Source organism: Vidua chalybeata, chromosome 15 (genome assembly GCF_026979565.1).
Source record: "Vidua chalybeata isolate OUT-0048 chromosome 15, bVidCha1 merged haplotype, whole genome shotgun sequence".
NCBI classification, from domain to species: Eukaryota; Metazoa; Chordata; class Aves; order Passeriformes; family Viduidae; genus Vidua; species Vidua chalybeata.
Genome location: NC_071544.1, coordinates 16,878,395 through 16,945,629, shown reverse-complemented (window position 1 = coordinate 16,945,629; position 67,235 = coordinate 16,878,395). Strand labels below are relative to the sequence as shown.

At 60.2% G+C, this 67,235-nt stretch overlaps 4 protein-coding genes across 4 annotated transcripts; 1 reads left to right on the top strand and 3 right to left on the bottom strand.

The window, feature by feature from the left end:
- The first annotated feature begins 26,278 nt into the window (after positions 1-26,278).
- On the top strand, positions 26,279-28,114 carry IL17B (interleukin 17B). Its single transcript, XM_053956824.1, has 3 exons — positions 26,279-26,299; positions 27,186-27,472; positions 27,856-28,114. Exons 1-3 carry the CDS (start codon positions 26,279-26,281, stop codon positions 28,112-28,114), a joined length of 567 nt encoding a protein of 188 aa, XP_053812799.1.
- A 1,055-nt stretch (positions 28,115-29,169) lies between these two features.
- PCYOX1L (prenylcysteine oxidase 1 like) lies at positions 29,170-32,209 on the bottom strand. The gene is made up of 6 exons (XM_053956677.1): positions 32,092-32,209; positions 31,634-31,840; positions 31,026-31,200; positions 30,729-30,940; positions 30,500-30,640; positions 29,170-29,970 (listed from the first exon to the last, which is right to left on the bottom strand). Exons 1-6 carry the CDS (start codon positions 32,207-32,209, stop codon positions 29,312-29,314), a joined length of 1,512 nt encoding a protein of 503 aa, XP_053812652.1. The 3' UTR covers positions 29,170-29,311.
- Positions 32,210-34,113: 1,904 nt separating this feature from the next.
- Positions 34,114-45,386, bottom strand: GRPEL2 (GrpE like 2, mitochondrial). The gene is made up of 4 exons (XM_053956863.1): positions 45,299-45,386; positions 41,147-41,315; positions 39,905-39,986; positions 34,114-37,978 (listed from the first exon to the last, which is right to left on the bottom strand). The coding sequence occupies exons 1-4, from the start codon at positions 45,364-45,366 to the stop codon at positions 37,620-37,622; spliced, it is 678 nt and encodes a 225-aa protein (XP_053812838.1). The 5' UTR covers positions 45,367-45,386; the 3' UTR covers positions 34,114-37,619.
- Positions 45,387-46,560: 1,174 nt separating this feature from the next.
- AFAP1L1 (actin filament associated protein 1 like 1) lies at positions 46,561-66,784 on the bottom strand. Its single transcript, XM_053956923.1, has 19 exons — positions 66,734-66,784; positions 55,190-55,318; positions 54,663-54,746; positions 54,259-54,356; positions 54,007-54,118; positions 53,570-53,668; positions 52,985-53,196; positions 52,470-52,649; positions 51,723-51,809; positions 51,400-51,493; positions 51,118-51,270; positions 50,183-50,394; positions 49,772-49,917; positions 49,387-49,465; positions 49,160-49,274; positions 48,856-49,020; positions 48,337-48,515; positions 47,953-48,081; positions 46,561-47,734 (listed from the first exon to the last, which is right to left on the bottom strand). Exons 1-19 carry the CDS (start codon positions 66,747-66,749, stop codon positions 47,711-47,713), a joined length of 2,313 nt encoding a protein of 770 aa, XP_053812898.1. The 5' UTR covers positions 66,750-66,784; the 3' UTR covers positions 46,561-47,710.
- Between the last annotated feature and the right edge of the window lie 451 nt (positions 66,785-67,235).

The following is a 67,235-nucleotide window of genomic DNA, read 5'->3' as shown; positions in this document are numbered from 1 at the left end:
TTCTGGCCTTCCCGGGGTGGGGAGCAGGGGGAGGAAGCAGCTGCTCCCACACAAGCCCCATCCCAGCGCCGAGGTCACGCAGGCACCTGCCTGTCCCTGCAGCCTCTCCCATGTCCCATGTCCCATGTCCCATGTCCCATGTCCCATGTCCCGTGTCCCTCTTTCCTGGAGCGTTCTGGTTTGTGTCCCCTTGGGAAGCACCCGGGAGCTGCCTTGTCCCTGTCCCCTGCTTGAGGGCGAGTCTGGCACCCCCTGCCCTGCTGATCCCGGGGTTCAGGCTGTGAAAGCAGAGCCAGCACCGCTCTGCTGCCCCTCTCCTCTCCTCAGCAGGTTGCTGGGTGACTGATAAACACAGCAAAGGCAGTGCCAGGGGGGCTGGGTGCCCTTCACCCCTGCCTGGAACCGGGGCACAGCTGTGCCCGGCAGGGCTCGGGTGGCACCGAGGGACCCGCCTGTGTTTGGGACACGCTGCTGACCCTCTGTGTGCCCCTTGCCCAGCCCAGGGGGCCGTGGTGGGTCAAGGTGGCTTCTTTCTGACCCCAGCCTTCACTTTGGCTGCTGGGGCAGCTGCCGAGGCTCCCTGGGGCTGGCCAGGGGCTCCCAGGGCTGCAGCATCCCTGCTGTGGCCACGGTGCCTCTCAAACACCCCATTCCTGCAGCTTCCTCCTAACCTCCAGGCAGAAGTGTAAATCCAGGATATCTGAGCAAGCAGGGCACAAAAAGCCTGTTTGCTGTTCCTCAGCCTCTTCCTAGGCCTGCCTGTGAGGATCTGGGGTGCGTGGGGAGCACTGGGACTGTCACCCCAGCGCTGGCCGGGTCTCTGGCAGGTTATGGGAGAGGAGAGCAGCTCTGGGAGCAATCCTGCTGCTGGAAATAACTTCCCAGCTGCTGATGTTTGTTAACGTGGCCGGGCCGAGCTCCTGCAGGAATGTGAGGTACTCCCGGATCAGTGTCGCAAGGGCAGCTTTGTGGGACGGGAAGGAATCCCAAATGCCAGGATACACTTTCCAGGAAAGAAGTGTTTATGCCCAAATCCCAAATGTCTGGAAGGTCAGGGCAGCCTCCTCCGTGCCTCTCTGGCTGCTTTTATTTTTGCTGTGGTAACAGGGCTGGGGTTGGAGTCCTGCTCTGAGCCTTTCTGGGAGCTGAAGGCTGACCCAGCTCCACAGCAGCTCTCCCACAGCTCTCCAGCTGCCCTGGAGCTCACTGCTGGGCACTGCAGGGTGTGCCCTGCTCTGGGCACCTGCATGTCTGCCCTGGAGAGGGTTCAGAAGTGCTGGCAAAGCCCTGAGCTCAGTCCCAGCTGGACCCTGCTCCCCCCTGCCCCGCCTGGGTCCTCTCCTTGCTGTGGGGGAGCAGCAGGGAGCACCCCTGTGTGGGGACAGCTGCTGTGGAGGTGGCACTGGAGCTGGTGCCAGCTCTGTCTGCTCCCAGCCTGCGGGGCAGCATGCCCAGGGGATGGCAAAGCTGGGGTAGCTCATCTTGACCCTGCAGCTGCGTGCCAGCACCTCTGGGAAGAGCCCCGATTGTGCTAAACCTCAGCGTGGATGATCTCAGGTGATCACAAAGCACCTCGGGGTCACCCCGGGCCCGTGACAGCCCATGGAGCCTGCCCCAAGCGGGACAGCTGCTCAGGAACCTGCCAGATCTTTTTTTCCCCCCGTGAAAAAGGTTCTCTGCAGAGCATTGAGGGCAGAGGGGGTTTGGAGGGGCAGCTGTGCCGGGCTGGAGTGGTGCTGGAGCTGCTGAAGGAGCCAGGAGTGGTCTGGCAGCACGGGCAGAGCGTGGCAGGACCAGGCCAGGGCTGGCATCCTCTTGGAGTGTGCCAGCTGAGCTGAGGGCCTGCCTGCATCACCCGTGGCTGCAATTTGGGGCGCAGGCAAGTGCCTGTGGCGCTCTGCACATCGTTTTAAGTGAAATACTGGAAGTGTTTCACATCTGCTGGACAGCACAGCACAGCTCAGCCTGGCTGCCCTCTCCACCCATCTCCAGGAACAGCAGCTGGGAGGGAACAAGCTGCTCCTTCCTTCAGCTCCCTTCAGGAGGAGCGTGACAAGTCCCCAGCGGCTCGTCTGGCTCTGCCGGAGCACGGAGGTGCTGCCGATGGAAAGCCGAGCGCGCTGCGGGAAGCGCTTTTGGCTTCCACCGTGTGAGCTGCCAGCCCCGCTCCTTCCTGCAGGCACCGCCAGGTGCAGCGTCAGCTCCTGCCGGGGCTGGGCCGGGACAGGCGGCGTTCCCAGGCTCGGCAGGGAGCTGCCAGCCCCGGGAGGCAGAGCTCCGGGGGCACAGATCCGCCTCTGACTCGCCCGTCCTGTCCGATAAGCGCTTCTGCTCCCTGGGCACGGCCAACGCCTTCTCTTCAAGGCACCGCTCCTGCCGTCAGCAGGATTTCATCAGGGAATTAAAACCCCGCGGATCCTGCCTCCTCACCCTGGGGAAGGGCCCTGCTGCCTCTGAGAGCCCCGGCAGGAGCGGGGCTGGGAGCCCGCAGCCGCTGCTGGCCCACCCTGTGCCTCCGCTGGCCCCGAGTCCCCGGGGCTGCCTGGAAATGTCCCCTGGCTGCTGGGCTGGGGAGGGAATGTGCAGCGTGAGGCTCTTTCCAGGCTGGGCTCCTCTTCCCCGGCAATAAAAACTTGCGGGGCAGTTTTGAAAGTGCTCTGCACTGGCTGCTCTGTCCCGAGCGACTCAGGAGCTGCAGGGCTCAGGCTGTTCTGAGCCACCCCCAAGCAGCCAGTTCCAGCTCCTTCATCCCACTTAGCCCAGATTTTCTTCTAAATAGGTCACTCGTTAATTGAGGGCAAGTACAAAGTTGCTGTGTCTCTCCTTGTTCTCCGAGGCCGGACAAACCCACTTCAGGAGCTGCCAGAGCCGGGGCAGGGCTGGCTGCTGAAATCCTCCGGGCCCGGCAGCTCCAGCACCTGGTTTGCTGTGGTGTGGAGCCGTGCGGGGCAGGTTGGGGCTGACTCTCCCCCTCCAAAGCCGTGTGAAAGCCCAGCCCTGGCTTGTGTGCAGGAGGAGAGGCCAGGAAAAGTCTGCCTGTGGCTGCTGGGAGGGAGGGAGCAGTCCCGGCCGGGCGGGATGGGGTTTTACCCTCCGTGGTGGAGGGGAACAAGCCCTGTGTGTGTTCCTGCCCTCCAGAACGCCTCGGGCTGGCTGCTGGTGCTGGGGATGTGACCCCGGGGTGCAGACCCAGTGCTGGGGACAGGGGGCACGGTGAGCTTTGCTGTTCCCCCCCGTCTCTGGGTGTCCCCCTGTCCCACAGAGCCCATCCCTGCTCCTGCCCCGTTCAGGCTCTGCCTCCCATCTCTGGGGCCGAGCACGTCCAGCTTGCCCTGCTTGTTTCCATGCAGCCCAGTGTGGATGGAGGGAGGCAGCTGCAGCCTCTGCTCCCCAGCAACGTGGCCCAAAGTGCAGCTGGGAGCTCAGCACAGCCAGCCCGGGCCCTCCTGCTGCCCGGGGAGGATCTGTGGGAGCAGGACGAGGCTCCCACCACCTTGGTCATGGCACTGCCCTGCTCCTGTGCTGGTTCACCCTGCACAGGAGCTCGTCCCCAGCCTGGGGTGGGGTTGGTGCAGCCTCAGGACCCGCTGGGAGGATTTGGGCTGCTCCCCCAGGGCAGGAGGAGATAAGGGCAGAGCCAGGCCCATGGCGCCGAGCTGCAGCTGTGCCTTGAGTCAATATTGGCTGCTGGCAGCCCGTGGGCACTGCTGACAGGGCAGCAGGGCCAGCCCCAGCAGGACCCAAACCCATCCCCATCGCGGGCTCAGGGCTGAGGGAAGGAGGGGACCCGGTGGGAAAGTGCCCTGTGCTGCCCTGGGCACGTTCTGCCCAGCAGGCTTGGGGCTGGGAGCTGCTGCTGAGGGCTTTGGGAGCGGGGTGAGCGGGCAGGGCCGTGCCTGTGGGGACGGGCTGGGCACAGCTCCGGGCACAGCTCCGGGCACCCTGGGGCCGTGCTGGGGGCTCCCGCTGCCACCCCTGATGCTGGGTACGTGCTGGCAGTGCCCAAACCTCCTCTCCTGTGTCAGCCAGGCCCTGGCAGCCGCGTTTGGCACCGGGCTCGGCGCTGTGGGCGTCGGGGTGTGCCAGGCAGGCCTGGCCAGCCCGGCCGGGACGCGGCGTGCCCGCTGCTGACTCAGCAGGGCGGTGGCTGCCAGCCCAGGCTGGGTGGCTGCGGGTGCTGGGCAGGCTGAGCCCCTGGGCAGGGACAGCGCTGCCGTGCTGCCACCCTCCTCCCTGCTCCAGGGCTCCTGGAACCCACAGCTGCCCCCTTCCTCTCCCCCTACAGCTTCCCATCCCATCCCATCCCATCCCATCCCATCCCATCCCATCCATCCATCCCATCCCATCCCAGTCATATCATCCCATCCCTCTGGAGCAGCAAGAACAGCTCATCCCTGCAGGCTCTGGGATCCACCCTCTGGGATCCAGCCCTGGGATCCATCCTCTGGAATCCATACCCGGGATCCACCCTCTGGGATCCAGCCCTGGAATCCATCCTCTGGAATCCATACCCGGGATCCACCCTCTGGGATCCACCCCTGGGATCCAGCCCTGGGATCCATCCTCTGGAATCCATACCCAGGATCCACCCTCTGGGATCCACCCCTGGGATCCATCCCCACGATCCATCCTCTGGGATCCACCCTCTGGAATCCACCCCCGCGATCCATCCTCTGGGATCTACCCCTGGGATCTACCCCTGGGATCCAGCCCTGGGATCCATCCTCTGGGATCCATCCTCTGGGATCCACCCCTGGGATCCACCCCTGGGATCCATCCTCTGGGATCCACCCCTGGGATCCACCCCTGGGATCCATCCTCTGGGATCCACCCCTGGAATCCATCCTCTGGGATCCACCCCTGGGATCCAGCCCTGCAGGGCTGGTTGAGGGGCAGCTCCTGGGCCGGGTCCCTGGGGGGCTGTGAGGCCCCCAGGGCCTGGAGCCCCCTCCCGCTCCCACTGCCGAGTTTCCAGCACAGCTCAGGAGCTGGGGCTGCTCTCAAGGACCGGCCCTGGGGGCGATGGCCCCTGGAGGGGAGCAGGGAGGAGCAGGGACCCTCGGGAAAGCCCTGGGGATGCAGATGGGCCCTGGGGTGTGTGTGTGTGTGTGTGTGTGTGTGTCTGTGTGTCTGTGTGTGTGTGTGTGTGTGTGTGTGTGTGTGTGTGTGTGTGTGCACGCCCTGCTCCCAGCCCTGCTGAGCCTGTGGAAAACCTGCGTTTGCAAAAAGCCCCAGCCCAGGAGCCTTTTCCCATTCCTGGCCCTGGCAGGGGCTGAACTGGGGGTGCTCAAACCTCTCTGGGGCCCAGCGCTGTGCCACCCACAGTGCCAGGCGTGCCGGGCACTCGGGGCTGGCACCTGGGCACGGCCACACCATCCTTGGAGCTGGGAGAATGGCAATGAGCTGCCCTGCTGCGGGTGGCACTGAGAGCCACGTGGGTGCCAGTGCCACCCAAAGGCTGCCCCAGCAGCCCCTGACTGCAAATGCCCTGTGGGCCCTGGCAGGGGGCACTGCCAGCCCCCCTGAGCCCGGGGCACTGCAGGACACGGCCAGGGATTATTTTTAAGCCTGTTGACGAAGTGCTGAGGTGCTGGGGGTGACGGGGGCAGCGTGGCCACCATGGGGCTGGCACTGCCCCTCCTGGGGCAGCGGGAGGTTCTGCCCTTTCCCCAGTCCCTTTGGGTTTGCTAAACACCGCCCTGAGGGCCTCTAGGAGTGAGGGGAAGCATCCTCTGCCCTGGCACCCAGACCCTCCTGCCCATCTCTACCTGGGCATCCCGGGGACAAACCCCCGTGCCTGGCACAGGGATGGCTGTGGGCTCTCGGGGACAGAGTTCTGAGATAAAACTTGGGATAAAACTTGGAGGGATGTGGCCCACAGGGGATGGAGGGAAGGCAGAGAAGCACAGGCAGGCACTCCTGGGGACAGAGGGGGATTTATGGTCACTGAATTTCTGCAAAAATTGGGGGTGGCTTGAGAGCACCAAAGGGTTTCCAGGCACGTGGGTGCCACAGCAGCACCCACCACCCCTTTATGAAAATCCCATCGTTTTCCCTGCAGAGCTGCCAGGGAGGCATTGCCAGGGAGCCCTGAGTGTGGGGCCAGGACTCTTGGAAGGGGAAAAACTGCCCAAAAAAAGGGGAGCGTGGCAGCTTGGCCTCCCCTCGTGGTGCTCTGCAGAGAGCAGGGAACACGTGGAGCTCATCCTGCCGGGCGCAGGGAGGCGAAGGGCGAGCGGGGCTCTGCCACTGCCGCCTCCCTCCTGCGTGCCCGGGGCGGTGCCAGCGGCTGCTGCTGCTCCCAGGTGCTGCCGGTTTTGCCGGCTGAGTCAGGACAACTCCCTTCCCGTGCCGGCTCCCGGGCCAGCTGGGGAGGTGAGCTGTGCTGGGAGGCTCAGCATTCCCCAGGGATTCTGTGCCAGCAGCGGGGAAACTGAGGCAAGGAGGCGTGCGGCGCCTGTGGAGGGTGCCAGGGTGGCATCATGCCCAGGGTATCCTCAGCCACAGCATGCTGGGGTGGAGCAGAGCCCTGGCTGGGTTGTTCTGGAGGCAGGACAGCTGTGTGTGCCTCAGTTTCCCTGGCAGGCGGCTGGGTCTGCACTCCTGGAGCTGTGGATTATCCCGGTGCTTGGAGCTGGGGATGCACCTGGAAAATTCCACGGGAACCTCGGCTGGGAGCTGAAGCCCAGCCCTGCCTGGGTGACTGGAACCAGGCTGGGACATCCCTGCAGAGAGGGCTCACAGGCAAGCTCTGGCAATCAGGAATTCTCCAGTTAAAGAGATTTTTCTGGTCAAAAATTACTGATATTGTCCAAACCTAAATCTCTCTCAAGGACAGGGGAAACCTTGATGAATTTTCTGGCTGAAAAAAAAGAGAGAAAGAAAGGAAAGAGAGAGGAAGGAAGGAAGGAAGGAAGGAAGGAAGGAAGGAAGGAAGGAAGGAAGGAAGGAAGGAAGGAAGGAAGGAAGGAAGGAAGGAAGGAAGGAAGGAAGGAAGGAAGGAAGGAAGGAAGGAAGGAAGGAAGGAAGGAAGGAAGGAAGGAAGGAAGGAAGGAAGGAAGGAAGGAAGGAAGGAAGGAAGGAAGGAAGGAAGGAAGGAAGGAAGGAAGGAAGGAAGGAAGGAAGGAAGGAAGGAAGGAAGGAAGGAAGGAAGGAAGGAAGGAAGGAAGGAAGGAAGGAAGGAAGGAAGGAAGGAAGGAAGGAAGGAAGGAAGGAAGGAAGGAAGGAAGGAAGGAAGGAAGGAAGGAAGGAAGGAAGGAAGGAAGGAAGGAAGGAAGGAAGGAAGGAAGGAAGGAAGGAAGGAAGGAAGGAAGGAAGGAAGGAAGGAAGGAAGGAAGGAAGGAAGGAAGGAAGGAAGGAAGGAAGGAAGGAAGGAAGGAAGGAAGGAAGGAAGGAAGGAAGGAAGGAAGGAGAAAGAAAGAAAGAAAGAAAAGAAAGAAAGAAAGAAAGAAAGAAAGAAAGAAAGAAAGAAAGAAAGAAAGAAAGAAAGAAAGAAAAAGAAAAAAAAAAAAAAAAAAAGCGCTCTCTAAGCTGGCATTTCCTGGAGTAAGTGCCACATTTTTTTAATTTGGGCGTGTGAGAGCCATGGCTTTCCCTCCTGCCCCGGCATGTCCTGCAAGCCCCTAACAACCAAAATCCAAACAAATGCTTGGAAAGCGTTGAAACGCAGCGGTTGGAGCCATGGCAAACGCACAGTGCTGTCACGAGGAGGAGCGGGGTTGGATTTCAGCTTTCCACTTCCAGAGAGCTTTTGTGATTTCCACTTTTCCTTCTCGTGTGGGGCAGGAAGGGCTCTCCCCATCGCTGCCTTCCCTTGGCTGGGCTTGGGGTGTTCTCCTGGGGTTCTCCTTGCCCATGCCAGGCACCCCAAACCTCACTGTGTGCCCATTCCATCTCCCCAGATGAGTTTCCAGGTCCTGCATGGGGCGTGGGGGGTGGTCCTGGGGTCCCATGTCACTGTCCCCCCAAACAGCTCTGCTGCTGCCAGGGGTGGGAAACCTCTGTGGGGCAGCCCGGGGGGCTCCGTGCTGGGAACTGGGGAGTGTGGGATGGGATGGGATGGGATGGATGGGATGGGATGGGATGGGATGGGATGGGATGGGATGGGATGGGATGGGATGGGATGGGATGGGATGCTCCCATCGAGCCACCAGTGCCACCTGCCGGCCTGGCCAGCCCGTACCTGCACCTGCCTGATGGGCCAGGGCGGGCTCAGGGTGGGCAGCAGCAGGAATTTCCCCATGGAAAGGGTGCTCAGGGCACTGGAACTGCCCAGGGAGGTTTGGATCCCCATCCGTGGAGTGTCCCAGGAAGGGCTGGAGGTGGCACTCGGTGCTCTGGGCTGGGGACAAGGTGGGGATGGGGCAGAGCTGGGACTCCATGGGCTGGGAGGGCTTTTCCAAGCGAAATGGTTCTGGGATTCTTCTGTCTCCATCCAGCACCTGCTGCAGGCAGGGCTGGGTACCAACAGGGATCAGGGCTGGGTGCCCGGGGGGCTGCAGGGAGAGCCCCCAGCCCATCCCCAGGCAGCTGCTGCCTGCGGTGCCCTCAGTGCCCCCCAGGATCACACAGCAGTGTCCCCTTGCAGGAGCTCGGCAGGGCTGGGAGTGGGGGGACACGGTGGGGGACAGCAGCCCCCAGGGCTGTGCTCCACAGCCGGTTCCTGCCCCTCCCGTCTGCCCCACACGGTGCTGGCACCACCCCTCAGTTCCCACCCTAAAGGACCAGCCGGGACAGTCACTCGGGAGAGGAGACCTTTATTGACCCTGGGTGGCCCGGGCAGGGCAGGAGCACTGGGAGGCCACCTGCCCATGAGCCACATCCCCTGGCAGCGGGTGGTGACCCGCAGGGACACCCATCACCCCCCGTGTGGCATCTCCAGGGGCTCCCCTCACCCTCCCGGCCCTCCCCTGTACCTCCATTCCCGGCTCTTCCGCAGGCTGGGGCTCCCTCGGGATGGGCCGCCGAGCCGTGGCCCCAAGAACAGTATTTCCAGGAATCCCCAACCTAGTGCCCAAGGGATTCCTGGGAAAACTGGACCCTGAGGACACGGCAAGCCAGGCTCCGTGCCAGCCCTGTGTCCTCGCCGCTGTCCAGGCTCCGTGTGTGCCTAACTGGGGGACACAACCGTGCCCCTGCTGTGCCCCCACCCCTCCCGTCTCTGTGGGACCCCCAGCGCCGGGCTGGGGGTCCTGAGAAGACACAGGGGTCCTCTGCTGCAAGGGAAGCCTCCCCACGCTGCTGTCCCTCCTTGCTCTCTGCCGGGAGCTTTGGGATGAGCCCTTTTCCTGCGGCCGGGGCCCAGCTCTCCTTGTGTCACTTGTGCCCGCGGCTGGGGGTGCCCAGGGTGAGCAGTTCCTCCCTTCCCGAGCTACAGTGCTTCATCTCAGACTCCCAATTGACCAGAGATGCAGCACTGCACCTTGGGCTGGGAGACATGGGCGTGCCCGTGGTCCCCTCGCTGCGTGGCCGTGGGTGGGGACAGGGCCAGGCTGTGCCTGGCTGCAGGCAGAGAGGTGTCCCCAGCCTCCAGAGCTGTGTGCCCGTGTCCCCAGCGTGGTGGCACGGCAGGCCTGCGCTGGGTAGCTGGGCCTGGCCCCAGCTCTGCAGGGACAGACAGGAATAGGGACGGGATGGGGAAGTGGTGGGGCTGCCTCTAAATCCCAAATGTCTCTCCCCAGGAGCTGGTGCAGAGCTGGGTAAGAGGGTGAGGCTGATGGGGGTGAACAGGACGGTGTGGGGCTGTGGGTGCCACGCAGCACATCCCCTCCCTGCCCCTTCCCCACCCTGGGGATGAGGAGTGTGTGAAAGCTCCTGCTGTCCCTCCCACCCTTGTCCTTGTCCCCGTCCCTGTCCCCAGGAGAGCCTGCAGCTGGCCAGCACCTCGGCTTCCCGAGCTCAAACCTTGGCCTGATCCATTCCCAGGCTGGCAGAGCCCAGCCCAGCCCTTCCCATGGGCAAGAACCAGGAGCTGTGGGACAGAAGCTCCGTGGATCTCCTCCCTTGGGTCTGGACAGGCTTCAGCCCACCTGGCCTGGAGAGCGAAGATCCGGGGGGAAGCAGCAGGCGAGGGAGGATGGAGGGAGCGGCCGAGCCCAAAAATATCTTTCCCAGGCGAACACTAACATCCTGAGCAGGGCTGAACCTGATAAACAGACCATCTATCACAGCCCCAGCAGCCCCAGCAGCCTGATGAGAAGCAGATGCTGCATCTCTGCCCTGAGCCCCTGCATCCGGCCCGGCCCCCCTGGCCACGCGCGCCCAGCTGGGACAGGAACCACCCCGTCACTGGGCTGAGCTCCCCCCGCTGCTGCCCCTTCTCCTCTGGGGGGAAAGAGTGGGGAAAAGAGCCCTGTGGAGCCCCAGGATTGCAGCAGCCACTGCTCAGGATCGAGGGTTTGGAGCAGCCTTGGCCAGCACGGGGTTGTCTCAGTACCAGCCACGGCCAGGCCAGCGCTGAGCCCTGGCCAAGTGTGACAACAGCCACAGGGACCCAAGGCAGGGGAGGTGCTGCAGGGACCCTCCTGCCTTTGCAGAGCCTCTGCCTGGCCCCTGCACGTCCCCAGGAAGGGGCTGCAGTGCGTTCTGCAGGAGGGATGTGTGGCACTGCAGTGTGCCCTGGGATCCATCCCTGAGATCCAGCCCCTGGGATCCATCCCTGAGATCCAGCCCCTGGGATCCATCCTCTGGGATCCAGCCCTGGGATCCATCATCTGGGATCCATCCCTGGGATCCATCCCTGAGATCCACCCCCTGGGATCCATCCCTGAGATCCACCCCCTGGGATACATCCCTGAGATCCAGCCCCTGGGATCCATCCTTGGGATCCATCTGCTGGGATCCATCCTCTGGGATCCAGCCCTGGGGTCCATCATCTGGGATCCATCCCTGGGATCCATCCTCTGGGATCCATCCTCTGGGAGCCATCCTCTGGGATCCATCCCTGGGATCCATCCCTGGCATCCAGCCCTGGGATCCATCCTCTGGGATCCAACCCTGGGATCCAGCCCCCCTTGCATGACTGGCAGGAGAACATGAGCCCACAGGTCCCTGCCTGTGCCCAGGAAAGGGCCCGTGGTGGTGGCCGTGTGGCAGCGTGGTGGCACATCAGCTCTGCCATCTCTCGTGGTGGCACATCAGCTCTGCCATCTCTCGTGGTGGCACATCAGCTCTGCCTCTCTCATGGTGGCCATCTCAGGGGCTGTACCATCCTCTCGTGTGTTCAGCAGCTTCAAAACCCCAGGGACAGCCTCGGCAGAGCCTGTAAAACACAGAGCATGGGAGTCAGCAGAGTGTGAAGAGCTGAGTGTGGAGCCACAAGCTCTTGGGTCCTGTCCTGGGCAGCTGCTGTGGGGCTCCTTTGGGTGCTCAGCACCCCCTGGGCCCGAGAAGAGCAGTGCCAACAGCTCTGTGCACACAACAAACCCTACAACAGTCACTCAAAATCCTCCCTTTGTTGCTCAAAGCCACGTTTGCCTAAAGCCCACAGGTGTGGGGCACGTCTCCTCTCCTGGGAGTGACTTCCAGGTCCCCCAGGTGTGCATGGAGCCCTGCACTGGGCCTGGGGATGGCCCTGTCCTCCCCCTGCCACCGTCCCCTGGTGGGAAGAGGCAGGGCAGAGCCTTGCCTGCCCCGTGGTGCAGGGCTGGGAGAGCTCAGCTGCCGTCCCCGGGGAGGTGCTGGGGGGGAAGAAACGCCGAGAAAGTCCGGAGGAATGCGCCGGGCTGCGCATCCCGCCGGGATGGAGGCAAAACATCTGCACAGCTCGCCCTGAGAGAGGGTGTCAGGGCAGACAGACACCCCAGTCCTCCCTTCAGTGTCCCCGAAATGGGGCAGCACTGCGGGGCCTGCCCTGTCCCCCTTGATTGCACTCGCGGTTTTCTCCCAAATTCCCACGGAAAGACGACCGCCACCAGCGTGCCACCGGTCCCCAGGCTCACATTGCTGCTGGGGCACCTCCGTGTGGGGGACACCAGTGTCCCCTGAGCCAGGAGAGCCACAACCCACCCAGGCTGCTCATCTCACGCGAGCGCGCCACACGGGCTCGGAAGGATCCGGAATGACAAATGATCGTGGTCCTGCCAGCACTGGGGATCCACCAGCCACTGCCACATCCCCGTGGTCAGCGTGGCCAGAGGGTGCCCAGGGCATGACGTGCACGGCCAGGACGGTCCCCTGGCGCCTTCCATGGCCACAGCAGCTCTGCTGGCACTGCCCATGCCCCGACCCATCGCTCACCTCCAGCCTCGCCTGTCCCAAGCCGTGTCCCTGCGTGTCCCCTGCTGCTGCTGGTGATGCCAGAGGAGGAGGAGTGGGCGAGTGCTCCGAGAGCTCCGTGGCCACCCCGAGCTGCTCCCGGCAGCGCTGGGCTGAGTCAGAGCTCGGCCCTCCCCGTGGTTACAACACAGCGCCCTTTCCCCTCTCCAGGCAGGCCTCCGCTGCAGGAAATGTCCTTTTTTAATAGCACTTGGGATTTGTTCCTCCTTGAAATTCCCCAGCCCTGCGAGGCCAGGCTGGGGCTCCTCAGGGACGCCTGAGCCCCCTGGCCAGGGGGGTTCTGCTGTGAGCAGCTCCCCGCTCTCGGGAGGGTGGAAGGCACTTGGTGATGCTCAACCCCATTCAAGTGCCCTTTCCCCTCCTCCTGGCCCCCAAAATCTTGATCTCACCAACCATCCATGCCCCATCCATGCCCCAGACAAGCTTTAATCCATCAGCTTCCCAAACAGCCCTGATGCCACCATCAAGGTAGCACCAGGCAAGGTAAATCCTGCCCAAGAGCCCCCTCTGATGCCCCTCCTGGGTGCTGGGCACTGGGATCGTGTAGGAGGACATGCCCTTGCTGGAAGGACTCATTCTCAACTCCAGAAATTTAAGGGGCTGACCCCAGGGCAGCTCCTGCTGCCTGTTGGGTGCCTGCAGGCAGTGATCACACGGGGATGCTGCTCCCTGGAACTCTGCAGCACGAGCTGCTGCCAGGACAGCCTCAATGCTCCTTCCCAGTGGGGTCTTCCAGCCCTGCCAGCATCTCCATCCCGTCCCCCACAGACCACGGTGGCCCCTGCGGAGGAGAGGTGCCTCCCCTCTCCCTCCCTCCCTCCCTCCCTCCCTCGCCAGCACTGGTATTAAATCAAAGGTTTATGAGAAAATGGAGGGGCCAGGGGAGATCCTAATCTGGTCACAGGCTGATTAACCCCGAGTTCAGGCTGAGGTCCTGATGCTCAGCTATAAATAGCTCTGCCTTCCCTTTCCCATCCTCCTGCCGGGGCTGCGTGCCTGCCCTTTTATGGTCAAAAAGGCAGATTTGGAGCCCGAGCGGCCCCCATCTCCCCCCATCTCCCTTGCTGGGGACGAGCCAAGGGGGCCCAGGGGGATGCTGCTCTTGCTCACTGGGTTCTGCTGGGATGAATTATAGTGCCAAGAACAAAGCAGCAGGTTTGGGGGGCTGCGAGCAGGGGATGGGTGCCGAGGGGAGAGCGCATCTGGTTTGTGGGGCCAGAGCGGGAGAGAAATCACCAAATTTGGTGTCTCTGCAGAACTGGGATCCTGCACACGCTGCTCTGCTGCTGGTGGCGTGGCATGGCATGGCATGGCATGGCATGGCATGGATGGCTGGAGGGAGCCCAGGGACAAACGAGGCCTCTGCCACCTTTCTGTTTGTCACCCCAGGGAAGGGCGCTGACCCCACTGTCCCTGCCTGGCCACCACCGTGCCCAGTTCTGCCACGCAGAACCCACCGGTGCCAGTGCTGTGGTGAGGGGCTGAAACCCTCCAGCTCCAGATCCTGGCCTGGGGGTGAGGAGTCTCCAGAAGGGGAGGAGCAGCAGAACAGGGACTCGTGGCTGGAAGAGGCCATGGAAGCTACGGAAGAGCCAAGGCACACAGGAGCCTGGTCACTGCCATTCCCACGGCCTCAGCTTTCCCCGCTGCTGCCAGCCCTGGAATCACCATCTCCCCATCATCCCTGGCTGCTTTCCTCCCCCCAGAGCTGCTCCTCGTCCCCAGCCCCGTGCCCCCTCCCCAGCCCAGCCCTGGAAGGTGTTTTGGGGCCGGGGCTGGCCCTGGGGCGCACGGAGCGTGGGAGCCCAGCCCGGCACCAGCCTCCCCACTTTGTTTACACGTCACATTCCCGGCCTGCAGGAAGTGGTGCAGGGGTGAAGTCCCAGAGGGGACAGGCCAGCACGTCACCGGCCTCCAGCCCGCTCTGGGAAGGGCTGGTGGGAAGCCAGAGCGCCGCGGGGAGAGCTCCCCATGGACGCTGTTCCCAAGCAGTGCCGGGAGGCTGCTCCAGCATCCTCCTGGCCCCTGGGCTCTGCTCCTCACCCCAGGGCTCCTGAGGGGACACCTGGCATGGTGGGCATGCAGGAGCTTCCCAGAAGTTGGAGCTGCCTCCCGGGGCAGAGGCACAGCCATGGTGTGCTCCTTAAGCTGCCACAACTTTGGCTGCTCCTCCGAGTTCTGTCACCTTATCTCTGCAGGTTGTCATTCACATCCCTCCCACAGGCTCCCAGCTTGCCCAGCCCTGCTTGCTGCCCAGCCATCTAAGCAATAGAAGACACTAAAATAAAATGCCCTAAATGGCTCCAGTTCCCAGCACTCAGGAGATGAGGTGTGGAAAAACAGGGAGCACAGAAGTTGCACCAGGACTGGTGTAACAGGCATTGCTCCCCTGCAGAGCCTCCGGCAGGAATTGTGGGGCTGGAGGTGGGGAAGAATCCAAGTGAAATTTAAAAAACAAGGTTGAAAAGGGAGAGGGAAAAAAAAAAAACAAAAGACAAATCTGCAGTGAGGGACCCCAGTTAAAAAGGCCCTGCTGTCAGAGAGACACTGTTCTAAGTGCCAGTGGCCACTGAGCTGGCCCCACAGCGAGACCAGGGTGACCTGCTGGCCACCATGGAGCATCTGCCCCACATGTGGCACACCATGCCCAGGCCCTGGCTGCTGCCATCCCTTGTGCAAGGGGAGCTGCTCATCCCGACAGAGCTCAGCTCAGGGCGAGACAGTGCTGCCACCAAGGCAGGGGTGTCCCTGCAGAGAGGGGACACCTGCTCAGGGCACAGACAACAGCACCAGCCAGCCCCCAGGGATCCTGCTGGCCCAGGGTGAGAAGCCTCCAGCACTGCCAGCACGTCCCAGTCCCTGCCACCACAGCCTGCCACTGTCACAGCCCATCCCAACACAGACCCAGGCTGGGCTGAGCTGTCGCTGAGATCCACTGGGGCAGGTGGCACTGGTGCCACCCTGCAGGGCTGGCAGAGCCCTGGGCGGCCCCCCCAGGACCTCCTGCACCTTGGCCATCCCCTGCAGCTCCAGCAGTGCACACAGCAGGTTTCAGTGACGGTAGGACAGGGAAAATGCTGCTGCCCAGAAGCTCCTGCCTGGACGTGTCACCTCAAGCAGAGCCTGGGCAGGGTGACCACACACATCTTGACAGCTGGCAGCACACAGTGGGGGCACAGGGCTCTCCCATGGGCCTGCCAGCCTCCAGAGCCCCCCTCCCCATGGACAGCATAACCATCCCCAGCTCATCCACAAAGCAGCCTCAGCCCTGACCCCAGGCAGCAGCTGCAGCCCAGGCGCTGCCTCTGCATGGGGTCTGTCTCCATGACCATGCCAGCGTCTGTCCCTGCCCTAAGCCAGAGAGACGGGGCACCCCAAGGGCTGGGGGGGCACCCCAAGGGCTGGGGGAGCACCAGCATCTCCCAGCCAGTGACCCCTTTGGGGGCTACTACAGGAAGAGGGCACCCTACTCCCCTGTGCCCTCCCAGTGCCCGGCTGGCGGGTGCTGCTGGGCACGCACTGCCCCAGTTCCCCCAGCACCCCCAGAGTGGGCACGCGGCACATTCCCACCCCCCAGGCATGGAGACAGGGCTGGGATGAGCCCTGTGAGCACACACAGTCCCGGGCAGGCAGAGGGGTTTGGGGTTCAGGAGCGGCGAGCCCCCCCAGCACCACCGGCCTTCAGCCACAGGACGTGACTTGGGCTTCACCCGCCCCGGCTGGAGCCCTCCCTGGGCAGGATCTGCTCCCATCGCCTCCTCTGTGCTCCCAGCCAAGGTCAGGGCATGGTGAAACAGCCCCAGAGCTCAGATTTCAGCCTCTTGCCTCATTGCTGAGCTGCTGCTGCCTCTGCCCTGCGCAGCCTCAGGTGCTGGGGCTGCCCTGGGGACAGCCAGGTCCCCAGCCTGGCACAGCCCCTGCGCTGCCCGTGCTGCTGTCTGTGCCACGCCACTGCCCAGCACCCTGCCATGGCGTGGCACATCACCTGCCATGGCCAGAGCTGTCCCTGACCAGGAGACAGCAGTGCCATGGCCACCAGAGCTGTCCCTGACCAGGAAATAGCAGTGCCATGGCCACCAGAGCTGTCCCTGACAGGGAGGCAGCGGTGCCATGGCCACCAGAGCTGTCCCTGACCAGGAGACAGCGGTGCCATGGCCACCAGAGCTGTCCCTGACCAGGAAATAGCAGTGCCATGGCCACCAGAGCTGTCCCTGACAGGGAGGCAGCGGTGCCATGGCCACCAGAGCTGTCCCTGACCAGGAGACAGCGGTGCCATGGCCACCAGAGCTGTCCCTGACCAGGAAATAGCAGTGCCATGGCCACCAGAGCTGTCCCTGACAGGGAGGCAGCGGTGCCATGGCCACCAGAGCTGTCCCTGACAGGGAGGCAGCGGTGCCATGGCCACCAGAGCTGTCCCTGACCAGGAGACAGCGGTGCCATGGCCACCAGAGCTGTCCCTGACAGGGAGGCAGCAGTGCCATGGCCACCAGAGCTGTCCCTGACAGGGAGGCAGCAGTGCCATGGCCACCAGAGCTGTCCCTGACAGGGAGGCAGCGGTGCCATGGCCACCAGAGCTGTCCCTGACCAGGAAATAGCAGTGCCATGGGCTGAGGGAGAAGCTCATCCCAGCCCTGCTCTCCAGGAGCCACTGCAGGATGATCCACCAGGCACCAAGCACTGGCTCTTCCCACTCAGCCCCAGGAGAGGAGGAGGAGGATGCCAGGGAAGAGCAAAGGCAGGTTACCTGGGTGCTGTGGAGAAACAAGCCTCGGAAAAGCCTGATTAGGGACAAGGGTAGTTCTTGGACAGAAAAGGAGACCAAGAAGGAAAAAAGGGATCTTAATCATCTGCAGACTGTTTCTCGACAAGCGTGGAGGGAAACGCTGTTCTCTACAAATCCATTTCCCACAATGTGCCGCTCTATCCAGAGCTGCAGCCTGTCTAGACACAGCCCTTCCCCAATTCCTGCTGATAACTGCTTGGGAAATCTCTGGCGGAGGTGTCTGCCTGTGTTTCTTGGAAGTTGATTTCTCTCCCACCGGCTGGCGGTGGGGAGGCAATTCCATTGTCCTTTGGAGGGCTCCCTGGATGGTGCACGGGGTCTGGGGAGCCAGGCTGGGCACAGGCAGGACAGCCCCGTGCCAGGGACATTGGCACGGGGATGGGGACACAGCTCGTGTCCCACCAGTGGCTCCCCAGCCCCACGTGCAGCACGCCAGTGCCAGGATGCTGCAACTTCCCCAGGGGCAGCCAGCAACAGCAGGAAACCCTTGAGGAACAGCAGAGTGGGGACAGACTGGGACCGTGGTGGCCACGGCTGTCCTGAGAGGCTGCAGTGCCCTGGTCACTGTCACTGTCCCATTGCAGAGGGAAACAGAGCCCATACAGAACCTGCACCCCCAGGGATGGCACTGTGCCCTGGCTGGAGCCGCTGTCCTTGTGCTGGACCCAAACAACACCTGGCAGTTGTCCCTGCAGAGGAAGGGGGACACGGCACCTTGCAGCCACCGGGCACAATGTCCCCAGGTGACCCACAGGGAGGGGACAGCCACTGCCACTGCTTTGGGAGCAGTGCGAGAGCTGCTCAGCCCACAGAGGCAGCCCTGAGGGGGGAGGCACCACCCGGGGAGCCTTTGCAAGGCCATCAGCCCTGCTGGCCATCACCTGCTGCCCTCCCTGTGCCCTCCCCTGCGTCAGGACAGGGCTCAGCTGCTGACCCCCACAGGGTCACACACTGCGCAGCCACCACTGCAGCTCCGGGGGTTTGAGGATGCAGCCACCATTCCCCAGGAGAGCGATGGAGCCGGGGAAGTGCCCCCGGCTGGGGCCATTCCCGGAGAGGAATAGAGAGAGGCAGGGCTCGGGCTGGGTGGCCCCGGGGTCCCAAAATGCTCCCAGTCGGTGCGAGTGCTCTGGCAACGGCGGCTCCAACACCCTGCAAGCCTCGGGCTGGGAACCCCAGCCCCACTCCCTCCCCAGCTGGTTTTCCCAAAAGTGGCAGCAGCAGCACAGGAGCCAAGCAGGGGTTCCATGTCCCTGCTGCGTGAGGAGCCCACCCGCCCGGGCTCACCTCCGCCTTCCCAGATTTTCCATCCCAGACATCCACAGAGCAGACAGCAATTCCCCCCCCATCCCCGGGGAGAGTCCGTCCCCACATCTGAAAAGCTGGGCGAGCCCCACCAAGCCCAGCACCAGGACGCAGCTGTGGGGACAGATTTTGGGGAACCCCTTTGCCCAGGAAACCCCTAACCCTGAGGAGGCTTCGGCCACCCCTTGCCAGCCCAACGCCCGGCAGCTTTCCCTGCTCGCGGCTGCGCTCCACGCACCTCCCAGGCGCAGCCCAGCTCCCCAGAGCTGCTGGCAGAGGGGGGATGCTGGAGGAGTCGTGCTCCCAGACAGCGGGCAGCGCCGGAGCTCCCACACCACCGGGCAGCCCCGCACCAACCTCCCCATCCCCGGCGCCCCGCACACCCAGCCGCGTGCCCCGTCCCGCTCCCTCCGCCCGCGGCCACCTACCTGCGACCCCGCGGCCGCCCTGGGGCACCGCGGGGACACGGCCACGTGCCCGCCACCTCCTCGCGGCGCACTACCAGCCCGCCACTGGCGCCCCGGCGACGCCCGGGCCGGCCTTTTTGAAGCGGCCGGCACTGGGAGCCCTGGGCGCGAAACTCCTCGCAGAGCTCCTCAGAAGCTTGGAAAAGCCTTTTTCTTTTTACCTTATATGAGCTGGCGGGGGAAGGCCAGGCCGCGGCGGGCAGCGCTGTCAGGGGCGCCGTGGGGATCCATTGGCTGAGGGGGCCGTCACGTGGGCCCCGCGCCGCCACCGCCGCCGCGAGGCCCAGTGTTGCTTTTACCCCCTAAGGAAGGGCCGCTTGACAATTTTCATATTTCTTCTAAATTTGGAGATTTCAGACAATGCTGGGAGGCTTGGCTCGGGCTGCCAGAGGCCCATGTGGAAGTCATTAAGGCGGAGAGGGGGAGCGGAGGGAAGGAGGGCTGGGGGAAGCGAGGGGGAGGAGAGCGGCCAGGGCCGTGCCTGGGAACCGGGGCCATCCCGGCCAGAGAAAGTTGTTTGGAATAACTCACTTCCTCCCGGCGGCATGCACAGGGGGGGGGGGGGACACGCATCCCACGGCCCGTGGGGAGGGGGTGCAGCGGGGCTGGGTGGCCGAGGGGAGCCGGGGCCAGCGGAGGAAGCGGAGATGCTCCCCGGCCCGGCTGGAGGGGGTCCCGCGACTGCCGTGACTTTGAAAAGCTCCGTCTGGCCTGGGAAAAAAAGGCCTTGCAGCAGCCCTGGGGCTCTGCTCGAGTGCAGGGTGAGGTCCCTGAGCGTCGCCAGGGCTGGGACCCCCGTGGGGTGCTGGTGGCGAGGCTGGGGCTGTGGGGCTGGCTGCACGTGGGCCTTTTGCGGTTCCAGGGGCGTGGGGAGCCTGTGTGGGAGCTCCATCGCCGGGCCAGGTCCCTCCCGGCCCCGTGTGGACCTGAGTGAGTCCATGTATGGCCTCCAGCTGGCACTGGGGCCCCACGATGAGCAGTGGTTGGCAGCTGGGGCGGGGAAGAGCCGGCACCGAGCGCCTTCATGCCCTGCTCCATCAGCCCCCGGCACGGCAGGATGGGGTTTGTCCCTGCTCCGGGCACTGCTGCTCTGCTGGGTGACACTGGCAGTGTGTGAATCCAGCACAGAGCTCAGCTCTGGAGCGGCAGGAGCAGCCTCTGCTGCATGAAAATTACTGAGGTGGAGCCAGGGAGGCACTGCCAGCTTCAACTCTGCTTTCCCAAGGTGGGAGCGCAGAGCTGGGTTCTGGGTGTCCATCAGTGTCCTGGCCTGTGGGAAGGAGGCTGATCCTGGGCTATGCACAGGCACGGTGGTTGCTATAACCTCACTGGGGACAAATGTGGAATAGGAGTCTGGCAGGGCAGGACTTCCACCAGAAACACATCCCAGAGAGGATCCCCACCATCCCCAGACCCCTGAGCCGGTTGGGACAGCCCCAAAGCTGGGGCCAAGGCCTCTCTGCCATCATGCCAGGCTTTGTACAGGGATGGTGTGGAGTGCTTGGCATCTCTGAGGCTCTCCCTGGACTTAGGCACCACCTCAGCACCAGAGCCAGTGCAGGAGCTGAACATCCCCTCAATATCCCTCTTCCCAGAGCGAGCTGCCCTGCCAGCTGCAGGAAGGGAGAGGCAGGGAACCAGCCTGTGCTGGATGAGGCACCAGGAAGCTGCCCAGCACCTGCCAGGAGAGCAGGGATGGGAGCAGCAGTGCCTGGATCTGCCAGCAGCATGCCCAGACCTGGCAGGGACAGGCACCTGGTGGCCTCCGAGGAGGCCTGCGAGGCACCTGGAATATGAAGCACTTCCCAGGAAGAAAACCCAACCCCTTTTTGGATTGCTGCACGCACAGAGATGCAGTGGCCCCTGGCAGCTCGAGCCTTGGTTTTGCCAGGGCCCAGGAGCAGCTCCCAGCAGGTCTGCCCGCTGTCAGCAGGGCAGAGATGAGCCCGGGCTGACTGCGCTGCGATGGGAATGGCACAGAGCACAGCCCACAGCAGCACCACCCTTCCCCTGCTGCAGACGACCCCGGTGCAGGGCACTGAGCTGGGACAGCACCTGCGGGATGTCCCCAGGGCACGCTGGGGCTCTCCCTGGGCACAGACCCTCCAACCCCCAAACCCCTCTCTGCCCCCAGTTTAATGCCCTGGGAGCCAGCAGGGAGATCTCCCAGCCCTCCCACTCCCCTCTCCCTCTGCTCTCGGAGGGCTGGCTTTGAGTGAGGCACGACCAAGGGCTGCCATTAAACAAACACTATAATTAGAAACCAGGTTCCCTAAATGAAGTGAAAAATGCAACGTTAGCCTCTGTTTGTTCGCTGGATGCTGAGCTCTTGTTCCATGACCCAGAGGGGTCGTGCCCTGCGGTTTCTGAGAAGCCTTAATAAGGTAATGTTTAGGAGGTTACTATCTTTACAGCTCTTGTCTTATTACAACTCCATAAGAAAAACATTTGGGGCAAAGCAGGATTCCTTGGCGCGGGTTTGTTTTTGTTACTCCTTCACTAAGATGCTGCCCAGCCATCCTTCCTCACCACAGATTCAGTTTCAGTATCTCCACTAAAGTGACTTTTTTTCCCACCTCTCGCTGACCTCCAGCCTCTCTGGCTGGGTGTAAGGGCAGGGGTCAAGTGGCAGGGACAGCTCTGTCCCAGGCAGGTGGGGAGGGGACCACTGCCTGCACACGGGGTGGTGCCACAGGGCAGTGATGGACAGGGAGCCCCTGGGCTGCTCCCACCTTCCCGAGAGCCTGGGACGTGGTAAGAGAAACCCTTCTCCTACAAGCCCCGTTAACATCCAAACACACCAAATTTAGAACCTTTTCATCTGCTGCCCGACGTCAGAGGGGGCTGCTGGAGGGCAGGAGGGCATTTCTCAGCCCATATATTATTACAGCCCCTGCTCCCTCACCCCCTTTGCAGGGGCAGGGCAGTGATGAATGGCGAGCTGGGCTGGAGCAGCTCTGAAGGTGACCTTCAGGACTGGCCAGTGCTGCCCTGTAAATCCTTCCCCCCCTGGACTGCAGCACACAGGAGCAGGGAATGGGGAGCAGGGCAGGAGACTGGCTGCTCTGACTTCAAGCCACCAGTTCCCACCTGGTGATGATTCCCCTGCAGTTTGGGGGTGACTGCATGGAATCCCTTGCCCAGGGACACGGAGAGAAATTTGGCTTGATCACAGCCCTCCGGGACAGATGTCAGTGCCACTGCAGAGCTTTGCATTTACCTCCGCCCTGGGAACTGGGAGCTTGGACTCCTGCCCACGAGAAAAAGCCACCAAAGCCCTTCAAATAAGAGGCTTTCTCCTCACAGACCCAGAGGGCACTGCTGCCCTGGCAGCACGTCCCTGGGAGCATCCTCCAGCCCCCTGGCCTTGCAGGGAAGGTGGTGGGGATGGCTCCAGGCTGCTCCATGTGTCCCACATGGGGCCGGAGGACCAGCCCTTCCCGCAGCCAGGAGCTGGGGCGCAGAGGGCACCTGGCAGGACTGTCTCACCTTTGCAATCCAGCACAAAATGAAGCCACCCCTCCGAAGCACTCAGGGGTTGGTGTCTGACTGCCTTAGGCTGCAGGGCGAAGGAAAACGGAATTGTTTGGAAAGCCAGCACTGCCCACCCCATGCTCTGTGCTCACAGCCAGGACAGGCTGAGGCCGGGAGCCCAAAGGGCTGGAAAAGGTCAGAGGGCAAGCACAGGGGGCACGGAGGGAGCAGGGCATGGGGCCAGGCAGGATGAGAGGACCCATGGCCAGGTAGTGCCTCAGTGGTCCCTGCAGCCTCCCAGCCTGGAGGGGACCGTGGTTCCGTCCCCCTCTGTCCTATGGGGACCTGAGACTGCCCCGCACAGAGCTCCCAGAGGGGCTCGCCAGGACCAGGGTCTGTCCGTGCCGTGCACTCACAGCGGCCACTCCAGCCCTCCCCAGTGCCACCATCGGGGACCAGACACGGGCAGGGAGGCACCGGGGCAGCACCGACCCCGCAGCGGGCGCGGTGCCGGGCAGGGACGGAAGGAAGCGGCCGTTTCCAGCGCGGGGAGCGGCAGAACAGGCTTTTTCCATCAGGTGCTCTGTCTCCAGCAGCAGGAGGCAAAAAGAAAACAAAAGGCACGAGAGGAGCGGGACAGGAGGAACCTGCGCGTCTGGATCGTGTAAGCAGCGACGTGCTGTAAACGCCGGCCGGGTGATGGATGTGCCGGAGGGGCCGCGCAGGATGTGCCGGACGCGCATCTTCCCCCGTTCCGCCCGCCCGGCGCTGCGGCAGCCGCTGGCCCGACGCCTCCGGTCCCCCCGGAGCCTCCTGTCCGGGGTGCTGCTGTCCCCCCAGCCCCAGAGGAGAGCCCGGCTCAGCTCTGCCTCCCGACGCCCAAATCTGGCTCTTAGGGGATCCAAAGGGCGTGATTTACAGCCAGCGCCGAGCATCGCCCAGCTCCCCGCCCGGGGAGGCACAAGGGCCGCCGGGGGAGCTGGATTAGGGCTGTATAAATAATATTGTGCAGTGATGCAGAGCACGGGCCGGCGAGACCTCGGGCTGCCAGCGTGGTCACCCCTCCTGCCCGTGGCACCCTGGCACCAATGACCCCTTCCCTCCCTCAGAAAACCCCTCCTGCCAGGATGAGGGCTTTTGGGACAGTGGGGGCACAGAAGAGGAGGGGTTCTTGTCCCACAGCAGCCGCTGGGGGAAGAGCACCCATCCCACTCAATGCCAGCAACAAATTCCTGGCTGGCCTGTCCAGCCGTGCCTGTCTCTGTGTTTATGTGATGGCAGGAGCCGGCAGAATGAGGCACTTTTTGTTTTTCCCTTTTTTGAGAATGGGGAGCTGTAATTCCCACCAAACAATGTTCTTTTTCCAGCAAGCTTAAAATAAGCCTTTTTGGCTCGGGCGGCTCTGGAGCCGTTGTGCAAATAAGGATGTGAGCTCCGTGCTCTGGCTGGGCCAGCACTACCTGCCAGGGGGGTTTTGGGGGGACATGGGAGGTCCCCGAGCCTGACCCTCCTCCCACTGCGGCACAGGGCTGGCTCTGGCCAGGACAGCTGGCTGGAGCTTTCCTTTGATGAGTGGAAAATGTTGCTCACACAGAGATAGGGATGAGGCCGTGCTGGAGCCTCCTGCCAGACCCGCCTGTCTGGCTGGGGTGGGTGTGTGCTCAGGTGTGCTGGGGCCTCACAAACCCCATCAGGAGCAGCGTTCTGGAGCAGCCTGGTGCCCGGAGAAGTGGCCATGCCCTGCAGGGTGGCATCAGCAGTGTTGCTGCCCATTGCCCGGTGCAGATGGAGGGGACTTGAGCCCCCACCCCAGCAGCTCCCACCCCTACAGGGACATTTCTGCTTCTGGGAAACTGCACAAAGCTATTTTCTGCCAGCGTGGAGCTGTGGCCTGACTTCCCCCCATTCCCTTACCTGCAGTCCCCGTGGAATCTGCCACACAATCCCTGCCCAGCACATCCCTGCTGCCAAGCACGAGCGTGGCATGACATGGATGCCCTGCATCTCTTGGGCTGGGGTGGGTTCCATGAGGCTTATCTGGCAAATAAACACCTGGGTTTACTCAGGGCAGGTGCAGCTTGTCTTCACGGCCTCTCCTGCCCCATTTGGATCTCTGTTCCCCATCACCAGGCCTCGCTCTCCACCCAAATTTCCCATGGCAGTGTGGCAAAGTGGTGACAGCAGCAGAAATGAGCACGTACCAAACCTGAGAGCACCTCTCCTCTCCCCTCCGGGTAACCCCTGCCCAGGAGAGCCCTGGGGGGGTTCCAGCACTCCAACCTCAGCACACCCTGCTCCCTCAGGGATAGCACTGCAGCCAGGATGGGCACAGCGAGCCCCCCAGCCCTCCCGACCCATCCTCCCCATCCCAGCCCCTTCCCCGGGGCGAGGCCGGTGGGGAAAAGCCTCCCGCGCCCGCCCCCGCCTCCCCCAGCTTATCAAATTTGGCCATGTCTGAAAAGGCCTGGTTTCCTTTTCACCAAAAAAGATCAAAACTGGGTAATTGGCTGCCGGCACAGATGCCTCTGCGCCTCTCTCATGTGTAAACAGCATTGCCGAGCGCTGACACAACGCAGCGGCCGCGGCACACGCAGGCGCCCCGGGGCTGCCACCGGCCCTGCCGGGCTGCCAGAACAGGGGGTGAAGTCGCTGGTGCAGGCAGAGGTTGGCTCACCACCCCAAAAAAACGCTGGTGGCCAAAGGCCGGGTGCTGCCGTACCCCTGAAGCACAGGCAGGTGGCTGCAGGGCTCCTCTGGCAGGTCCTGAGGTGACAAACGAGACACTCTGTGCTCAGATCTCAGCCAAGGGGACAGCAAAGCCTCTGAAGCGCCGTGCTGGGGCTGTCCTTGGGGATGTTAACGTGGGCTGGGGCAGGGGAGCAGCCAGGCTGTTCCCAGGGCAGGCAGCAGGAGGGGGACAGCGTGAGTTGGGGGTGCAGAGACCCTTACCCTATTTATGGGGTTTTCTAGAGGCACAGTTCATGGACTGGGAAAAGGAGGCGGAAATTTCCCTCTGCCCTACAAAGCTCAAGGGCCTTCAGATCCCCGGGGACGCAGAGTGAGGCGGGAGGAGGAGGGAAACGTCCAGAGGAGGAGGGCAGAGCCGGCTGCCCCGGAGCGTGGGGAACAGCGCCGGGCATCCGCCTGCGGCTGGGGCTGGAGGGGAGGAGAGAGGGATGCGCGGAGGGGCGGAGGGATGCAGGGAGGGATGGAGGGCGGGATGGAGGGGCGGAGGGATGCACGGAGGGATGGAAGGAGGAGGGATGCAGACGGGAAGGACTGGGAGCGGTTGGGTGGCGGACAGCACCATCGCGTGGCACTTGACCGCACGGACAGCGACAGAGCAGGGGTGCAATGCCAGCCCTTGTCCCCCTGGACGGGGAATTACAGCCAGCACCCCCGTACCTCAGTTTCCTCCACCGCAGCACGCTGCATCGCGGTGCTTAGCTCCGGGAGGCCAGGGCATCACCCACCACACCCAGCCCCCCGCAGACCCACGGCCAGCTGTGGGCACAGCGGGCCCTCAGCCCCAGGTTACCTGCTCGCCTTGCTGCCAGCTCGGGACGCAGCCACCCTGCTCCTCCTGCGAGCCCCTGCTCCGCCTGCCCAGCAGCCGCGTCCTGCCAGCCCTGTCAGGGCTGTGACCGTGCTGGTGACACCAACAGAGCCCAAACCCCCTCCCCAGAGCATGTTATTGCCAAGAGAGCCCCTCAGGGCTGCCTGGTCCAGAGGGGACCCGCCACTGACCACAGTCGCCACCGCCAGCGGAGCCAGCGCCCGGGGCGGTGACGGGTGGCCGAGTCCCAGACCACGCTGGCCCCCTGCCCTGTCTGCTCCGAGGCTCCCTGGCACCTTGGGGACCGGACACACCTCTGGCAGGGCACAGCTGGGGGCTGGGGCTTTCCCTTTTTAGCTGCCCGGCTTGCAGGGACCGGCCACAGTGCAGGACAGCGGGCGGCACCCCTCCGCGGCCATGGAGCGGGCTCCAAACCTGGTAGGTGCCTCCCCGGCAGCTCAGGGCTTGCTCCTCGTTTTCCTTCCTCTTAACAGAATTATTTGCATGCTAGTTTACCTGGGGTTGTTTGCTTTGGAGGTGCCCGCTGTGGCCTGCCAGGGCCATCGCCCCCATGCCCAGCAGGGTGAGGATGCAGAGCCTGCGAGAGCAGAGCCACGCCAGCCCGGCCGGACTGTCCGGCACCGGCCGGGGAGAACAGCCCTGGCCGAGCCTCCCTGCCCCGGGGCACTGCACACCCACGGGCAGGGCGTGGGGCTGCCTGGGCCACTGCAGGGACGCGAATAGCAGCGAGCAGGACTACAGAAAGCAACTTTGTTCCCTGCTGGGCAGCCTGCCGGGTGGCAGCACACGGCTGCTCGGCCCGGCGAGGCCGGAGGGAGAAGGGAAGGAAAAAAGCATCTTTTCTCTCTCACCGTCCTCTGAGCACAGAGGGAGGGAGAGGAGGGTTTGGATAAAGATCTCATTCTTGACTGTCTCATCTCTGTAAGGCTCCTTTTAAACCAGAGGCTGCCCAGGTACAGCCTGAGCTGGGTCCCTCCCAGCACGCAGCTGCCTCAGGGTGGGCAGGGAGGGGACCGGGCACAGCTCGGGCAGCACAGGCAGGGGCACTTTGGGGGAAGCACAAATTGCCAGCTGCAAGCAGGGTGAGGGGCAGCCACACACATCAGCTCATCATGACCGTGTGCCCACCATCCCTGCAAACTGCCCTCAGGTGTTTCTCACCTGCCGGCCAGCATTGCCTTCGGCCACCTCAAAGTCAATGTGGTCCTGCCATCACCTGGCGACCCCTGGCACGAGGGACAGCTCCCCTTCCGTGCCAGTCCTGCAGCCCAAGCAGCCACTCACCATCCTCCTTCTTCCTCAGCTTCTCCTCTGCATCTTCACCTTCGCCATGGTCCTGGTTCCCGAAGCCAAGGACCAGAGCAAGGCAGCCAAGGGCAGGAGAAGGGGCCTGGCACGGCCACCAACAGCCCCCCCTGCCCTGGCCTGGGCCCCCGACGACCCCTACACCAGCATGGCCGAGTACGAGCACAGCATCCAGGACATGGTGCGCCAGCTGAGGAACGGCTCCGAGCCGGGGGACGCCAAGTGCCAGGTGAACCTGAGGCTCTGGAGGTCCAACCGCAGGAGCCTGTCCCCCTGGGCCTACAGGTGAGCGTGGGGCAGGGACCTCGGGGCCAGGCCAGGTGGCTGTGTGCCAGCACAGGGGCTCTGGTGGCTGTGTGTGCCAGCACAGGGGCTCTGGTGGCTGTGTGTGCCAGCACAGGGGCTCTGGTGGCTGTGTGTGCCAGCACAGGGGCTCTGGTGGCTGTGTGCCAGCACAGGGGCTCTGGTGGCTGTGTGTGCCAGCACAGGGGCTCTGGTGGCTGTGTGCCAGCACAGGGGCTCTGGTGGCTGTGTGTGCCAGCACAGGGGCTCTGGTGGCTGCTGGAGGCTGTGGCAGGATGCGACGCAGAACCCATTTCACCCCGGCCACCCACCCGCTGCCCCCACCACCACCTCCCCAGCCTTGCCCTGCTTTCCCTCTCCTCCAGGATAAACCACGACGCCACACGGATCCCAGCGGACATCCCCGAGGCCCGGTGCCTGTGCACTGGCTGCATCAACCCCTTCACCATGCAGGAGGACCGCACCATGGCCAGCATTCCCATCTACAGCCGGCTGCCCGTGCGCCGCCTGCTCTGCCCGGGCCCGGCCCACGCGGGGCACAGGCCCTCGGGCAAGAAGAAGTGCCACAAAAAGTACCAGATGGTGATGGAGACCATCGCTGTGGGCTGCACCTGCATCTTCTGAGGCTGCAAAGCTACGCCCTGCAGCTCCCCCGGTGCTGGGCATCTAACCAGCTTGCTCTTGCTTCCCCAGCTTGCCCAGCCCTTTGGGAGAGGCCACCTGGCTGGGCATCAGGGTGAGGGGAGGTCCCTGTGCAAGGGCTCCTCAAAATCCCCCTGCAGACTCTGTCAGGCTCAGCCCCAGCAGCCGCTCTGGGCACAGCCAGTGCAGAGGCAGCCCCTGGGAGTCACCCAGTGCCACACGGCGACTGCCCCAGCCTCCAGGGAGGAGCTCAGCTGTGACAGGCTGGGGGAGAGAAGGGAGCCAGCTGCCTGCCCGTGGTCCCTCTGGCTGGGCAGGATCAGGATCAGCATCAGCATCAGGATCAGCATCAGGATCAGGATCAGGACTCCTCCCTTCCCAAAGTCCCCACTTCCCTTTGTTCATTCCATCGCTGCAACAGCTCCGGCAACACCCAGCCCTGCCGTCCTTCCCATTCTTCCCAGTCCTCCCAGTCCTTCCCAGCCCTCCCACAAGTTCCTCAGTGCCAGGCTGGGCAGTCCAAGGAGCGGGGCGAGCTGCTGGTGCTTTGGGCAACTTCTGAGGTCTCAATAAAGCGCATTGCTGGCCCTGGTCTGAGCTGCCCCTGCCTTGGCCCCTCACGCTGCCCCTCTGTCCTGCTCAGCTTCTCCCACTGGGGCTCTTCTGCCCCCCAAACACAAGGCTGGACACCCCCAGAAGCACAGAGCACCGGGCAGGAGCTGTGAGAGCCCTCCCTGCATCCCTGGGGCACAGGAGCAGGGCTGGGCTCCAGGCATGGCAGAGGCCGTGGGATCTCCAGCCCTGTGAGGCTCCCAAGGGCAAAGCCAGGAAGGCAGGAGAGACTGGTGGGAGCTGGGAAGCTCGGGGGGGACCCGTCTGCTGCCAGTGCCAGCCTCATCCCTGGAAGCCCCCCAAGATCCCTCCCAAACACAGTGACCCTTTTTCAGGAGAAGGCACAGGCTCCTTTCCCAGCAGAGCCTGGGGTGAGGGAACAGGGAAACTGAGGCACACGGCACAGACACAACAACACTGGGCAGGATCTGTATTCCTGAAGGCCTTCAAGTCACCGGGACACAGCCTGTCCCTTGTCCCCCAGCACCCCCCGGCCTCCCCAGGGCAATAAATACTCCCCAGACTACCACACACCAAAGCTCCTGGGCCCACCACCCCTCACGGGCGTCACAGCTCCGTCTTCACCTTGTGCATCAAGTCCTTCTGGTCGATCTTCTCCAGGTCCTGATGCCAGCGGTTGTAGGCCAGCAGGGCCACGTTTTTGGCCGCCACCGCTATCATCTCCATGGAGCTGGCCACCCACTCCACGCCGCTGAGGTAGAAGAGGTTCTCGTGGAGCACGATGGGCGGCAGGGCCTTGGCGGCGTCGTAGCGCGGGTACGTCTGCCACTCCGTCACCTGCACCGAGTAGTAGGACCTGAAGAGGGTCTTCAGCTGGGGCTTGTCCAGCGGCTGCTGGGACAGGACGCGCCACACCGCGGCCTCCTGGGGCTGCTTGCGCCGGAACGCTGCCGAGATGTTGACGGGGCAGATGTTGTCCATGGCGTGGAAGAAGAGGTCGGGGGTGTCGGTGGTGAGGATGCTGGTGAAAGGGAACAGCTTGGGGTCGGGGAAGCCAAAGTAGGAGGAGTTGAGGTAGCCGTGCACCACGGAGGTGACGGAGGGCTGGAAGGCTCCGGGGAAGTCGGCGATGGGGGGGTCGAAGTTGTCGAAGGTGAAGTTGCTCCTGCTGGGATGCAGCGGAGTCGTCACCACCACCAGGTCGTAGAAAGCCGAGCCCTGGCCTTCGGTGCTCTCGTAGTGGACCTGGTACAGGGCTCTCCCCTCTGAAGAGACAAGGGACAGTCAGGAGCAGCCCTGAGGCCCAGGTCGTGCTGCCCTGTCCCTCTTTTTTCCAACCTGACCTCCATCCCCTGGTTTTCCAGCACGCACCAGTGCTGGACCACAGCACCTGATGGTTATGGATGAGTTTCGGATGCCTTAGGGTGGCAGAAAGGCTTCATTAAGACTCTGTGAAAATGTCTCCAGAGAGACCCAGCCTAGTGGGGGCAAAGAGGACTGGGGGAACACAGCCCACATCCCAGGCCCCAGATATTTTTCTGCTGTGGTGGAAGGGGGAATGAGCCTGCAACAAGGACGGTGCTACAGGAGAACCTGATGGACCTCAGGAGGGAGGGAGGGCAACCTCAGGGCTGAGCTTGGTGCCACAGGATCAAAGGGAGAAGGACAGACCCTCAGGCCCTCTCCCAAATGCCTCACCAGGACCAGGATGCCCTCCAGCCACAGCATTCCCATGCTGCCACCACCAACCTCCCACCCTGGTGCACGCAGAGCCACACCCGTGCCCAGGCTCACCCGAGCTGTGCAGGGAGATGCCCGTCACCCTGGCTGAGATGACATTGGCTTTGGTCAGCTTCAGCAGACCTGAACACACCAGCTTATTCCCTCCTTCCACCGCCCAGGTGCTGCCCTGGGCTCCCGCCAGCGACATGGCCCCTGCAGAGAGGAAGACGAGGGTGGCTCCACAGCCTGGCCGCAGAGGGGACACTGAGGAGCGTCACGCAGCGAGAGGAGGTGGCTTCACCTGCGAAGGCGGGCACCAGCACGGACTGGCCGTAGCTGGAGCGCAGGACGGCGGCGATGACGTCGTCCACGAAGCGCTGGGTGACACCCACCTCCAGCAGGGACTCGGCCACCGAGCGCTGGGTCATGTTCACAAAGGCCTCCCCCCCCAGAGAGCGCAGCAGCTCCTCCAGGCTGGAGAAGGCGTAGCCGTGTGCCTGGTACTTGTAGATCCTGGAGGGGACGGGAGCAGGGGGCACCCGGTGATGCCCTGGTGCCAGGGGAACCCCCCCCCGCCCAAGCCCACGGGCTCTCCTACCTCATGAACTTCTCCATCACCTCCTCCACCCACATCTGCAGGCGCAGGAAGCTGATGCCATAGTGCCACCAGAGGCGGAAGAGGTTGAGCAGGTACCAGTCGGTCTCCTCCAGGACGAAGTGCTCCCCGCTGAAGATGGCGCTTTTCCCGGCCACCTCGCGCCGGTGCTTGAGGCCTGCGGGAGCAGAGGGAGCACGTGGCTGCCCCTCCCTGGGGCTGGCTGGCTCCTGGGAAAGGCCAGCACTGGACAAGAGCATCCTTGCCCAGCAGGGGTACGGGCAAGGATGCTCTTGGAGGGACCCCAAGGCACGGGTTCCCGGCCACATCATGTTGGGGCGTCTCACGGAGCTGCTGCTGCCTACTGGGACAGACTGGCAGGAGTTTGGGAACAACCGCCCCCAACACTAATCCCACCAGGACCCCCTGATGGTGACCACCCCGTCCCCTTCTCTCTCCAGGGCACAACAGGAGAGACTGCAAGGGGATCACCTCATGCCTGGGGTGCCAAGGGCGACCGGCAGAAACCCTCCCCACTACCCCAAGCACAGAGCCCAAACCCCCCAGCTTAGCGAGGGAGGCCGTGCAAGCGCTGGGACGCCCAGTCTCACCCAGGATCTTGACGAAGTCCTGCATGTGGAGGCTGAGGGCGTGGATGGAGGCTCCCCGGCTCTCATACTGCTGCTTGTTGACGGTGACGGTGGCCAGCCGCCCGCCCACGCCCGCCGCCTCGTACACGTCCAGCTGCACCTGCGGCCCGAAGTGCTGCTGCAGGAAGTACGCGGCGGCCGAGCCCCCCAGCCCGGCGCCCACCACGGCTGCGGGCGAGAGCGGCGAGAGGCCGGGTCAGCAGCGCCCCGGGGGCGCGGGGGTCCCGCCGCTCCCCCGAGGCGCCAGCAGCAGGGTCGGGGATGCGCGGGGACGGGGACGCAGGGCGCGCAGCGGAGCGGAGCGGAGGGGTGCGGAACGCTCCGTGCCGGCCCCGGGCGGAGCAGGGAGGCGGCCCGGTGCCGCCGGCCCCGCCGCGGGCTCCCGGATGCCCACCCCGGCCCACGGCATCCCCGCGTACCGATGGAGCGCGGCGCGGCGCGGGCGGCGGGCGCGGCCGGGAGCGCGGCCAGGAGCGCGGCCAGGGCCGGCAGCAGCGGCAGCGGCGGCAGCGGCAGCGCGGCGGGCGGCGGGGCCATGGCGCGGAGAGCGGGGCCGGCAGCGCCCGCCCCGGCCCGCCCCTCCCGCAGGCTCGGCCCCCGCGCCCCCCGCGCCCGCCCCGCCCCGAGCCCGGCACGGCCCCGCGCACCGCAGGGCGGAGAGTGGCGCTGAGGGGACGCGGGGGATGCTGCCGCGCTGCCCACAGCCCCTGCGAGCATCCCCCTGGCCCTCCGCTCCTCACACGCGTCCCACGGCCAGGGCCCAGCCCGGTGCCGGCGCCGCGGTGCTGCCAGGGCACGTTTTCCGTGAGCTCCGGGTGATGCTCGCAGAGCTCGGGCTCCGGCGGAGCGGAGCAGGCTGGGTCCTGCCTGCCTCATTCATGCAGCAGCCGGGGCGTTTCGAGCTTTCGCTCGGACTTTTCTGCCCTGGGCAAAACAAGGTGCCTGACGGCGAGCGGTTTGTGCCAAGGGCATCCCACGGGAGCCCGCTGCTACTCGGATTACAAAGGATGGCAAGGGCTGAGCAAAAACTCTCGAACAGGTTGGACGTGTAATTACAGACCCAGAGCTCGCTCCAGCCCAGGGCTGGCTCCTTACCGAGGGACAGAAATTTGTTTGAGAATCCATCACTTTGTCTCCAGGAAACACAACACAAGCACAGGCCCCTTCCTTTCCCCAGCCAGGAGCCACTTCAGACTTTCTGCATGGGGAGCACGTACAGCCCCGAACCTCAAGGGTGAATATTTGGGTGGGCACAGATAAAAATTACCCGTGCTCAGCTCCCCCTCACAATGGGAAGGATCCCACCGGGATAGGGAGATGACGATCCCAAGCAGCTCAAAACACGGCACACAAATACCTTTGCAGCATGTCTCGGGTTTTTAACAAGCTCTTACTCAACCAGCCTGATTTCCCCAGGGCTGTGGGCGACAAGAAATCTGCTGTGCACACAGCAGGGCTCCCAGGCAGGTCAGCACTGCTCCCAGTCCTGCTTGCAGGAGTTCTGGATTTTTTATCATGCCATAAGCGAAATGCTCTGCCCCAAGCTCTGAGGCTTTTCTGCACGTGGTGGTTTGAGAACTCCCAACTCTCACTGTTGCTGCAGAGAAAAACCAGCAGAGCCAGAAATTGCCTAATGGCAGCAGCAGGATTTCCTGGGCTGAGGTGCATTTTAGCAGGATGAGGAAAAGCCCCTGTAATGGGCCATCACCCCTGCAGCACGGCTGGCTTTGCTGGCAGATCTTTAGCACGGAAATATTGATCTCACCCCCATAAAGGCTACTTGTAAATGGTCTTTTGCAAACGCTTTTTATTGCAGGGAGAAGCGCCCGGGGGCATCCAGAGCTCTGGGAGAACAAGGCCCACCCACACGGGTGCAAAGCAGGAACGGAGGCCCAGCTATTTTTGCAGAGAATGAAATCTGTTACAAACACACCCTCACAGAGAAAGCCTCGTCTTTTCTCCCTCAAATCCCCGAAATCACAGCCTGCCTGTGGGTACCACGGTGTGAAGGCACCCTGTAAATTAACCCACCCTTAACTGCAGTGCTGCAGCACAGCACACACGGGGGCAAACAGGCAGCAGAGCCAAAGATAAACCCAGAGATCCAGATTTCAGCTGTTGGCAGAGCTCTGTTGAACCAACCACCACCAGAAGCTGGCAGAAAACATTTCTCTGCACAGTCACGCAGGAACAGACACAGCAGAAGGTGTGGAAAGGCCTGGGCAGGTTATCAGTGCAGGAATCACTGACACCAACCCCGTGTGCGTGCGTTTCTAGGAGCCCTCCTAAGGCATCGTTAATAAAATGTTCAGCCAAATGCTGCTGCGGCCCTGTCACAGACAATGGGATCAGGAACAGCAAGAAAGCTTCCAATGTGCAGTCCCAGCCGGCTGGAGTTGGAATGAGCAGCAGTTTGAGGCAGGGGAAAAAGGCAAGAGAAGTCATTGCAATTCTTCTGTTTTATTAGCAAATGGACAGCATCCGAACATCTAAAGGAAATCAGACCTTTCCAACATCAACTCAAATGTTGTTGTCAATTTCTTGCACTGCTCCCACACATCTCTGTCTGTCATACAGCCAGAACCTTTGGGTAAACAAAGAGCACAGAAACACACAGAAATTACAATATATACACGTTTTCCCCCCACCTAAACGGCCTTAGATTTTTGGAGATTAGCAACGCTTTGTTCGTTTGACTCTGCAAATAATAACAAAACAATTTTAAAATAAAAAAATACTACAATATTCACATTATAAAACTTAAATACTTTTTTTGTTGTTAATTAAGGGACTGCTAGGAGCTATTGAGTGATCACAGCTCTTCCAACAGAAGCTCTGCTGCTGAAGCACTGGGAAGTTAAGGTTCACAAAGCAACATCCATTTCATTCTGCACTGCTCCTGGTCAGAGCTCAGATCTTGCCATGCTCATGACAGTGCCACTGGAGACTTGTCCAGGTGTGGAAATGACCAAAAGGTACATGACACTTCCTCTCCTCTGCTATTCCTGCCCTGTTCGTGTATTTCTGTGGTTTTTTGATCAGTTACTGGATCAAGTGACTGCAGAGGAGCAGCTCATGGGTCAGTCCCCTCCCTGCAGGAGTTACAGAAACAGGGCAGAAAAGGCAGCAAGAACCAAGCAGAAATTCAACCCACCCATCCACAGTCTCATCCAGGACAAAAAAACAAAACATCATTAAGTGTGCTTGAAAGGCAAGAGAATCAAATTTTACCTGGGAAATCTGGATTCTGTGATGGAATCCAGGTTTGGTTATTTCATTTTCACTTCACCTTTCAAAGGAAGCAGAAACTGGGGCAAACAACAGCGACAGGATTTATCTCTTTGGTAACATCTGTGAAAGTCTCTCAGCACTGCCTCCATTTCACAGAAATCATAAAACCTGACAGGATCCTGTAGAAGTTTTGTAGGTTTCACTGGGAAGAGAACTTGCCCCAAATTAAACAGAGCCTCTGTGAGGGTGGGAAAGACTGCACTGGGTCCCTCAGAGTCCTGCTGCAGCCACACTGCAGTGCCTCAGTGAGAGCAGACCCCAGACAGACAAGCTGATAAATCATCTCAGTACAGACAGAAGGTCTGAGTGCATTTTAGGGTATTTCCTTAAGGCAGAAGTGGGTGAATACTGGCTCAGGAGACAGGCAGAGTTGGCAAACCCAAGTTGGACTGAATGACTGTAACTTTTTTCTCACAGTCCAGTGGCTCCACGGGTGAGTTTAAAGAGGATTTGGATCCCATCACTCCTGGTCACACCCAGCTGCAGCCTCTCTGTGACAGAAAACTGTCTGTAGTGTAAAATGTCAGTGCTTCTGTTTGGCTCATTACAACTAAAGTCTCACTTTCAAAGTTGGCTTCCAGCTCTCCCCTCACACTGCAAGACTCAGCTGATACAGCAGGGGCTGAAGAGGCAGCAGAGACCCCACTGTTCCCTCCAGCTGAGGACGTGGGTTCCTCTCTTTTGAGGAAGAACAGGCAGATTTGTAGTGCCACATTTCATATTTTACCCGTTTTTCTCTGGTGAAACAGCATATCCTGGTGACCTGCTCAGCACAACAATGAATAGGAAGTCCTGTTTATCTCTGAAACTTCCAAAACCGTGGTAATAATACACTGAACAACAGGTTTGGCCATGAGCTAAAGCTGCCAGAAGTGCTGTTTCAGGGCTGAAATCTCCAGTACCTCGCTCAGAACCTACTGCACAGAGGCAGAAACCCACACTCCAAAAAGGATCCACTACAGACTCACACCACAGCTGCCACTAAAAGGTTGCATGGAGCAGGTTAGAAATGTGCAGATTCCTTAAATTTCTGGGATGCCAACCCACTAAGAGCACACAGTCTCCCCAGGTGAAAGACTGTCAGTATTAAAGGCTGCGACAATCTTGAAGTCCACCACAAAAGGGTTTTTCAGCTAAAGCCTCCAAAGGAATGGGAGAAGAATAAATTTTCTTCCAAACCAGGGATGGCATCCACTCTAAGTAAAGCATTTTTGGGAGTGCATTTGTCAGGTTATGGAACCAACTCCAGAAAGTAAAAAAGAAAGAATGAACAAATCAGTAAGAAACAAGATGAAAACCAACCATTCCTGATTTGGTGGCTTAACTGTTCTTCTGTCATTTGACTGCTTGCTGCTCTGCAAAGGGTTAAATTCTGATCCTCCTCAGTGACTGCATCCTTTCAGCTGAGATAAATGAACTCCCAGGCCATAGGGCCAGTGGGAAATACATATGTGCTGTGACAACAACATGCCTCCAACCAGGAGGACAGCTCGAGGTCAGCTTTCACTTCCTCAGCCTTCTGCTTCTCTTGCTTTCTTGTCACTGCTGCTAAAATTGGTTCAAGGGCACTTGAGGCTTTGGAGCAGAGAAGATTTTTCTCCTTGTGTCAAAACCCAAAAGGTTTCATATTTACTAGGATCACTGGAAGTAGAATCAGAATGTGGACTGGAAGTTGGTGCAATCTGAGGATCTCTGCCGGAGAGCTGAGAAAATAGAACAGTCCAGATTTCCTGCTTAAGGGCACAGCTCCATTTTGCCAGCAGCTGCAACAAAGAGCACATAGTTTATCATGCTTGAAAGCTGCACAAATACCCACCAGGGAAGAGAAATTACTCTCCTCTAAAACATACATTTGGGTTGGAGATTAAGAGATGTGAGGACAGTTTTCTGGCTCCACCACAAATCACCGTTCCCTCTTTTACCTTTGGGAACAGAGTCAAGCTGGAATTTTACCTGGAGAAGGAATATTAACATTAGTCTGACCTAACAACTGAATTCTTTTTAAACCCTCATCTCTATTCAACTCTAGTACGACAGAGATTCCATGAATTCCAGATTCTTTTCCTGAAGCAACAAGAAAAAGCTGCCCCTAAGTGTTATTTCGAGTGATCATCTTCATCCCATCTGAGGGCTCTGGGGACAAGGGAAGACATCAAATCCAGGTGATAATAATATTCATCCTTCTGGACTTCTCCCAGTGCTTTGCACATGAAAAGCCTCACCACATCCCTGTGAGGTAGGTCAGTATTATTACAGTCCCTTAATACAGCTGTGGAAAGTGAGGCAGAGAAGTTCCTTTCCTGGAGGCCACTGCAGTGGCCTCCTGAGTGTTCCATCACTCAGAATGGAACAGGGAGACAAGAAGAGAATTTCCCTTTGTCTCCGTATCTCCCCTCTTCCCCATACAAACCACGGAGACACAAGCAGAGAAAGAGGCTGCAGTGCCCCAAATGTCTGACAAACAGCAGGACTCCAGGGACTCCAAGGAGGACCACTGAACACACGAGTACCTCAGAACGAACGGCGACACCGCCGCGCGCGCGCGCGACCCCGAAGCCGTCGCACGACACAAAGCCAGCTCAATAAATAAGTAAATACACGCAGCTGTGACCGTCCCCAGCTCAGCAAGGTCCCAGGTGGAGCAGCTGAAGCCACGTCACTCCTGTGCCTCCACGGCCACGCCGACCAGCGCGTGCCTGATGGTGCGGCCGTGCAGTTTGTAGCCGTCCTGCGTGACCAGCGCCACCGTGCCCGGCTGCATGCCCTCGGCTGGCACGTGGCAGATGATCTCGTGGTCGTAGGGGTCGTACCTGCCCCCGACAGGGTTCATCTTCTGCAGGCCGTGCTTGGCGAAGACGCTCTGCAGCTTGGCCTCGATGAGAGAGAGGCCCTCGTAGATCTTCTTCAGGGTGGGGTTGGGATCGCTGGGCTCCTCCGCGTGGCCCGCGGCGCTCTCGGCTGTCTTCTCCAGGATGTCTGCCACCTCCACCAGGTCCCTGCAGAAACTCTGGATCCCTGCAGGAAGGACATGAAGGACAGCTTACAGAACATCCAGAGCTCCAGTAGCAAGGACGGACAAAGTCACAGTGGTTTGAAGGCACCTTTAAAGCTGCTCATTGATTTGAAGTTAATTTAGCAAGACCAGGAAGTGTCTTGTGATTGCTGGAACCAAAGCTTCAGCATTAAGAGTCATCTAAAGACTCCCCAAACCAAGGTATATGCAGGAAATGCACATCCATACCGTGACCATATATATATTTGGTGTTCCTGACAAAGCAGAGCATTAATGTCTCACTCCAAATGGTTTTTTGCAACTCAGATTTGTCATTTAGGACTCTGCTCCACACCCCCTGCTCCAGTCCCACTGACATAATTTTGTCACACAAGTGCCCATTCCACAGGGAACACACACAATGGGGGGAAGCAAAAACAATGCATGGCTATTCAGAAGTACAAAATCCCCAATTTATTCATAGCTTAAAACCATTGTGGAAGGACTGGACCAAAATGGTCCTTGGGTTGGTCATGAAAAGCCAGACAGGTTTTGTCATTAGAAAATAATGACAAAAGGGTTAGACTGGCTGCATTTCCAGCAGTGGTTTCTTGCACAGTGCAGAAATTCCAGGAAAAGCAGCCTCCCTCAGTTACATAAATGTCTTAACTCCCTGACTGGAATGACACATTAGGGAAACAGAGAAAATGAGGCAATAGTCAGGTGCTGTCTGCAGCTGTACACGTGAACAAAGGGAGAGGAAGGAGATGCAGCAAAGGAGCAGACAGAAGCCCAGCAATTACCACTCCATGGAATCAGAGTCATTTAGGCTGCTCAAGACCTTTAAGATCGAGTCAGCACTGCCAAGGCCACCACTAAACCGTGCCACAGTCTTTTCAACACCTCCAGGGATGGTGTCCCCAGCTCTTCCCTGGGTAGACTGTGCCAGTGCTTGGCAACACTCTCAGTGAAGAAATTTCTCCTAAAACCTAATCTAAACCTCCCCTGGCACAACTTGAGGCTACTTCCTCTTGTCTTCCCTCTCATCAATTGGGAAAAGAGACTAACCCCACCCTGCTATGAGCTCCTTTCAGATTTTCCTCTTATCTACAGATTTCCAAGTCTCACTCTGTGAACAATTTCTAATGAAGAACTTGTTTTTTCTTCATGCTACTTATCAAATCCCAAGAGCTCAAAAAACCCTCTCAAAATCAATCATCCTGTTGTTGATTATCTCCAAACTCAGCAGCCATTTTATAGCACCATGGGTGGAAAGTAAGAAAATACAGCAGCTCTAATTTCAAGGCTGCTAGAATTAGCTGACAATAAACCTCTTGAGATCCATGCATTATAGAGAAAAACAGTTTTTCATTCTCAGAGATGGTTCTGGCACAGTGCAATGCCTGAACAGCACTTTCTTCCCCCTTCACCTGCTTCTGCTGCCAAAGCTACAAATCCAGCTCGTTTCACTGATGCTAAAATATTTCTTTTAGAGGTTTTAAACATCTAATCTAGAGACTGACAACTACTGCCCCAGGCTGCATCTACCTCCAATGGAATGAAGCAGGCTGTTAATATAGTAAAGGAGATCACAACCTGATGCCACAGCCAAGTATAAAATACACCCTGCCAGAGCCCATCCTCAGCACACAGCAGAGCCTGCATTCTCAACCAAGTCAGCAGGACTAAACTCAGCTGCACTGGGACTATTTAAAAAAAAAAATAGTCACAATTCTGTGATTCTGTGAGTAAACCTGATAGGACAGGTCACAGCTGGACACAGAGAAAAAATAGTGATTAAGCCAAGACATCAAGAGTCCAGGCCAAACATCACAGCAGGCTTTGAAATAAACGAGGGAGGGCAGGACAGGGGGACAGAGAAGCTGCTGATCAGCATTTTCTGCTCAGGCAAGGCAGGCCAGTGCAGTAAACACAGCTCTTCTGCTTACCAAAGAGTTTGGCATCTTCCACAAACTTCTGTGTTCTCCTCCGGACGTTCTCGGAATCTGCCAAAGCTTTCCGGTATCGCTCCTGTAACCACAGAGGGGACACATCAAACCAGCAGGGAAAACCCCTCTCCTGACACTGCAAACACCTCAGAAATGCTTTAAAAAAGAGAAGGCTGTGCTGGGCTCCTGCATTTCCATACAAAGACAATTCGTTCTACTGATTAACCAGAAACTGCAAATTCCTCAGAAGACCCAAGGAAGGCCAAAAATATCCTGGGCACTGAATGGCTGAATTCAGCTGAACAGCCACTGCCAGGCTGCTGCTGAGCTCCTCCTCACTCCAGCAGGCAGCTCTGTGACAGCTGATTTCTCACTCAGTGCAGGATTCTCGGGGTGATTATCTCCAGAACAGCCCAGTGCTGTGGTATTTAATCCCCCCCGCCCCCAGTCACATGTGTTGTTCAATATAGAACCTGATTTCCATCACACACAGGCACTTAAAAGGGCTTCCCTTCTTGGATAATCTGGATCCAGTGTGACATGAAGCTGTTAAGGAGTGCCCAAAAAAGGGACATGGGGATGGGGAAAGGTCTGGAGGAGCAGCTGAGGGCACTGGGGTTGTGCAGCTGGACGAGGCTGAGGGGAGACCCCTTGGGGTCTGCAGCTCCTCCCGAGGGGCAGCTCCAATCTCTGCTCCTGGGACAGGACCCAGGGAGGGCTGGAGCTGTGCCAGGGGAATTTGGGATGGAGCTCAGGGAAAGGTTCTTCCCCCTGAGGGTGCTGGCACTGCCCAGGCTCTCCAGGGAATGGGCACAACCCCGAGGCTGCCAGAGCTCCAGGAGGGTTTGGACAGCGCTCCAGGGATACCCAGGGTGGGATTTTGGGGGGGTCTGTGCATGGCCAGGATCTGGCCTGGATGATCCTGTGAGAATTCAGGATATTCCATGATTCTATGCCAACATGTGATGCTAATCAGCACGAAGCTACTGCCACAAGGCTGTGAAAGAAGTGAGCAGCTCCAGCACACAGCTTTTCCTGCCAGGATCACACCATCAGTGCCCTTCTGCTGGCACTGCTGCCAGATGGTGTTTTGGGGAAGGCAGGGTGGAATTTCACCCTCTCACACTCAGGGCACAGCTGCTCTGGAGCTCTGTGTGTCTGTCACAGCATTTAGGGAAAAATCCAGGGTTGAAAACCAGACCAAGCCAAGGGGACTGAAGCAAAGGCATCCAGCACACTCACAGTTAAATCTCGGACTTGCTCTTCCAATTTGATGGCTTTGTGCTCCAAGGCACAGTCAGAGAGGGGGTGCTTGGGCTCCTCACTGGGGTCCTCTGGGCCACACTCATCTCCTGTACTTCTCTGCTGAGCTGCAGTGCTGAAAGCACAGGGGCACCCTCTGAAATACAAACTAGGGACAAAGAAACAAATTGAGTAACTTCAGGGTCAACGAGAATTCAAGGTTAGTGTCACTATTAAAAGCACACTCTCTTAAAAGAGGTACACAGGATTCTAGACACGATTTTATTTCTTCTGAGAAAACACAGACAATCAGCAACGAAACACAAAGAGGTGTTGTTAAATTCTTTTATTTTAGACTAGCATGGCACACAGAGCCTTTACTCCACTTCTGTGGCATACCTTGGAAAGAGTCAAATTTTCACAGAAACAGAATAAATGAGGTTGGAAAACACTGTCAAGACCATCAAGTCCAACCTGTACCAAATCCCCACCTTGTCACCAGCTCAGAGCCTCGAGTGCCACATCCAGTCATTCCCTGGACACTTCCACCACCTCCCTGGTCTTTTCCAACATAATTAATTCTGTGATTCCCCTGATAGTGTTTCACTCTCCCTCCTACTACACTTGCTTTTACAAACCAACCTAGACAGGGCTCATTCCTGTCAGCATGAGCCTCAGCTGCACCTCCCTCTCACACCTCACACCAGGAAGAATCTGCAGAACAAAACAGAATTTACTCCCAAACCAGCTCCCTCCAGGAAACGTTTCAGTACACACCTAACAAGGAAGGGTGTATTCTCCTTTTTTGGGAACACCTGGGCTCTTCCTCTGAGCAAAGCTTTCAACACCCCCATCATGCAATGTTTTATATCCCCTCTATGCAACATTTTCCATACATTAAGGGCACATCTAGCCCGTGAAAGGCAGCACAGCCCAGAAATCCCAATGCTGGCACCAGCTCCACTCCCTGTGCTTTTACAGAACAATTCCACTCTGCACAGAGACGTTAATTTAGACCCCAGAATCGATCCAGCTGAGTTCACATTACCAGGCCTGCACCATTAAGCATTCTTCCTCTTCAGCAAGGCTGCATTGCTCAGGTTCAATGTCACACAAGTGCACAGAATTTGTTCTGGGGTCTATCATGAAGCCTCAGCGCTGTTCAGCCTTTTGTGCTGTTTTGCCCCTTTTATTCCAGTACTGGAGCTGAGCAGAATTCAGTCTCAAGGAGTTAAACCAGCTGAAAAATAACCCTATAAAACAAGAGGACTTTTTTCTCAGTGTCCCTGAATAGGTCTGCTGACAGATCAGATCAGTGCAAGTGCCAGTACCAAAAGGAAGCCAAATATGTGAGATGTGGGGCAGGGAGGAGGTGTCCCTGAGGGTTTAGACTGGCTCAATCCTCAAAGCCCAGCTCAAGAGATCTGTATCTGCCCAAAGACCACCAGGCATCTCCTCCCACCCCTATTTAACAGCCCAGATGTTTCCCCATTTAAATCCTTAATAGCAGGGTGCTAAATGTCCCACAGCACTAATGACAAACTTCCTCTCCCCACCTGAGGACATTTGCATGTGCAGTTTTTATTAAGTGGGTATTTAAAACATGGTCTGTACGTCAAACCATTCCTTTTCAACAAATTATGTACCAAATACAAACCTCAAAGTGCTTTCTCTACTTACATTTGCTCTAGAGTAGGATGTTCCTCAGACTAATCTTTAAAGAACTGTCTGGGTTCCAGGAATGCCAACACAGGAAAAAAAAAAAACACCCACAATTCATCCCTGTCTGCTGTTCGGGGCACAAGACCTCCTCTTGAATGATTTTTAAGATTCATGTTACGTTCATTTTATTGACTGATTAACAGCACTTTATCAAAGTTAGAGAAAGTAGATTAAACTAGGGGGGAGGACAGAGCAGGACTCCTTCATCAAGCCTTCAAAAATCAATCTGAGGCTTTTTTGCACGTAAAAACGTCCATGGGAAGCACCAGCTACAAGCTTCATCCTTTATCATCTCACATTTCATTTCAAAGAGCTGCAGGGATGGAAATCAGCCGTGCTACAGATGAACCAAACAACCTGAAACGCAGCTGAGAAATCTCGCTGGGCCCCTCCGAGGTGAAACTCCTGTGTTTTAAAAATAGGCTGTGCAGCTCGGTTAACTCCTCGGCACCCAAGATGCCACAGCTGGAGAGGTTTTTGTCTCTGCCGGTGGTTACTGGCAGGGATGGGTGTGTTTTGCGTGGGAGAGGGGCATGGAGGAGCCGGTCCCAGCTGCCTACGTGGAGCAGGGAGCTGCCTGCATGGACTCCTCTCTGCAGCCTCTGAACCCAAATCCCAAATCCCAGAGTGCTCCCCCCTGCAGGGACATGCCCTGGCAGCCACACGCTGCCTGGAGAAGTTATGGCCAAGAAATCCCAGCCTGACTCCAAAGGGAATTCTTCCGGTCTGTTACACGGGGTTGAAAATGCCACTCAATTTACTCCTTGCTGCAGGATGAAAGGAATTCTCCCCAACAAGTGGCAGGAGCTATTTACAGGCCGTCCACTGACCAAGCTCCATCTTCTAAAGGCTGGTTTGATCACAGCTACCCTAAAAATAGGCACGGATCCCACGGGAGGAAGCTGACACATCCTGAAGTGACAGACACGTGGAAGTCGCGGGGCGTGTGAAGGAGGTTACACAAGACGGTGTTACAGAAAGATTTACAAAGCGATGTCACAGAAAGCCAAAGAGATTAAAAAAAAAAAAAAAAAAAGCAGAGAAGTTGATTGCGGCCATATGGCTTAAGCCAACTGTCCTTCAAGATTAATATTTCAGTGATGAGAGAGGGTTTCTGGTCAGAGCTACAATGGCATCACCCCTTTCTGGAGCACCCGACCATTCCAAAGTGACAATCAGCGCTCTCTAACGCAAGGGTCCTTCCCCACCCTCCCGGAACACTCCTTCCTCCTCCCAAATCAGCATGACAAAGCTCTCGAGTGCTGAGGCACACAGAAACATCTGCACTGGTTTCAGCTCTGATGAGCCTCATTTGGAGGGAAATCTAATTACTCGCAATTCCTTCGCGCTGTTTCATCAGGGAGTGACTCCGGAGATAATGCAGAGCAAGGAGGGGATCGTCCCGCTCTGGGGTGGCCTCACCTCGAGAACTGGGGCACTTTTGGGTGCCAGGATGTAAAAAAGACCTAAAGCTCTTAGAGAATGTCCAAAGGAGGGACACGAAGACGGTGAAACACTCACTGCACATTTTGCAGGGGGACAAAGCAGTTTTCACCCACGTAAGAGGGAGAATTTCCTGACATGCATCTACATTTAATCCCAAACACAGCTGCATCTACCATGTGCTGCAGATTTCTTATATTACATTTAAACAGTCTTTTAGTGGTGTTTCTCTTCTAGACAAAAAACAAAAAAAAATACTAACAGGCATTTTGGCTTTTTTTCTTTTCACCTGCCCACACTTCACTCAAATAACCAAAGCACCTTTATGGATTCCTCTTTTCTGAGCCATATTCCATGATGTAAAAAACAAGCATCAGTGGACACAGTTCCTGTGTCTAAATATTGACACAATTAAATGGATTCTCTTCCCGCCACCACCCAAAACACACTGATAGCACACGTGCTGCCTCACCACCAGAAACAAAAACTGAGGAGCACATTAAACCTGAATAATTAATGAATAAATGGTTCAGCCGGGCGACACACAGAGGCAGGAAACCACCTCCCAACGTGACTTACCGAGCGCGGAAACGCTTTGCCTTAAAAATGAACATTAATTTCCCAAAAAAAAAAAAAAGAAAAATCACTATTCCGGGAAAAGAGCTTGGTTACGGGGGGTTATTTCTGCTCCAGGGTATTCTGAGGAGCGCGGAACGGCAGCGTGGCGTTTCGGGGGTGAGATGGGGAGCGGCGGGGGTGATGGAGACCGGCGGGGTCCGGCTGTGGGTTCGGGTCGGGGTCCAGATCCGGGCCGGGATCGTGGTTGGGGTCTGGCTCCGGGTGTGGATCCGCCGCCGTTCCCGCCCCCGGCGCGGCGCCCTCCCGGGCCCGGCCCCGCGGCGCTGCCACGTCCGTCCCCGACACCCCGCGGCTCCGGGCCACCCCTGTCCCCCCGGCCCGGCCCGGTCGCAGCCCGCCCCCACGTACCTGCCTGTGCCGGCCTTGCCGGCCGCGGGCAGCAGGGCCCCGAGGCGCCGCAGGGAGCGGGCGGCCATGGCCCCTCACGGACCGGGCGGAGCAGGCGGCGGCGATGCGCCCGCGTCACCGCGGAACTACAGCTCCCACACGGCCCCGCGAGCGCCGGGCGGGGCCGGCCTGAGGGGCTGCGGGCGTGAGGGCGAGGCGGGCATGGGGGAAGGAAGGGCGGGAGGAGCGTGCTCCGACCGCCGCCGCCGCACAGCCCGGGACTCGGCTGCGGGCACAAGGGGCCGGGACCCGGGGTATGGCTTTGGCTGTGCCCCGAGAATGGGATCTGGCACCGGGGTTGGGATCCGGACAGAGCTCCGGCGTGCCAAGGAGCAGACGTGGGCACGCAGCGCCCGTTCCCTTGGAGCTCGGCCCCGCTCCATCCCTCGGGACTCTGATTCTGACCAGCGTGAAGGATGAGGGGGAATGGCTTCAAACTGCCAGAGGATAGGGCTAGATTGGATATTGGGGAAGAGTTGTTCCCTGTGAGGATGCTGAGACCCTGGCACAGGGTGCCCCGAGAAACTGTGGCTGTCCCATCCCTGGAAGTGTCCAAGGCCAGAATGGATGAAGTTCGGAGCTGGACAGCGGGCACACAGCTCCGGCCCCCTGGGCTCGGACCTGCTCCCCGCAGGGCTCAGACCGGGACACAGCTCTGCTCACCCCTTAACACACAGCACGTTAAAGGGTGGTTACAGGGCAGGTTTCACCTCTAGTTCAGGAAAGGACTGGAAGAGACTGCGAGTGTTCCTTACCCGTGGTGAACAAACATGAACCAAAGCGCAAAGCCTCGGCCAAAGCTGCTGACAGCTACAGGCTACCCACGGGGAGCCAGCGTGAAGGATGAGGGGGAATGGCTTCAAACTGCCAGAGGATAGGGCTAGATTGGATATTGGGGAAGAGTTGTTCTCTGTGAGGATGCTGAGGCCCTGGCACAGGGTGCCCCGAGCAGCTGTGGCTGTCCCATCCCTGGAAGTGTCCAAGGCCGGAGTGGATGGAACCGATAGGGTCCTGGGATAGTGGAAGGTGTCCCTGCCCCTTGGAACGAGATGAGCTTTAAAGTCCCTTCCAACCCACACCAGTCTGGGATTCTCTGATGTGCTTCCAGGGTGCTGCTTGTCCCAGCAGCTGCTGCCACAGGGGTGCTGAGCTCAGCCCAGCCCCTTTCCCTTGGAGCAGGAGTAGCATTCCCACCCTGTTCCCTCAGCCACAGGACCGGGCAGGCCAGTGCCAGCATTTTTATTAAAAGCTGCTTACCTAGGTACTAACACAGGGCTGTGGAAGAGCGAGCTCCAGAGGTTAACTGTGGCAGTCCATAGTATGACAGGGTGACGATGGCTCCCTTGTTCCCAGCACAAAAGCTGGGGCCTTTCCATTCCTGTCCTTTGTTTCTGCCTGTGCTGAATGACCTTACCCCATTTCACTTTTCTGCTCCAATAGCCCTGCTGTTTTGTTTTTTTTGTTTTTTTTGTTTTTTTTTTTTTTTAATTTTTAGACTTCACTCCATTTTGATCACATGCCTCACCAACCTGTGTCTGAGTGCAGCAGCCGGAGTGTGAATGTACTGTTGGCCAGAAGACAGCCCCATCCCCGTCCCTTCTCCCCCCAAAACCAGCATGGGACCGGGGCAGGAAGCTGGCCTGCCTCCATCCCCAGCCCTTTGCAACACTTCTAAGCTGTTTAGCAAAGGTAAAAGGTGCCCACTGTTAATTTGCTTTCCAGTGCTGACACTTGAGCTTCCTTCATTCCAAGGGAAAGCAGCATGCCCTCACCCTTACTGCCTGGAGAACAAGAAGGAAATACTGGACAAAGGCACTTGGTTGAGGCACAGCAAGCTTGAGCCATGAGGAACCCTGAGATGAGACCCTGCAGAGCTGGGAGCTGTGAGCAGGGTGAACAACTGGCATCTCTGAAGTGGCTGGTCCTGAGCCGCTCCTGAATCCCAAAACTGAGGGGGCCAAAAACCCCCAACGAGTCCATGGTTGCTTTGGCAAATGTTAGCCTGGACACACGCTGATCCCCAAAACTGGAGCACCTGCTGGGCAGTGCCAACTGCCAGCGCCAGGCTCTCCCCTCCTTCCCTCTGCACCCAGAGTTTGTGTCGGACTCCTGGCTCCGGGGCAGGCTCCCCCAGAGCTGGGTTTCCCAGTAGTTTGTGACCCTGATCCACAAGGAACTCCCTTTCCCCACCCGCCTCCCCAGTCCCCTCCTGCCCCCTTCCCCTGGGTTATAGTGCTGGTGGTGCCGCACTGGTGGGGCTGGCAGAAGGTCTCTTCCACCACGCCTTCCCAGCACCCTCCCAGTGTCTCAGAGAAAGGGGGCTGGTAGCTCCTCTGTGATCCCCGCTGTGTGTTCAGGGCTTGGCAGGCTGAGTTAAGTCTGCTTCTTTTCCCATTCCTGCAGAGAAAGGAAGAAAGAAAAAAAGGGATGAGGAGACGTCACTGGAAAAGCAACACTTCAAGGCATCCCTCCCTGCTGGGGGCTTAAAACCCAGCATCTTCCAAGCATTTCCCTCTCCCACCCAGCCTTGCACTTCCATGATTTCATGGTCAAACAAGGGGCAAGGACTGAGATTTCCCGTGGGGCCAGGGAGGAGAGGGAGAGCTGAGCAGGACCTTGGCTTTCCGCAGCACGCTCCCCGTGTTGGCAGGGATGATGGAGGGGCTTCTCTTCCTCAGCTCTGCCGCACAATTCACAGGGACCAAGTGCTCAGGGGGGCTCCCGTTTGGCTTGTTTGTAGTTTCCTGTGGAAAAAGGGGAGCAAGAAAAGCTCAGGAAACTCAGGAAGCATTGACAACCAGCTTAAAAAAAAAAAAAAAAAAAAGCATGAACTGTAATGAGATAAAAGTTGAGGTGACCAAATTCAACTCACACACCTCTGTCCACAATGGGACAAAGCCACAGGGATGTCCCCTCTCCCCTGTGCTGCTCCCCACAATACCCCAACCACTGTTTCTTGCAGAAGCTGGAGCTGTGAGCGAGGAAAAAGGGATGCATACCCCATTCTCAGTCTTGCTGGTCACGGCCAGCCCCAGGGCCGGCCCTCCTGCCAGCGACTGCTTCAGCTGCTCCTTCACTTCGGTCAGCTTGAGCTCCAGATCCACCCGAGACTCCTCCTTCTGCCGGCAGCGCTCCTCCAGCACCGCCACCCGCTGCTCCAGCTCCTGCAGCCGCGGCCCTGCTTGCACAATCACCCAGAGCTCAGCGCTGGGAGAATCCACCCATCCTCCTGCGCGGGGACACTAGATGGGGCTGCCAGCCCGGCAGAGCGCTGCAGCCAGCGCAGCTCCCGGCCACGCTGTCCCTGCGGTGTCCCTGTGCTCCGTACCAGCCCGGCAGAGCGCTGCAGCCAGCGCAGCTCCCGGCCGCGCTGTCCCTGCGGCCAGCGCGGTGTCCCTGTGCTCTGTACCAGCCCGGCAGAGCGCTGCAGCCAGCGCAGCTCCCGGCCACGCTGTCCCCGCGGTGTCCCTGTGCTCTGTACCCGAGTGCCCGGCAGCGCTCGGATGGCCCCGACCTACCCGTGCTGCCCTTCATGGCTTCCCGCAGCTCCCGCTTCTCCTTCCGCAGCGACATCAGCTCGCTGCGGATCGATGCCTTCTCCTTCTCCAGCTTCTCCTTCTCCGTCAGGAATCGCCTGGCGTCCTCCTCGGCCCGGTTCTTGCCGTACCTGTACTGGTTGGCACCTGCAGGCACGGGGAGGGTCCGTGAAGGGCTGCACCGATGGCACCCGTGGTGCAGCTGAGCCCACCCACATCCCTCAGGGAACGGCCCCCTCCCGCACCGGCCAGGAGCCCTGGGGACGTTTGTGGCCCGGGGACTCACTGGACGCGTGTCTCTTCACTTTGACTTGCGGGTCCACCCGCCGCGACTTCTCGCTGCAGGACGAGGCGTGGCGCTTCACCTGAGCGGCCCCCGGCCGCCCCGGCTCCTCGTCTGCCTGCAGGCAGGAGAGAGAGCGAGCTGAGACACCTGCAGGGCCATCCCCCAGCCCGGCCACGGCTCCCTGGGCCACTGTGGTGGGAGAGGATGAGCCACGAAGCGGTGCTCACCTGAACCTTCTCGTAGGGGACATCATCGTACACCACCCGAGAGGAGTCCGCTCGGTGGTCCTGGGAGGAGCTGGCCCACCTGCAGAAGGAGGGGTGGGGTTTTCCTTTCCAGAACATCGTTGCCAGCCCCTCAGGGAACCCTTCCAGCTCAGAGGGATTCCTGCATCTCATAACCCTACCCTACCACACCCTCCCATCAGCACTGATGAAACCCTTTCAGCTTCCCATCCTGCCCTAGGGAATAAACCCTGGGGCTCTGACGGTCCCGAGACCACAGCCACAAACCACAGCCCAGCCTGTGCCCGTTCTAGGGACTCCACAGGACCAAGGATCACCGTGCCCAGCCCAGCACCCAGCCCCTGGCACAGCAGGAGCACGGCCTTACAGGTAGGAGTGTCTCACGGCCGTCACGATGTTGGCTATGGTCTCCACATCCACGTAGTCGTAGTGCAAGGCCTCTGGGGCTGTCTGGGAGCCTGTTTCCACCAAGAGGAGACCCAGCCAGCGGCCCAGGTCTTCAGAGCAGCTTGCCTGGAGGAGAGAGAAAAAGCTGGGGTGCACACCCAGCTCCCAGCCCCTCATCCTTGCTGCCTGCTGACGCAAATCCCTGCCGTGCGCAATCCCTCTCTGTGCACCAAATTCCTGTGCAGCTGCCCCAGCTCACCCAAAAGGTGCCCTGAGCTTTCCAGGGGGAGGGCAAAACAAGGCACTTCCTTGCGTGGGATGTTGCTCATCCCGAGGGCTGCTCCCCCAGCCTGACAACCCGGCGCTCAGAGCCCCGCCGCACCCCGCTCACCTCCAGCGCCGTCACCTCGTGCCCGTGGCGCAGGATGCGGAAGGCGAAGGGGTGCTTGGGGCCCAGCCCGGGGACCACCTCGCAGCCCCGCAGGACGATGGCGTTCACGTGCGTGCGCAGGTCCGTGCGGTCCTTGTGGAAGTACAGGGTGTTGCCCTTGAGGCGACACCAGCGCTCCTTCCAGCACTGGTTCACCAGCACGCTGAGGTAGCCTGGGGGTGGCAGGGGAGGGAAGGGCATCAGCAGCTGCTTGGCTGTGCCTCGGCAGGTGTTGCCCTGATCATTAAAAGCGTTTTCTTTTATAGTTCTTTTGAAAGTTTTACAGTTCTCATAAAACTTCTTCAACTTTCTGATCTATTTACGTATTTCTACTAGAGTTCTCACACACTCTTCATGTAAATAATAATTGCTTTACATTCTTCTTTATAAAAAGAGAGAATTGATGGACTGTTCGTTTGACCAGTGTAGTTAGAGAAGTGGTAATTCCATCCTCCAATCCACAGTCAACTCTAGAATTCCATAAATATCAGATGCTTGAATAAAATGCTTTTTTTTAACCCTTAAACTTACCAAGCGCTTGTGTACTTACTTGGTGTCCAATAAAAACAAGCAGGCTTTGACAAGACAGAGCTTACAGCATGGCTTCCTGTTCATCCAGCCCTTCTGTGCCTCAGTTTCCCCCCAGACAACCAGCTGGGCCCAGGGGAGCTGCCAGCTCGGTACCACAAAGTCCCCCCAAGCCCGTTTTTGGGCACATGGGTGACCCCTTGCCTACTCGTCACTGGAATTTGCAGAGCCAGGCCTGGGCAGTGTCACAGCCCCCGTGGTGAGCTTGTCCCCACCCCTGACCCCGCAGCCACGCTGGGGGAAGGATGTCACTGCCCACTGACCCCACTCCAATCCCAGCCCCATCTTTGCCCCCAGCCCGCACGAACCGCAGCAGGGGATGTCCTCCTCGGTGGAGGAGGTCTGGGTGTCCTCGGGGCACGGCTTCTTCTTGGAGAAGCTGATGATCCTGGTGATTTTCTTTCCCGCTGCCCGGCTCACCGAGCCCTTCAGGTCAGCCAGGCCGCTCTTTTTGCCTTTCCCTGGAAGGACAGGGTAGCTGTGTGACCCTGGTGCGTGTCCTGGCATCCCACCTGGCTGCAGAGGATGCTGCCCAGCCGGGGGCACACAGCTGGCCCTGGCTGGGCGGGCAGTGGGGACGGGGACTGTACCGTGCTCGCCGTGCTCTCTGCGGGCAGCTGGGGACCCGGTGTCACCCATGGCCACACTGTCCGAGTCTGAGGTGTGCTTCTCCTGGGACAGCCGCTGTGGGAGAGCAGAATCCCATCAGCACCACCCCCAGCCCTTCATCCCCCTGCACAGGGCTGGGATTTCCAGCTCCGGTTCCCCTTCCCAGCCCTACAGAGCTGCTGTGAGAATGGGAAGGGCTCCTTGTGCAGCGCCAGGAATTTTGGGGTCCTCCAGCCATGGGTTCCCCAGGTTTGCCCACAGCAGCCCCACACAGCCCCTGCATAGGACCCTCATAAATCATCACCTTGTCCAGCTCCATCTTGCACGGCATCACTGGGGAGGTGGGGGCTTCCATCCCGCCTGCTGCTGGACTGCTGGCTTCCTTTATCACCTGCACAGACAGCCCCAGCTGTCACTTCAAAATGACCCCAGGGCCAGCGCTGCCCTCCCTGGCTCAGCTCCTTCATTCCAGGGCCAGGCTGAACCATGGGGACAGGTCCTGGTCCCCACAGCTCAGGGCAGCAAACCCAGATTGGGACTGCTCGCACCTTGGCCCCTTCAAAACTTCAACCAGTTTTGTGGGTTTTGTCAGGGATTTTGGAAATCTTAGAAGGGAGAGACTTAGGTGCCAAGCCAGCATCAACCCTGCCAGCACAGGACACCTCGTGACCCCCCTGTTTTAAGGCGTGGCGTGTCCTGGGTGTGTAAAACAACCCCGTTCTCCCACATTTGGGGTGACAGCTGCGTCGGCGGTGTGCTCAGACGCTCCTTTCCCACCCGCTGCCCCTTCCCCGCAGCCCCCGCTTCCCGGCCCTGAACAAAGGCAGGAAAGGGCCCTGGGGAAGAGGAAGGGGAGAGCAAACATCCCCCAGCCCGGGCTATCAGCGCCAGAGCCGCCCAGGCCCTGGGAAGCGGCCGATAAGAGCCGGGAGCAAAGCCCCCTTCCCCTTCCAGCGGGGCAAGGCCGTTCCCAGGGCGGCCCCCTGCCCAGCTCGGGCAGGGAGGATGCCAAGGTGGGGTCTGTGGATGCCCCTGGCAGGAGCAGGGGTACCTTGAGCCACTCCTCAGCCTGCTCCTTGCTCTGCACTGCCAGCACCAGCGCCTCGGCCCCCGGCAGCGAGAACCGCAGCTCGTGCTTCTTGCGCCGCCCGTCCTTGGGGACGTAAATGACGTTGCAGGTGGTCAGGGGCACCTCCACGTGTGGCTGCCGGTCCTTGGAGCTTTTGTAGCACTGAGGGAAGCGGAGAGAACTGCTCAGGGCTCAGCCAAACCTGCCTGGCTGGCTGCTGTGCTGGGGGCTCCCACAGGTGGCACGGAGTCCCTCGCTGGTGGCACAGATGGAGGGGGCTCAGGCTGTGCAACAGCCTGAAGGTGCCCTCTCACTCCGTGGTGTCCCAAAAATAGGGCAGCCCTCTGTTTCTTTGCAAGGTAAGCGAGGGCAGCTGCTGCTTGGGTGGCAGCCTTGGGGCAGGGGCTTTGTTTGGATGGTGCTTTTGTTCCTTCCGCTTGGGCTCAGCCACCCTCCCGACCCCCCAGGAGGTGTCTGTGCCCCCAGGCCAGGCTCACCAGCAGTTTGCCATCCCGGATGATGGTGAGCTGCTTGGCCCACTGTCCGAAGCGCTTCTTGCGCAAGAGGAACGCGCAGATCCGGCAATCCTTCACCAGGTTCATGGAGGCCTCCTCCGAGGGCCACTGGTGTGTCAGCTGCTGGCCCTTGCCCTCCTCCTCCTCCTCCTCGTAGGACTCGTAAGAGCTGCTCATGGCATCCGAGTCATTGTCTGGAAGGAAGCGGGGGAGTCACCCTAAAAGGTGCCACACACCTTGCCAGGGTTCCCCATGCCCAGCAGGCTCCAGACAGAGCTGGGCTGGGCGCTGGGATAGGTGGATTCTGTGGCACCCTCTGGAAACCCTCAGCGTTTGGCAGCAGCCACCTCCACTTCCCTTGGAATCCCAGCAGGATGCTCGTGGGCCGAGCCCCAGGTGCATCTATCCAGAGCCCTGGGCTGCTCGATTTCTTTGCAAGGCTCACACTTTGAAATCCTGCTTCTCCAGCCTCGACCCCAGCAGCCCCCAGCCCATTGCTCAAGCCCCACCTCGGGCTGGACCTTGCCAAAGCTCTCCCCTCCCTGTCGAGGACACCCAGATACCTACAGGAACTTTTCTGCTCCCCGTTTATCCTGGTGACGGGGTAGCTGCTGTCTGCATCCTCGTAATAGCCGTCCTCGATGGAGTTGGGGGGGCTGGAGCTGTCTGCAGGGGAAGCAGAGCGGGCTGGGGCTGGTACACTCGGTTTTCCCTCATGGATGCTCAGTGGGGCACAGCCAAGCACGCTCTGCAGGGCATCCCAGCATTGTTCCTCCCATGGCTCTCATGTCTCCCCATCACCTCATCCCCAGTCTGGCTGGAGCAAACAACTCCTTGCAATACCAAGGAGCGGGACAGGAGCGCTGCTGGTGGGAGCAGTGACAATTCCATCCCCAGGATGAGCCACTGAGAGCTGCCTGGTTTGTCAGGCAGGTGAGGGATGCAGCGGGCGGCTCGTGGGGCTCCCCCCACCCTCCTGCTGGCCTGGCTGGAGCAGGACTCACTGCGGGAGGTGATGTACTCGGGGGCCTTGCCAGGGCCCAGGGGCAGCGCTTCCTCGTAGTAATCCTCAGGAGGGGGAGTGGTGGGCAGAGGAGGAGCAGGATCCACAGGAACCTGGAGCAGAAACAGAAACACCTCCAGCATGAGGCAGGCAGCAGCAGGGGCAGGAGCCCCAGCAGGGCACAGGAAGGGTCCCACCCTGGCCACTGTCACCTCCCCACGCAGACCTGGCTCGGGGACAGCCAGGCACTTACAGGTTTGGCTGTCTGGCTCCCTGCCAGCTCCAAGCCAACGGCGTCGCTGGTGTCCCCCTCCTCCTCCTGCATGTCCTGCAGGTCCCGCAGGTCACAGTCTGCACGGGGTAGGCAGAGGGTGAGGGGAGCAGGAAAGCAGGGCTGGACATCCCAGCTGTGCCCTGCAGGGATCTCCCTCCATGGCCCTTCCCTGGGAAGGTGCTGGGAGATGGGAATCACTGCTAAACACAGCTGGAGCATGGCCAGCCCCCAAACAGCTCCAAGGGAGCAGGAACAAGCACCCAGAGCGATGATGCCCACTCTGGACACAAGGATGTCACTGTCACCCTTCCTCCAAAGGACCCCAGGACCAGCATGCACCCAGCATGACCCCCAGGGCACCCCTCCAGCTCAGCCACACGTACCAAACTCCTCAAAGAGGGACTCCACGAAGCTGGTGCCATTGCCCAGGGACGCTGTGTTGACGTACATGTAGTCCACATCCTTCCCTGGAATTGAGGGGGATGCTCTGAGCCTGGGGCAGGCACTGGCACCCCTCGTCCCCACAATCCCGGGGACACAGAGCAGGCACCGGGGATGGAGGAACCCCCAGGGATGCTGCAGCTCCCCCAGGAGAGCAGGAATGGGGGGCTCTGTGAAGCCCCAGGTGCACAGTGCCGGCCTTCCCGCGGAAACCCCTGCGCTCAGCACAAACCCAGGCAGGAAGAGCTCTGGAAGCAGCGTTTCCGCAGGGAGCAGCCCTCCTGGGCCCGGGGCACGGCTGACGCCAGCCCTGCTCCCGGCCAGGGAGGAGCTCAGAAGGGAAAGCAGGGAGCAAAGTGCCCTGAGGGGGCTGAGCAGGTGCTGGGCTCATCCCTGCCCTGCAGAAGCTTTTCCCTGCACTGCTGGGGACACCCACTGCCTTTGGGAACAGCCCCTGGCCACCACAGACCTGCAGGTGGCTGCAGCTTCTGCAGGATGGTGGAGACAGCCAGCTTCTTCTCCTGCGTGGTGGCACTCAGGTACTCGTGGTCCAGCAGCTTGAGCAGAACGCTGAGCTCTGGCAGGAGCTGGTCCAGCACTGAGGGGAGCAGGAAAAATCCCGTCAGCCAGGGGGGGTCGGGATGCTGGGGTCAAGACAAGGCAAAATGGGCCGGAACTCCAGCAAACTTGGAGCTCTGGATGGCGCAGAAAGAAAGAGCTGCAGCTCCTCCCAGCGCAGGATCCCTCCTCTTGGCAGCCACCACACATCCTCACAGCACAGCTGGGGTGGCACACAGCTGGCTTTGGGTCTCCAGCGACAGAAACAGAGGCCAAGAGTCACCACCGAGGCAGCTTGGATGTGCTGACTAATGGGGATGGCTCCAAGGAGGGGACAGCGTGTGCCCCAGAGCGTGGGGACACCCTGGCAGGGCTGTAGCTGTCCCCACACTGCTCCTTGGCACAGCAAAGCTGGGCAGCAGCAAGGGGCTGGCACAGGGCATTTCCCAGAGGAAGGGAAGGATGCTGAGGCACTGATGGGATCCTCCTTCCTCATGTAAGGAGCGTGGAGCCAAAAGCAGCACAATAAAACCAACTGGTGTTTCAAAGGGTGAAGGGGAGCCCAGCGGGAGGGGGATGACGGGGAGCAGTGCCAGCCAAGACGAGCCCCTGGGCACAGAGACAACGTGCCAGCCCCAGTGGCCACCGACCCAGGACACGGGGCAGGATGTGGCTCGCGAGGCTCTTCCTGCCTCCCTGCACTCTACCTCCACAGACCTCCTGCTTCCTCCTCCCTCCCCAATGCCAAGCTGAAGAGCAGCCTCGGCCCTTCTGGCCACAGCACCGGGCAGTGCCCGTCTCCCACGGGCAGGCCAAGCCAGGAGAGGCAGCCCCAGGCAGCAGGAGAGGCCTCAGTACTGCTCCAGGAGGAGCAGACAAGCACCCCTCAGGCCTTGGGGAAGGAGAAGGCAGCCACAGGGAATGGGATTCCTGCTCCTTGAGCTGGAATGACATCCCACAGCCAACAGGCAGCCACGGGACAGGTCCTGCCCACGCTCAGCTCGCTGGCCCCTGCTCCCATGGTGGGGACCTGCTCTGCCTCGTGGCTGGGGTAAGCACCCAGCCCCCAGGGCCCCTCTGCAGAGGCAGGGAGGGAGGGAAGAGAGGAAAACCCTCCCTGGGATGTTGCAGAGTGCTGCACAGGCGGGACAGGATCAGGCTCCTGCTGGTGATCTCCAGGAAGGTGAGACATCCTCCCTGCAGGGCTTGGCAGGGCACGGGACTGCAAGGAAGCAGCTGGGACAAAAAGCCTGATTTCCCCTGTCCAGCCAGCACCTGCAAACATCTCCGGAGTCACTCACCCTCCTGCTGCCCCAGCTCAGCCATCAGCTCCCACAAGGGGGAGGGGGACTGTGAAGGCTCCTCCCTGCACTGGCTTTCCACAGCTCCCCAAACCCCAGGCTGTGGTGTCAACAGCATCCCCCCAGTCCCAGAACACCCCAAACCCCAGGCTGTGGTGTCAACAGCATCCCCCCAGTCCCAGAACACCCCAAACCCCAGGCCATGGTGTCAGCAGCATCCCCCCACTCCCAGAACACCCCAAACCCCAGGCCATGGGGCCAGCAGCATCCCCCCACTCCCAGAACACCCCAAACCCCAGGCCATGGGGCCAGCAGCATCCCCCCACTCCCAGAACACCCCAAACCCCAGGCCATGGGGCCAGCAGCATCCCCATCCCCTGCCACGTGTAGGACACGTCCCATCACAGGCACCAGCTCGGTGTCAGGGCTCTGGGCCAGCCAGGGGCCAAAGGACAGCCTGGTTTCTGTTAACAGTGCCACAGCAGGCAGGGAGGGGGCAGAGGGACCCCGCTGGGCAGCAGAGCCAAGGTGCCTGATAAGCCAGGGCTGCTGGCAGGGGCTGAGCTCAGAGCAATGCCCCGAGCCGGGCACACTCAGCACGGACAGAGAGCTCTGAAGGCGCCTTTGTTTCCCCCCAGCTGAGCTGTCCCCTCCATCTCCCTTGTTAAACATCCTCCAAAATACAAGGGGGGAGGGAGGGGGCAGTCAAAGAGGCCTGTGATCCCAGGAGGGCACGCTGAGCAGAGCCCGGGGGAGCGCAGGGAGGCAAGGAATTCATTTCCTACGCTCGTTAGGCTTCCAGCCTGAAGGAAATTAATGGGGGGGGGGGCTGCAGGAAGTGAGGGGAGATTGCTCCAGGGGGGCAGCAGGGGATGGTGGCACACCCAAGGTCACCTGGCAGGCAAGGACCAGCACAGACAAGAGCTGGTGGGAGTGAGCACAGAGCTGGCCCAGGGGACAGGGACATCTCCTGTGCTGGGGTGGGCACTGGTGTCAGTGCCCCTGGGGGCTCTGAGCCCGGGGACAGCGGCAGCAGGACAGCAAAGGGCTCCTGGGGAGGAGGGGTGGGGTGTCACAGTGACCACAGGTGACACACGGACGCCGTGTCCCCTGCTCTGGGACACCTCCAGGTGGTGCTGGCAAATGGCTCCCACCTGCTGCTTTCTGCTGGGGCTTCTCCTGCGCCCGAAATCTGTGGGATCACCGCGGTGCCCTGCGTTCAGGCTTTGAACAGACACCCCAGGACACACAGGGACACCAGAAACGCCCTCCTCTCCACGTCTGCAGCCTGCCCGAGGCAGGACGGGAGATGTCCAGGAGCCTGGGAAGGCCAGGAGCCGTGGCAGCAGATGGCTTTAGCATTAACCATCAGGCCTGGAGGGGCTGGGGGGACCCAGGGTGGCTCTGCTGGGACAGGGTGACCCAGGGGACAGCAGCAGGACCCTGCTGCCATGCAGGACACCGGGGCAGTGCTGCCAAATCCTGCCCTGGCAGCAGCACCAAGCAGCAAAGGAGCTGCATCCCCTCCAGCCCCCCTCTCCACCCTACACCAGGCCAGCTCTATTTTTAGACCCCACAAGTGCTCCCCTGCTCAGGGACCCTTTTCCCAGCACAGAGATAAGGGCTGGACACAGCCTGCAGCTGCAGAGCCTCCCTGCCCCTCTCCCCGGCTCTGCTCCAGCACAGCAGCAAAAATCGGGTCCTGCTCCAGTGACCTGCAGAGAGGAGGAAGAGGAGGAGGAGGAAGAGTCTCTGGCCAAGCCAAAGCAGGAGTTTCCTGCTGTAGAGACCGGGCTTTTGCAAGGGGAGAGATAAGACAACCCCATGGAGTTCTCACTCCAAGAAAAGCCCAGCCTGCAGCTTGAGAGAGCCCCGGGGAGGGGAGATGCTGAATCACAGCTCTGAAATGCAGTGGGAGGTGCACAGGGAGCCCCATCCTGTGGCCACAGCTCTCCTGCCTCCGGCCACGCTTCCTCCTGCGCCAGGTGATGCCTGGGCCCGAGGGGGGCCGGGGGAAATCGGATGCTGGGAGTAACAGCCATTGTTTGTAGCTAAAATAAAACCCAAGCACAAATAAATCCTTCCTGTTGGCACGGGCAGGGCCCTTGGCCGCTCTGCCTGCAGGCACAGGGCTCCTCACAGCTGCCACCCGCAGCAAACAAACCTTGAGAGCTCCTGGGATGCCCCAAATAGGTGGGGACAGCAGCCAGGGACACCCCAGCCCCTGGGGGAGCTCTGCAGGGAGGTGCCCGTGGGACAAACAGATCCGGAGCTGTCCTCTGCAGCACACAAACCGTGCTCACCTGTCCACAGGTCGATGTGGAGCCACCTGCAGAGCTGGGACATGTCCCCACGCCCTGCTGGGTGCCCCAGAACGGGCATCACCAGAGGGGTGAGATGCTGGCAGCCCCCTCCTGCTGCTCTCTGAGGAAGCCCACGGCCTCCTGGGCACTTTGCTGAGCTCCCAGGGCAGTTCCTGTTCCCATTCCCATTCCCAAGGAGGTTTCTCCCCGCCGGGGGGGGGGAGGAAGTGCCTCGGTGGGGGTGGCCTGGCGCTCCCAGAATTGTTCCTTTGTGCAGGGGCCAGCAGGACAGAGCTGCCTGCGCCCTGCCCGCGGCCGCTGCTGTGGCACTGCCCTGCCAAGCGGGCAGGAGAGGGGCAGCACTGGCCCCCGGAGGTGGCAGGAGCCAGCCAGGCTCTGCTCCCATCACTCAGCACCCTCTGGGTGCGGGGAAAACTGGGATGGGCTGGCAGGGCCAGGAACAGCAGCCTGGAAAACACCTCATCCTCCTCCTCCTCCTCGTCCTGCTCCAGGCCGGGGGGGTTTCAGGGAAAATCCAACCATCAATGATCACACTCGAGCCCTGGCAACATCCCCTAACAGTGGAAGATTTGCTGAGGGGCCACTCGGTGCACATGAATCATCTCCTCCCTGCAAACAAGGGCCCCTTGAGTGGGGCGGATGGGGGGGAGCCTCCGACTCTGCATCCAACAATTCCAGCAGGACCGAGCACTCGGGGCTGGCTCCTGCCTGCCTGGCACCCTGCCACCCTCCCTGGCCCCCCAGCTGCCCCTCACTGGGGTAACCCCGTGATCCTGCTCCCAGTTTGGGTGCTGCAGCATCCCGGGGGGTTGGGGAGCACAAGGCAAGCTCAAATCTCACCTCTCAGCACTTCCACCACGCAGGCAGAGCAGCCACGCACAGCCCCTGGGGCCCTCAGCAGCGTGGCCTTGCAGTAATTGATACCCTTAGCTGACAGCCTCGGAAAACCAACCCTGGGAGATGAAGGTGGAACCTGATTGCTTGAGGGGGCTCAAGGGCCCCGCTTCTGCCCCCCCAGAGCAGCGGCTGCTCCCCTTACACAAGGGCTTGGAGGGCTCCTCCACCCTGCTCCAGCCCGGGACAGGGGCAGATGAGCCACCAGAAGGGTTAAAAAGCACAAGGGGTGCGTGGCTGTGCCACCAGAAGGGTTAAAAAGCACAAAGGGTGCCTGGCTGTGCCACCAGAAGGGTTAAAAAGCACAAAGGGTTAAAAAGCACAAGGGGTGCGTGGCTGTGCCACCAGAAGGGTTAAAAAGCACAAAGGGTGCCTGGCTGTGCCTGCTGAGCCCTCTCCATCAGTGCCCCATCTGCTGCAGACACCCAGCGCTGGCAGCAGCTCTGGGGATCCTCTCCCAGCTCGGCTCCAGTGGCACCAGTTCACTCCAGCAGTGGCACCAGTTCACTCCAGCAGTGGCACCAGTTCACTCCAGCCGTGGCACCAGTTCACTCCAGCAGTGGCACCAGTTCACTCCAGCCATGGCACAGAGGGGCCCGGGCCTGTCCCAGTGCCTCTGGCAGCACAGGCTCCTCTGCCCGGGATCAGCAGCCCTGCACAGAGCCTTATCCCAGCACAGACCAGTCAAGCCCAGCCCAGAGCTGCTCCCCCAACCCCCTGGCCCTCTGCACAGAGCAGTTCTGAGCCCTCTGCACCTCCCAAAAAGGGGAGAAGACAAAAGGGAGCTGTGGGACACCCCTGGAGCCACAGCTCTGCGCTGCAGGAGGGAACTGGACACAAGCAGGAGTCCGAACAGCCCCCTGTGAGCACGCTCCTTCCCGGAGGAGAGAGCTCCTCACATCCTCCTGCCGCTCCTGAACGAGGGAATAGAGGGAATAGAGGGAAGTGTAATTACAGGCTGATGGAGCAGCGCAGAGGGCAAAGATTATCACCTGCATTCGTGTCCCTGGCAGCTCACACACTGCAGGAACCATCACTCACTCCGCGGGGGGGCAGAGGAGCCTCTTCCCAGTGTAATCAGATTAAATGGGAAGGAGGATGAACCGGGATCCCACCCAGGCCGGTGCCAGCAGCACAGCCCAAGGGAGTGGTGCTGGCTGAGGCTCACCCCCAGGCTGGGTCCGGCCTCTCCTGGTGCTGCCACACCCAGAGCAGGGTGGGCTGTGTGGGTGGGAAATGCCCCCCTCTCAATCCCAGCCCCTCACTTTGGCACCCTTGGGCAGCGCCTCCCCAGCACAGCCACGGGGCATCCGAGGGGCAGAGGCTCCCTGCAGGGACATCGCTGCTGGGACAGCCCCTTCCTCACCGCAGCTTCACAGGTAATTATTAACCGGCTGATTAAATCACCAACAAGCACCTCCTTGTGACCCAGGCCGCCAATGACCCCCCCAGTGCCCCGTGCTGTGGGGCAGGACCCCTTCTCCAGGGGCTGTCCCCCCCTTTTCTCTGCCTCCTGGAGAAGTTTGTGGCTGTTTGCTTTAGCTCACCCAAAGCAAACTTCATCCCCCCTGGCCTGGCGGCTGCAGCCACCCCCACCCCAGAGGAGCAGGGGGTGGTTTCTGGGTCGCCCCTCTCACAACTGAGCACAGCGAGATGTTGAGCAAATAAAACCAGCCGGGTGTGAGATCTGAGTGACCCTGCTGTGTCCCCAGAGAGGCCACGGGCAGGCTCCAAACTCTGCTCCCAACCCCCAGCTACGAGGGGTCTCCAGCCCCAGCTCAACACGATCAGCTCTGGAAAATCACAGGCAGCAGGTTTAGTACTCCTAGACTAGATCTTAAAGCTCAGTGCCAGGCCCAGATTACGTTTCAGGACTCGGTGCCAGGCTCAGCAAGCTCATGGCAGGATGCTCCAGCCTGGGAGCTGGGCTTGGAGGCTGCTGGCTGGAAAACACATTTAAATAATGAATGAAAAGGAGAGGTTTGAGATGCCCTTTAAAGGAATAGTCAGGCAGGGGCGAGACCTGCTGAGTAATGTATAAAAAACAAACTTCAGGCAGAGGAGAGATGTTAGGATTACTCAGGACCCAGAATAAACTGTGTTTCCTCCAACCAAAATTTTGGTGTCGGCCTTTTCCAAACAAACTCCAGCAACAGGTTGGCCGGGGCTCCTCTCCAGAACTGGGAGAGGCCCTGGGATGGTGCCCCAAGCCTTTGCCCACCCTCCGTGGTGGGCAGAGCAGTGGGAAGCCTCCCTGGGTCACACCTTCCTGCCTCTGGGGACCTGGAGCTGTCACCTCTCTGCAGCCCTTGGTCTCCTCCAAACCTCAGCCTCCAGGAGAGCTGAAATTCCAGCTAATTGCAGGAATTCCAGCTAACTGCAGGAATTCTAGTGGGAAACCCCAATTCCCACCAGTCCACACCACCACCCAAGGCTGGATCCAGCCCGCACATCCCCAGAATCTCCTCTGGTGGGGGTGGAAAGCTCTCTGCACCCCAAGAGACACTTCTCCACGTCCTGTACATCCCCATTCCCCAAAGCCAAGCTCCAAAATGCTTTGGATGCAATTCCCAACCTGCAGGAGCGAGACGTGGGGAGGCCACCAGAGCTGGCACATCTTCTTGGGAGGAAAGGTCACCCAGGGAGTTTGTGACAGGCTCCTGAGCAGGAGAGGAGGATCCAAACCCTCACCTAGCAGGGGATGGGCGGGGATTTGCAGGATCAGCTCTCCCAAATCCCACTGCTCTTTCCCAAATGCCTCCAACAGCAGGATGTGGATCCTTCCTTACAGAGCTGATGGGAGGAGAACCCACAGATGCCAGTGGGGGAAATGTCCCTGTGGCCCTGGGGCAGGGAGATGTGCCCAGAACCCAGACCTTGGCATCCCTGCCCTGACCCCGACAATGCCCAGGAGTCCAGAGCTGCGCTGGACACGAGTCCCCCTGCCCGCTGCGGGGGTTGGGACCCTCCCAGTGGCCACCTCAGCCGTGTCCCCAGGTCCCCAGGCCGGGGCACAGCACAGGGTGTCCGTGTGTGGGGGCTGGGGCCGCGCTGCCCCGCAGGACCCTCGGCGAGCAGGATGAGCGTTATTTTCTCAGCCCTTCCCTTTCCTTCCCTTGCCAAGCTCCGCCGGGAGCATCAGGTGCAGCGCCGAGGCCACCATCCGACAGCATTTCCTACCCGTTTAACCCCTGCAGGGCAGGGCTGCAGGGGCAGGAAAACCGGGATGTCCCAGCGGGAAAAGTGACAAGGTGTGACCCGACTGCTCTGGCGGCTCCACCAGTGCTGGGACTGGTTCACCTGCTTTTAACTCCGGGACACCAAAACCAGCTCTCAAACCTGTTGCTACGTAAGTTCTAGTCCTTGTTCTGCCCTTCACAACTGCGGTGTCCCAAAATTTTGGTCCACTTAAAATGAGCAGCTGTTCCTCCATCACAAACCTGGGTGGGTTTAATGTTCAAAAAAAAAAAAAAAAAAAAAACAAACAAAAAAAACCCGGAGAAAGCCAAAGCCATTCTTCAAAGCGCTCCTTACACATCTCCTGCTAATTGCCTGCAATCAGAGCATACCAGCGTCTCCCCGAGCTCCCTCTTATCACTTCCAGGATCAAATGCACACGAAAACCACTTCAAAAAAAAAAAAAAAAATTATTTTGAGCATGGAAACCCCTTGCAGCAAAGCTGTTTTTGTTCCAAACGGTTACGAAATGTCAGTGTTTTCCCTCGCCTGCCAAAGAGCCGGCTTTGATGCCACGGGAGGCTTTATCAGGAGCAGGAAAGGAGCTGCAGCAGCCGTGCTGCGGGGGGAGGCTCTGAGAGGTTATTTTATCCTTCGCCACTGCAGATTGTCAGCCCAGAATCCACCCAGGGCCCTGAGCTCCCCAAATGCCGCTGCTCTCGGCACCTCGGGGTGATGACAGGCGGCTGCTGCCTGCCAGGGTGCCCTCCCTGCTCTGTCACCTCCTGGGTGCCCTGGCTGGGGTGCCAGCCCCTTGTTTGTGCAGGGCTGGCAGTGAAAGCTTTCCAGCCCCATTGTCGTGTCGCTGGCCTGGGACGGTGACATTTAATCGGTATTTTACAGGACAGAGAGTTGTGTCATTAATTTGAAGGTTCCTCATATGCAGGAGGAGATGTGCTCCTCAGGAGGGAGCGTGAGCTGTGCCAGGCTAGATAATAGGGAAGGGCTGAGGGGTTAGGACACAAGTCTGGGAAGCCAGAAACCACTTCAAGCCTCCACTCTGCTCCACTCTTATCTCCTGTCCCCAGCAAGCGATTTGGCCACTGAACAACAGGCAGAGCTTGGGTCGAACCCTGTGTTCTCCTCTGAAAAGGCTTCCCACTGCTTGGGATGAGACAGCTCCTTCAAAACCTTAAACAAAGTTTTCCTGGGCAGGGATAGGAACCTCCCGCAGGCCCGTGGGAGCTCAGGCACCGCTCCACAGCACAGGGCAGCCTCGCAGCTCAGCACGTTTGCACAGGAAAAGAGCATTTCCAGGTCAAGAGTGGGAAAGAGGCAGGTTTTCCAGGCAGTGCAGGCAGACAGGACAGTCCCCAGGGCTCCTGACTGGGGGACACTATCCCACAATGTCCTCTCCAGCAGGCCCTCCAGAGCTGCCAGGAGGCTTCACACGGATCCAGGCTTTCCCTGCTACGGCCAGCGCTGCACACAGCGGGAGATTGGAAAATCCAGAGGGGCAAACAACTCCAGCGCTTCATCAGCAGCAGCATCCCGCCTCCCACCCTGTTCTACCCGGCCCAGGGGGGCTCAGCCCCTTCCCCACCACCCCCGGGCTAGGAACAGGCGGTGGTTGAGTTTCCAGCGGAAGGAATGGCTGCAATGCGGAGGAGAGCTCGGCACTTGCCCGGCGCTAACAGCTGGCCCGGGCTGTGCTCCTCAGCACCCAGAGCCCTTCCTTCCACCGGCAGGATTCCTGCTGCCAGCCGGGCAGGAATGATCCCGGCTCCCTCCCACCCGTCCTGCGGCCTCCCCATTCCTGTGGGCGAGCTGGAGCCAAGTTTATCCCCGACACATCTCCGCCGGCTTGGCTGGATTTAGAACCCAGATAAGTTTGGGGCAGGACCTAAATTCTGGTGGCTCAAAAGGTCAGGGAAGAGACACTAATAAGGGTGGAGAAGCCATGTGTGAGCACAGGCGCGTTTGAGCAAGGGATCACCTCCCAAATCACACTTTGGGAGCTGGGTTCTCCATCAGCACAACCTGAAACAACTCTGCCAACAGCACCGATCCCCCCAGTCAGCCACTGGTACAGAGCTGGGCCACACACTCAGCCTGCTGGGCAACGAAAAAACCTGGCAGATGATAAAATCGCGATACAGCAGGGCCTGAGCAGAGCTCCAGGTGAAGGAAGGGGCTGCCAGAGAGCAGCCAGAGACTGGGAACGGGCACAGAGCTCTTGCCTAACGCCAGACCCCCCCTTTCACTGGGGAAGGGAACCTTCCCTCCACGAGCCACAGCCCCCAGAGGGATCCAGCAGCTCTGGCTGATGAGCAGGAGGGGCTGGGGGAGGTTTCCATTAGCAAAGCCATCCAGGTGCCAACAGCAATTCATCACAAGCACTCAAAACAAAGCAGGCAGGCGCTGCTGTCGCTGGCACCAGCGAGGGGGATAAAACAGCTCTTCCCTGGCAGGGTCAACCTGTGGAGAGGCCAAACCATGCCCAGACACGGCTCCCCCAGCTGGGCATCCCCTCCTTCCCTGCCATGAGGTCCTAGGTTGGGTTTTTGGGGTGGGCTGAGCTGCAAACAGGGAATTTCCCATCAGCTCACACAGCAGAATGGGGACGCCGAGACCCTCTGCCCCCCTGTCCCCAGCAGTGGTGTCCTCTGGAGGACAGCTCTGGCATCAAGTGTCACTTGACAACACTCCCCCTCCTTCGGAGCGGGCAAAGCCACCCTGGCTGGACACAGCCACGGGGACGGCTGTCCCTGTCACCGTCCCTGTCACCGTCCCTGTCCCCTCCCGGGCTGCGGGCCACTGACACCGCGCCTGTGTTTGCAGCGGTCCCAAACTCCTCAGAGCTCTTTCCACTGCGGAAACGCCACCCCATCCTTTTACATCGGCAAGGGGAACTCTCGACCCCTGGGTCTTTGTGGTGCTGAGCCGGGGCTGCAGACACAGCGCTCCTGAGCCAGCACTCCTGCGACTTCAGCGCGGTCCAGCCCCGGCAGCAGAGACGCCCCTGGCCACTCTCTTATCGTTTTTGGCCATTGTTTCTGTAGCACCTCCAAGGACAGGTCAAGGGCCAGGACCCCCCTGCTCCATCGTGTCACCACCTGCTCCTCCCGTGCAGCCCCCGGCTGCAATCAGCTGCAGCAGCAGCAAGGAGAAATCCCCCTGCAAACCTCCCTGTGCTCCCTCCAGGGACCTGGCAGCCCCAGCAGAAAGCCAGGACCTTCTCTGCAGAGCTGGCCCAAAGCCCTGGCAGGTTTCTACAGATCCCAGATCAAAGCCCAGGAGCTCCGTGAGCCCGGTGCCACAGGCTGCAGGCAGCAATCACACACGTGTGGGAAGGAGCTGCTCCCCAGCAGGGTGGGGACCGGGCCCTCCGCGGCTTTGGGAGACTCCCCGGCAGGGAAACCCTCTGAACCCCATCAGCCCCATCGGGGAACGCCACCTCCCTTCCCACGACCACAATTTCCCCTAACAAGTGCTTACACCCCACAGCCTCCCCTGCAGGCTCCTGGTGTTTTACCCATCCTACCAGCGAAGAGAAACTGGTTCCAGTCCGTGCCCCAGCCGGCCCTGCTGGAGGACTGGTGGGGAGCAGGGTCCCACATGGAGCCGGGGGGGATGCACCCGCTCGCTTGGGACGGGATGCGCGACCCGCGATTCCCTTCGCCTGGCAAGGAGCGCTGTGCTCCGGGGAGGGGATGCGCGCCCCGTGCCGTGCCGTGCCGTGCCGTGCCGTGCCCTTACCGCTGAGCCGGTCCATGGTCCGGAGCCGCGGCAGCCGCGGCCGCCCCGGGAGCTGCGGGCGGGCGAATGTCGCGGGCAGCGGCCGCCCGGCGGGGCCGGCTCTCGCTCGGGGCGGCCAATCCCTTCATCCGCCCCTCCCTCCCTCGCTCGGAGCACGGCAGCGCCGAGCACCGGCCCGGCCCGGCACGGCACGGCACCGGGGACAGCCCGCGGGGACAGCCCTGAGCTGGGGTCCCCTGGCAGCCTGCATGCCCAGCGGCACGCAGAGACCCCCCTGCGAAGGGTGGGGGGGTCTTGAGTGGGCCACCGCCACCTGCCCGGGTTGGGCAACTTCGGTTTAGGGGGAAAACCCCGAATTCGCACAGCCCGTAGCGAGGACAGCTCCTCCCGAGCCCCCACTCCTCGTTTCCCCCTCCCCAAAATCCCCTCCCTGCCTGCTCCCTCCTGTGCCCAGCGTGTCCCTGGCCATGCCGCTGTCGTTGTCCCAGCCCAGCACGGAATT

Coding starts and splice junctions, on each gene's coding strand:
- IL17B (XM_053956824.1), top strand. CDS start 26,279: ATGGAGCGGGCTCCAAACCTG. Junction 26,300..27,185: donor TGGAGCGGGCTCCAAACCTG/GTAGGTGCCTCC, acceptor CTTCTTCCTCAG/CTTCTCCTCTGCATCTTCAC. Junction 27,473..27,855: donor CTGTCCCCCTGGGCCTACAG/GTGAGCGTGGGG, acceptor CCTCTCCTCCAG/GATAAACCACGACGCCACAC.
- PCYOX1L (XM_053956677.1), bottom strand. CDS start 32,209: ATGGCCCCGCCGCCCGCCGCGCTGCCGCTGCCGCCGCTGCCGCTGCTG. Junction 31,841..32,091: donor CGCCGCGCCGCGCTCCATCG/GTACGCGGGGAT, acceptor TCTCGCCCGCAG/CCGTGGTGGGCGCCGGGCTG. Junction 30,641..30,728: donor GCTGGTGCCCGCCTTCGCAG/GTGAAGCCACCT, acceptor TCCTCTCTGCAG/GGGCCATGTCGCTGGCGGGA.
- GRPEL2 (XM_053956863.1), bottom strand. CDS start 45,366: ATGGCCGCCCGCTCCCTGCGGCGCCTCGGGGCCCTGCTGCCCGCGGCC. Junction 41,316..45,298: donor GGCAAGGCCGGCACAGGCAG/GTACGTGGGGGC, acceptor CTTTGTCCCTAG/TTTGTATTTCAGAGGGTGCC. Junction 37,979..39,904: donor GGAAGATGCCAAACTCTTTG/GTAAGCAGAAGA, acceptor TCCTTCCTGCAG/GGATCCAGAGTTTCTGCAGG.
- AFAP1L1 (XM_053956923.1), bottom strand. Junction 54,747..55,189: donor GAAGCTGCAGCCACCTGCAG/GTCTGTGGTGGC, acceptor CCTCAATTCCAG/GGAAGGATGTGGACTACATG. Junction 47,735..47,952: donor GCGTGCTGCGGAAAGCCAAG/GTCCTGCTCAGC, acceptor CTTTCTCTGCAG/GAATGGGAAAAGAAGCAGAC.